The 72,089-nt window shown below is 38.5% G+C and overlaps 2 protein-coding genes, 1 long non-coding RNA gene and 1 pseudogene across 13 annotated transcripts; 3 read left to right on the top strand and 1 right to left on the bottom strand.

Annotated features, from left to right (window-relative positions):
• The first annotated feature begins 9,877 nt into the window (after window positions 1-9,877).
• LOC131245850 (uncharacterized) lies at window positions 9,878-11,267 on the top strand (annotated as a pseudogene).
• Window positions 11,268-11,422: 155 nt separating this feature from the next.
• Window positions 11,423-12,675, top strand: LOC131241167 (uncharacterized). Its single transcript, XR_009168971.1, has 2 exons — window positions 11,423-11,854; window positions 11,963-12,675. It is a non-coding gene; the product is annotated as an uncharacterized LOC131241167 (long non-coding RNA).
• A 20,573-nt stretch (window positions 12,676-33,248) lies between these two features.
• LOC131245815 (uncharacterized) lies at window positions 33,249-35,113 on the bottom strand. Its single transcript, XM_058245533.1, has 2 exons — window positions 34,640-35,113; window positions 33,249-33,401 (listed from the first exon to the last, which is right to left on the bottom strand). Exons 1-2 carry the CDS (start codon window positions 35,111-35,113, stop codon window positions 33,249-33,251), a joined length of 627 nt encoding a protein of 208 aa, XP_058101516.1.
• Window positions 35,114-59,098: 23,985 nt separating this feature from the next.
• Window positions 59,099-61,501, top strand: LOC131247038 (uncharacterized). 11 transcript variants are annotated; one of them, XR_009171547.1, is made up of 7 exons: window positions 59,099-59,255; window positions 59,375-59,451; window positions 59,590-59,693; window positions 59,810-59,893; window positions 60,797-60,881; window positions 61,049-61,093; window positions 61,183-61,501. XR_009171547.1 is itself a non-coding variant. In XM_058247496.1 (6 exons), exons 1-5 carry the CDS (start codon window positions 59,235-59,237, stop codon window positions 61,071-61,073), a joined length of 306 nt encoding a protein of 101 aa, XP_058103479.1. In that variant the 5' UTR covers window positions 59,099-59,234; the 3' UTR covers window positions 61,074-61,093; window positions 61,204-61,501. The 11 variants fall into 11 exon arrangements, 5 of the variants coding, with proteins under 5 accessions (XP_058103479.1, XP_058103475.1, XP_058103468.1 ...); XR_009171548.1 differs by having other exon boundaries at window positions 59,355-59,446; XR_009171545.1 differs by having other exon boundaries at window positions 59,355-59,451; window positions 61,204-61,501.
• Window positions 61,502-72,089: the final 10,588 nt, after the last annotated feature.

Genomic DNA, 72,089 nt, shown 5'->3' with positions numbered 1-72,089 from the left:
TGATAAATTTTAGTCCTAATTTTGGCAATCAAATGGTGTCCAAATGATTTGATCATAAATCTATTTAAAAGTTCATCAAATTACCTTTCCAACGAGAATAAGATCACCCTAATCAAACATGTAATGAGGGAGTTAAGTCCGTTTTTGTTAGATCGATGACCCATATTGAATATCAGTAGTCCACTCCTAATATCATCGGTCCACAGTGAATATTGGCAATTCACTCTTAATTTTAGTGGTCCATAGTGAAAAAATTAGTGATCTATAGTGAATATGGGTTATTTACAATAAATATCAATGATCTACTATATAATATTTATTCATTACAACATACTTCCATTTCAACATTATTCCATTACAAAATTCATCCATTACAACATCAATCATGTCTATCCATTATAACTTTCTTCCATTACAAAATTCATGCATTATAATATTCTTTTATTATAAAATTCATTCATTACAACATCCTTCCATTATAAAAATTCATCCGTTATGATATCTTTTCACAAACCCTCACCATTCATACTATAAAAAAATTAAAAAAATAAATCTAAAAAATAACTATAAAGAAAACCAAGAAAGGAAGAAAGAAGAAACAAACAAACAAATGACCCTCATGCAGAAGGGCCCCACGCTTTAAACCATCCACATCTTATGTGGGGTCCACTAGGTTGTTGTGAAAGAAATCTATTCGGTCCATATGTAAGGGGTTATAATTTCATGTCATTTATCAAAGTTTGAGGGCAAAACTTATCACAGATGAACGACACATGAGAAAACAATTTAAAATTAATGCACAATATTAGTGCAGTTGTGAGCCACAAAAAACTTTAAACATAGATTTAGAAAAATTCTTTTATCAGTTTATGTCTGTCCAATTAAAATGAATGGATTAGATTAGCCAATGGGTTGTCCAATTTTCAGTTTTGAGTATAACTCAAATCATTTTTAAAAGGACCTTTCATGTTCCGAGATGAGAGCCCATCGTATGAGGCATGACTTGACAAAGGGGCATTTTCATCCTCTAAAAAAAGTAGATTCAGGACTACAAGTCCTTAAGACTAGTCTGTACGAGCTCTTGCCACGACTACGTCACGATATGGATTCAGGGCTACACCAACTCTTGTGGATTCGGGGCATTTTGTTATTTATGTTGTTGATTTTACTTTTATTTTTTGTATGAACTATTGCTTAAACTAGTAGACCTTATTTGTAATTCCTGAATCTATGCTTACATGTAAATTTTGTATATGATCCCCTCATATGTGAATTCTAACATGTTTAAATATAAGTTTCTATGCTAAAATAATAATATGCTTAGAATTAGGGAACTAATGTGATTGGACTATACCCACAAAAACTATATATAGAAAATATGAATTGTTTATATACATTTAAATGCCCTTTCATGATTAATTTAAGTGATTTTTACTGCATTTTTACAAATCTCTAGTGTGGCTTTGTTTGCCAGTTCGTGGACTATTTATGGACTTTTAGTGTTACCTTATAGATTGTTTATGGCTTGAATAACCCATTTTTATGAATTGGATGAAACACACTTTGGATTGGTTGCCTAACTTGTTGGATGAATTCCACCTTTGATAAAATTATGCCCAAGCAGTTTTATGTCCTTTAATTGGACTTTTTTTGCCTTAGTTGTTTTTCTTTGGTTGAACCCTTTATGAGCTCAAAACATATTTTTGATGGAAAAGATCTGTGCATTGTTAAGTTGCTATTTATTTGAAAGAGCCACTAGTTGAGAGGATTAATCATGTTTGCATTGCTTGTAAATAGGGTTAATAATAGTTAGGTTGATAAGCATCCAAGGCATGGGGATTTTACTGGATACCTAACTAATATGGTTATACTTTTGAGCATTTTAACGGCTAGCTAGTTTACTATAAGCGTCTCTTTTCTTTGTAGATTTTATCAGATGGCTAATTAATGTGGGCAAGTACATTTCTTGCCTTCTTGCACACTAAATGGGGTTTAACCTAAGAAACTACTTGTTAGGGGTTGCATTGCATGTCAAAATCCCATGTATGGTGTACACTATCACCTCTATCATAAATTGTACTTGGCATTTATGTCGAGTGTTAATCTTGGGGGTATTTCTTCACTATGTTGGCCTTTGACGTATTTTATTTGACATATATAGGTAATTTAGTGGGGGCAACGATGCTTCCTTTCGAGGAGCCATCTTTCTTTTAATTTTCTTTCATCCAGTACATTTCACTTAGTGTGGTTGTATGGTCCCCATGTGCACTTTTTGGACTCAACTTTTTTTGAATATTCATCTATTATTCTATGGTTTATGTATCTTTATTTAACTTTGATACCTGTTCTATGATGCATGTGACTCTAATTCATCTGCAATTATTAGGATGAATGTTAACTAGATTATATATGTAGACACATGAGAATTGCACGCACGTTAGCTTTCCCTATGTGACACCCAGGTTTCCTGTGTGAGAATATTTTATTCGTAGCTTCACAAGAGTTGGTGTCAAAACACTCGTTCATTATTTAGTTCACACCCTTAAATTTGGGATTTGAGTCTCTGTACTTGGGTATTGGGTTTTGGGGCGTGACATGCAAGCCAAAAAAAATAAATGAAAGTATATTTCCAAGTAGAGATCATATAGATGTTGACCAATAACAGACACATGATAACATGGTATGCAAGTACTAACATTTTGATTTTAGAAAATAAGGCATTGAACCTTGGGTCAATCTAGTTCAAAACAACACTACTAAGCTGCCATCTTTAATTTAAATTAACGAGCAAAATAGTGAATTAAGCTAATACTGCTTCTCCTCAATGTGAACATATGAACTTAGCAAACACCTCCAAAAGCATTTATCTCACTCTTTTGTCTCTCATGGAATGTGAAAACTATGGACTCAACCTTTGATGCCCCATTATGGATTTATATACAACTGCATTTCTTAAAAAAAATAAATAAATAAATAAAGTGGTGGACATAATAAAAATTAATATAATAAACTCATACCTTACAAATATCCATGGAGTAACCATTACATACAATAATAAAATGTTAAAATCACTACAAGAAATATGGTTTTTACCTACGAAACTTTTACCTACGAAATTAATTTTCGTAGGTAAAGATGACTTTTACCAACGAAAATCATTTTCGTAGGTAAAAGTAACCTTTTGCCGACGCAATTAAATTTCGTAGGTACAAGTCATATTTACCTACGAAAGATTTCGTAGGTAAAGGGACTTTTTAATTGACGGTTTACTTTTACCTACGAAATCTAATTTCGTAGGTAAAAGCCATCTTTACCTACGCAAATTTTCGTAGGTAAAGGGTGTTTTGAATTTTTCAAAAAAATAAACAATCGAAAAGATTACTTTTACCGACGAAATATAATTACGTAGGTAAAAGATATCTTCACCTACGACCCTTTTAGTAGGCAAAAGGTGTTTTCAATTTTTCGGATTACTTTTACCAACGAAATATAATTTCGTAGGTAAAAGATATCTTCACCTACGAAACTTTTAGACGAAATTTGCTTTTGTAGGCAAAAGACATCTTTACCTACGAAAATATTCATAGCTAAAGGGTGCTCTAAATTTCAAAAAATTGAAAAATTTACTTTTACATGCGAAAGAAGGTTTTGTAGGGAGAACCCCTCTTTACCTACGAAAATATTCATAGGTAAAAGGTCTTTTGATCGAAAACCTTACTTTTACCTGCGAAATATAAATTTGTAGGTAATTAGCTATCTTTACCTACGAAAATGTTCGTAGCTAAAGGGTGTTCTGAACTTTTGAAATAAATCGACAAGTCTACTTTACCAATAATCCCTCTTTACCTACGAAAACTTTGGTAGGTAAAGGGTGTTTTGCAATTTTTAAATTATGAAAAATCGAAAACCTTACTTTTACCTACGAAATATAGGTTCGCAGGTAAAAGCCCTATTTACCTACGAAAAGTATCGTAGCTAAAGGGTGTTCTCAATTTTTTTTAAAATCGAATAGCCTACTTTTACCTACCAAAGCCATATTTACCTAAGAAAAAATCCGTAGCTAAAGGGTGTTCTGAATTTTCTAAATATCAAAAAGTTTACTTGTACCTACGATACTATATTTCATAGGTAAAATCCATCTTTACCTACAAATATTTTATGTCGTAGGAAAAATCCATCTTTACCTATGAATTCGTAGGTAAAGGGTGTTTTGAAATTTTTGATTATACCTAAAAGTCTACTTTTAGCAATGAAATTGGATTTCGTAAGCAAAAGTTATAGGGTGTTTTGAAAATTTCAAAATACAAAAATTGAAAACCTTACTAAATAAAAGCCCTCTTTACCTACGAAACTTATCGTAGCTAAAGGGTGTTCTGAACATGTTTACCTACGAAACTATTCGTAGCTAAAGGGTGATTTGAATCGAAAATATTCGTAGGTAAAGGGTGTTTTGAAATTGTAAAGTCTAAATTTTTACGTACCTACGAAAATATTCGTAGCTAAAGGGTAAAACCTATGTTTACCTACAAAAATATTCGTTGGTAAAGGGTGTTTTGAAATTTGGATCTTTCTGCTATGTCGAAAAGTCTACGTTTACCTACGAAATAAGACAGCATAGGTAAAAGTCATCTTTACTTACGAAAAGTTTCATAGGTAAAGGGTGTTTTGAATTTTTCAAAATATAGGTAAAGGGTGTTTTAAAATTTTCAAAATACAACAATTGAAAACTTTAGCTTTACCTAGTCATCTTTACCTACGAAAATTTTCGTAGGTACAGTGTGTTTTGAATTTTTCAAAATACAAAAAATCATCGATAAAAGTATTTTTCCTAATGTAAAAATGTATATATTTTTGTAGTAATGTTAAAATGTTTTAATTTTTAAAAATTTTTGCCAGTAAAAATGTGTGTGTGTGTGTGTATATATATATATATGTTTAGTTTTTATATCATATGAATGAAAATTTTTTTATATGTATAATTAAAAGGTAATATTTAGATGATTTGTAATGTCTCATAAAAAAGAATATTGAAAAGCTTAGAAATTTTAACTATGTTTAAGAAAAATTTCGAGAATAAAATAATTCTTTTGAAGGAAAAAATCGGCATTTTGAAATTTTTAAGAAAAAATTAAAAATATGAGAAAATATTTGAGATTTTGAAAATAAAAATTCAAAATTTGTATTTTAAATATTTTTGAAATATTTTATAATAAAAATGATATTTGGTTAAAAGAGTAAAAAAAAAAATACATTTTGGAAAAAAAATGTTATTTTTAAAAGGAAATTGAAATTTATTTGTGAAAAATAAAATTACTAAATTATTAGGTACATCCACTAATTTAACCTTTAATCATTTTTGGACAATCTAATCAGCTCAAATTAAAGAGTAAATAACTTCAGATGTTTAAATCAAATTTCACTGAAGTTGTTGATCAATCTTGTATGCCCAATATCTTTCTCATATGTAGCTTGATTGAGGTTCCAAAATATTCATAATCATTTGTTAGGCCCACCGAGATGTGGTTCACAAATCTAACTCATCCATTATGTGTGTCCCACTTGGATGAGGAGTCAGACCAAGTTTCATATGCATGAAAATTTCAAGTGAGTCCAACCAAGTGCTTTTATATGTTTTAGGCATTTATTCACATGAATTTAGAAGGTATGGCCCACCTAAGATCCGTATACAGCTGATTTTTGGGATATCCCATAATTTAAAGGGAGCCCATCAAATGCACGGTGTTGATGTTTGGCACATGTCATGGTGGAGCCCACACAACTTGACCTTTGTGTTTAATCCATGCCGTCCCCATGAGGTCAAGCTGTGTGGGCCCCACCATAACATGTGTCAAACATCAACACCATGCATTTGATGGGTCCCCTTTAAATTATGCGATATGCCAAAAATCAGCTGTATACGAAACTTCGTTGGGCCATACCATCTAAAATCATGTGAAGACATGCCTAAAATATATAAAAGCACTTGGTGGGCCCCACCTGAAATTTGGATGCGTCTGAAACTTGGTATGACCCCTCATCCAAGAGGCACACACATAATGGATGGGCTGGATTTGTGGGCCACATCTCGGTGGGCCCAAAAAATAATTATGAATGTTTTAATGGAGGGTAACCCCTCTCAACTTTTGTATGTGGTGTGGCTCACAAAAGTAATAGATTGATTTGATTTTTAATCCCTTAGCCCACCATGGGATGGTGCATGTGACTGATGGGGTAGATGTTTGACACGCATCATGGTGGGGCCCACAGAGCCATACCAAACCAAGGACTAAATTTGGGCGCGCGCTTAAAAACAAAGCCGCGCCCAAAAAAAACCCCCAAATCCCAAATCTCTCTCTCTCTCTCTCTCTCTCTCTGTCTCTCTCTATTCCCTAACCCAGATCTGGTCTGTCTTCTCCTCTTCGGTGAAAAGAGGCCGCGCCGACGGCCGAATGGCAGAAACGATCCCAGCCGTTGGATGATACTCTCCCTGCCTATAACAAGGATCCAGTTCCCTTCAGAGTTTTCACACAAAAAGGGGTGAGAAATGAAGAAGAAAAGGGAGAAGGAGTAGAGCCAAGCCCGGCTAGGTAATCAGTCCACAACTCAGCCTTTCTCTTCTTTCCTTCTTATCTGTTTCTCCTTCTTCCATATGTGTAGCTATAAGGCCCTGATATAAGCCAAGTTTGGGGCCACGATCCGTCCATGGCGGAGCTTGAATAGGGCCTGAATACGGTCCCTGTTTTGAGGATAAACGTGACCTGATTACGGGCCCTGTTTAAGGCCGAACATGGCCTGAGTTCAGGTGCTAGTTGGGGCCGAACATGGCCTGAAAATGGCCCCAGCTGAGGGCTAAAACTTAGTCCAGAAATAGTTCATAATCGAGCTCTGTTTGAGCTGCAACAAATCCCAGAAATCGGACTGATATCAGTCCGGAAATCCGGGTAAAAATGCCCCTGTTTCGGGCCGTTCCTTGGCAAGAAAAACGGCAGCCACCGTGCCTCTATTTAAACTCTGATGAGGGTTGAACATGGGCCCCACTTGTACAAGTTGAAAACCCAAACATGCCATAGAAAGCCTCAGGCCAAGCATTATATATACCTCAGTTTATAAACAAAAAGCCAAAAATAAGCAAACTTAATTACACCTTGTTAATACAACAAATCCATCTTTGAGTGCCTTTAGATATACAACATCCTTAAAAACATAATGCAGTAGAACTCGAAGTCGACAACAACACTACATTCTTTTTTACTTGCGCATTAATACGTGATTTTGGATTTCTACTCTTACACTATTAGTAGAAAATCCAAAAACAGTTAAATGATATTCATGTGGATTTGAAAGAACTCTTTTGTTTTTTCCTAATACAACACAAAACATCCCCATTTGTTAACTTAGGAAAGTGATCCTTAATTTGTTCTTCTTTTTTTGTTTTTTTAAAAATTTTAATTTATTTTTTTTTCATATTCTTTGATTTTTTTTTTAATTTTCAAAAAAAAAAAAAAAACAAACAAAACAAAAATATGTTGTCGCATATGCAATTGCACATGATCAAATATGCAATTCAATAAAGTTGCTTGTCACAAATAAAAAAATTTATTGCAATGTGATTAAACCACATTATCACAGACTACATTTAATGTAGCAATGTTGCCAATGTCGACGATGAAGAATTCAAAGAGCTTCATAGATTTGGAGTAGTTATCCTAAGGAAGACAGTGATCAACCTCATCATGTCTTTCCCTGAGTTAAATTTCAAGAAATAGATTCGGAGTAGATATTTTCTTTTAAGAATTGAATGGCCGTTTTATTTATAGTTTCACTATAGTTGATGGAACCATTGAAATCCTTCCATACTTTTAGAAGCTCTTGAAAATCTTAGATATTCATAATCTTGTTATTCCTTTTCTTTTGTAATTCAATATAGCAGTGTTGTTCGCCTTTTTGTACTTCCCAAGGTTCTGTCTCAGCTTTTGAAAGACTGTTGCTAGTTAATAAATAATTTATTTACTATACATGCATGCGATTCCCTTTTTATCTGATGCTCAATAATTTATCTGAAAACCAACAGTAATTTAATAAAAAGACAGGACTTTTGGAAAGGGGGAAACAAAAAAGAAAAAAAAAAATCTTGGTTGTCTTCGAGTCAACCAGCACACATTCATCTACCAAGCTTCATTCATTCTAGACTAAATTCAAATGAAGGAGAAACAATGGTATTAAATAAACTATATGGTAATGCAGAGATCAGTCTTGTATTTGCTTTTTGAAATAGAAATATGATTGCTAGGAGTAGGAAAGAGAATTTGGTTTTAAAGATGTATTTGGGAGGCAGACAGTCATGTGAACAGACTTGCGGCGGGTGACTGGATTGGAGCTAGTCATCTCCGATGCAATGCCTCTGTTGTATCTGAGCCCTTGTCAGCCCTCTCTGTATTTATGTTTCTCTTTCTTTAAAATAAAATCATCACTGATGTTTGGGAGAATGTCCTTTCATCTGCTATTGGAATGCAAGTTGTATAGGCACCTCCTCATTGTAACTTTCTCTGTTTGAGGTCTCACCTCCTCATTGTAAGTACTAGCAAATTTCTAGATGTAGCAAGTCTTATAGTTCCCCTGAAAACCAAACTTTTGCAGGTTCATCTTTTAGATGTTTTTAAAGAAGTGCCATCTTTGCCTTGAATTTGTTCACTGTTTGTCAACTTTGGGCTGCACTGAGTTTGTTTTCTTCCAAGTTCTTCCAGGCAGTCTCATCTGTCATTATGCATTTTCTAGTGAAACTTTTATGTAATTGTGTTAAAATGCAAACCTTTCTACAATTACGACCATGCTTTGAGAATCTCACCTAAATCTCTCTTTTCTCTATTGAATTTCTTACTTGTTTGTAGGTCCTTATGGTTCATGAAGACATCTCCCATGTATAGCTTGAATTGATTCCCATGATTCAGGAAATACTTACTCAATGGATTATTCTCCACTTGGTGGGAACAACACCATCTGAGTCACCACTTTTGGAGGATTTTAGCTTCGCCTTTCGTCATTGCGCATTGGTAACTGCATGTTATGCTTCTTGTACAGCTGGAGCATTTTTCTCTTAGTTCTCAGTTTCCTTATTGCTCCATAACTTAAATCACCTAATAGACAATTTGAAATTACTAGAGCCTGTTGGCTGAGACAATTTCTATGCAAGTACCTATTAGCCTTGTTATTTTTTTAGGTTCTTTTTTCAAGTTTGCTTGTTGCATTAATAAAATTTTGATTTGTGGTGTAAATGGACTTTCTTGGATGTTGGGTTCTGCTTTATCAGTTATTTGCTTGAGGAGGAAGATCTCTTTTTCCTTATGAGGTACCATAAGAAACTTCTTTTGCCTTTATACAAAGCACAAAATGTATCCTTCTTGTTGCTGAAGTGGGGGTCAAATTGGGTTGGGTCTGGAACCTTTATTGCAGTACATATGGACAAAACTAGACAAAACTCGGGTTCAACTTCCGAATTTGAAGTGTTGTGGCATATTTCTGCATATGGTATTGTTCAAAAGTTAAGAGAACTTTTTATCATCACATGTGGCATATTTCTGCATATGGTATTGTCAAATTTCTTAACTCAGCTCCTTGTTGAATCTTACAAATTTCTGTTACTACGAAGAATACTATACTCAGAAAGTTGTGCTGGTGTTTTTTTTTTTTTTTTTTTTTTTTTTCTGGTTGTATTTATTAAATAGGTATGAGATGAGTTGCACTAGTAGGAGCCTCACCTACTTTGAATTGGGTGTGTATGGATGCTATCGAATTTGGTTGCAATTAAAAGTATACTAAAGTGGAAATAAGCAAAAGTACCTGGCAATCATATTCAAGGACTTGGCTTCCAGTTGCAACTATGCCACTTTCAAGTCAGATTGGAAAGGAATATGGTTCCAGTTTGAGGCTTACTTCTTCATTACAATCATTAGGGAACACCATTAGCTTAATTGTACATACAAACATGGGTTTTTTTTTTTCCTTCTTGAATCTTATTTTCATAAATGTTGTACTTCAATTTTTAAAGACAGTTGGAAACATATTCTCATGTGTCTCTAGTGTTTGTGGTTGATAGAAATTAAATGTAAAAGTTGATTTTTATTTTTCATTATTTGTTTTCCTTTAAGATTTACGTGTCCTTGGAGGGTGTGGAGCAAGAGAAGGTGGAAACTGTTTTCAAGCCTGTCTGTTGATATTAAATTCCATGACGTTCAAGGGAAGAATTACTGTTGTGCCATACTGAAGTTGAACAAGGAGATTGTGCCTGAGCAATGTAAGGTGGTTGTTAAGCCCAACCGAGTCATTGTCACACTGTCTAAAACTTCAAAAGGGAATTGGCTTGATTTGCACTTCAAAGAAGATAAGGTACATGCCAATTTTTCATTTCCTCTTTCATTTCCTGTGTCTTTGGATGATGAAAGAACATATGCATGGCATGGTAAAAAAAGGCATTGTTATTATTATATGGCAATCCACATTACTGCTATCCAAGGAGTCAGCCTGTCTTTGGATGATGAAAACCGAAATTGATATTGTTTTGTGAATTATAGTTGAATGTATATGTCCACATGGGTACTTGGGTACCTTGGAGATTATCATCTTTGAACAGCTCTATACATTCCAACTTGTGTGGTTTTGTCTCGGAAATGGTTATAAGGTTTGTTTTATTATTTTGCAGTTGAAGCCAAATATGGATACATAAAAGGATCCAATGGCTGGAATTATGGATTTGATGAAGGTAAGTCCTGTATCCATTCTTTTCTTGGGAAATGTCCTATGCCTCGGCTTGAACTAGCAGTTTTTTTTTTTAGCCAACATTCTGTGCATATGAGTCCTAGCTTTTGTTGTGCCCCATTGTTGATTGGGTAAATGCTGTGGAAACCATCTCAGGGAGAAGATCCTCGCCATCAATAATTGCTTTCCTACAAATGGATGATTAAAAACCGAAAAGCAGTTATGCTAGCATGAAATGAACTGTCTGGATCACTGAAAAGCAGGCCTCAAGTGTCCAGCATGCTGACACAACTGAAAATTGCCCTTTTTTTCTATAGGCTGAGCATCATACATTACCTCCTTTTGTCAACCACCATGGATATCAAGGGGTTGCACATTCTGGATTAAGCTGAGAAAATGACCTATTGCAGAACATGTATGAGGACGGAGATGATGACATGAAGTGGACGATTGCAAAAGCATGGACAGATGCAAGATCTGGGAAAACAGCTAACCCATTGCAGGGATACCGGTGATCTGAGAAAATTGGTAGGAGAACTGCTGGATTCTGCCAGCTTCCAGCTTCCATCCCTGAAAGTATTTGAGATGTGTGCACCGTCTCATATTTGAATCCCCTTTCCCGTGACAAATCTGAAAAACTGGAATTTTTTTTTTTTTTTTAAATTTTTAATCCCATATTCTGTCATTCCTAACACACCTTCGGAATTTTAAATTTGGAGAAAATGAGGAGGTATGGCCAGAATTACCACCTCAGTTCATGGAGATTGCCAGAGTGGATTAAAGGTAAAAGATGTCTTTTCTTTTGGTGTTAAACCAAAAAATGGTAACACCTATTTGAGATTGGACTATTGGCAGCAACGAAAGCCTGCTAAACAATGTAAGAAAAATAAGGAAAGAAACTAACTGTTAATAAAAACCCACTTAACTTCCACTAACGAGCTCAACTATGTATATCCATCCCAAGAAAATACAAGCAGGACTACATCTCTAACTCATCTATGAAAGGCTGAAAACCAATCACCACCGTTAAGGGCCTGCAGTTCTATAGATAGCAACTCATTTATTCCTGCAACAACCTGCTACAGCCTACAGCTAGGCAAAGGTGAAATTCCCTCAGTCTTCTTTTTCTTTTCTTCTTTTTTATTTTTTTGATGTATTCTATTTGTATCACTTGTATTCTTACATAATCGTTTGCAATGTGTATTTTCAGGTAGTGGAGTAAGATATGTGGGTCCACTAAATTCGCTTAACAATTGGATGAATGTAGTAAGTAGTAACTATGAGTTGGTTCGATCATGTTGCTCCATGGATGGTGATCTTTGACGCAACATTTAGGTCTCAGGTGTGATCCCAATTTACCTACCCACAGAAAAAAGGGGGAAGAAACTACTATTTGGTGGAATATACAATATATTGGAGTTTTCTCCTATGCTTTATTGGCATGGAGGGAGGGGCTGGAGCTGGCTTGACTTCGTGATATTAAGAAATAATTTGAGTATTAAAAAATTATGAGTCTTAATGCTTTCTAAATGTCCAACTAAGTCTTAAAAATTGATATAACAGAAAATATTAATCCAAACATGAAAACATGATACAACAGTTTCATGTTTTTATGTTTTATTTGGAGAATTCATCACTGTTGCTATGTGCAACATTTTACTTTTCTGTCTGAGTTACAGTTCATTTACAGCAACATGGAGCACCTATGAAGTCTCCTGGTTCTCGGCTTCAACTCTGAGATGGTATGTCCTAAGGTCATAGGATCCAGCTGCCTATTGTGTTTTCTAAGATGTTTATGTTTTGCTTATAATTTCAATTGATGCTTCTGTTGATGATTGGAGCATCGTGATGCTTTTATGTGATTAGATTCCCATAGTTCACTAATTTTTCATGTTCAACTTGAATATAAAGAAATTGTTGCTTATTTTATATTTGCACTCAACGACACATACGTAAGAGCTGTTGTTGAACATGGATGCTTTACTCTAGGAAAGCATTGATAGGTTGTCCCAACGACATATCCAAAATCCTCTGTTTCTCTTTGTTTTCTTCAGTTCTGCTCTTGAAAAAGAAAAAGCAAAAAAAAAGAAGAAAAGATGGTGTTGTCGTCCCAACCAGCATTAGATCAAATTAGTTTTGTAGAAAACCAGAATGCCTCAGGTCAAGGATGGATGTAGTTTGTGTTTGTTTGGAAAAATGCGAATGTGAATATAATGAAATATACTGTAACAGGTGTATAACAGGAAATTTTGCCTGAATTTGGGGGGAAAAAAAGGAGACTTTTACCACGCAAATTTTCGTAGGTAAAAGGTTGAGTAAATAGCTATTAGCTACGAAAACTGTCGTAGGTATTAGCTACGGAAATGTTTGTAGATAAAAGTCTTAACACACTTTTTACCTACGAAAAAGTTCATAGGTAAAAGTCTTACCATTGCCAAGAAATCTTTGGCAACGGTGATTTACCGACGAACTATTTCGTAGGTAAAGCTCTTTGCCTACGAAATAATATCATTTACCTACGAAATATTTTGTAGGTAAAAGTCTTATTCACGTTTTTAATTTCGTAGGTGAACGTCTTACCATTGCCAACGATGACATTTTTCGTCGGTAAAAACCTTTAGCCACGGTCTTTTATCAACGGAATTATCGACGAAATTTTTCGTAGGTAAAGCTCTTTGCCTACGAAATAATATCATTTACCTACGAAATATTTCATAGGTAAAAGTCTTATTAACGTTTTTAATTTCGTAGGTAAATGTCTTACCATTGCCAACGATGACATTTTTCGTCGGTAAAAACCTTTAGCCACGGTCTTTTACCAATGAAATTATCGACGAAAGTTTTCGTAGGTAAAGCTCTTTGCCTACGAAATAATATCATTTACCTACGAAAATTTTCGTAGGTAAAAGTAAAATTTCTTGTAGTGAATAAAACCCTGATAATATATAATTGTTTTTTAGAGCTGAATACATTAAAAAAAAAAAAAAAATTGTAATTGAATGAGACAGGATAATCTCTAACTTCCATCAACTTACAATAGAAATCTTGGACATTGATCTTTTATCATTATCTTCGGAAGTAAAATGTGACCCCAAAACCCACAACCATTGCCACCGATACCATGGCAACGAGCATGAGAATTTTAACAATAACAATCAAACATGGGATGTTAGGGCGAAGGGTTTTGAGTATGATTATGCAACTCCCAAAAACAAAAGCAGCGCACATTGATATCATGGAGGCCTTGAAAAAGAGCTTGTGAGTTGAACTTGTTGTTTGATTTCCGATAAACCCTGCCGAAATAGCAATGACTCCACCTGCGGCAATCTGAGTAGCCCATATTGCTACTCTTAATCCCATCTTTAGGTATTCTGCTTGTGTCTCATTTTGTGACGGAAGTGGACCCGCTTCAAAATTTATACCTTCCACACCTACATCAGCTTGTTGGTGTAATGCAGTCCCGGTGTTACTTTCACCACCACCCTTGCAACAGAAAAATAGTTTAAATTATTATTATTTTTCCCAAAGAAGAATACTAATCACAAGAAGAAAATTAAAAGGTTGACTTCGATCCACTATGCCTCACGTCCATTACTTGATCGATTCATGATGGGACACTTGTGGAAGAACAGATGGATCATTGGGTCCATCAATTTCAAGCCCGACAGCTGACGGACAATTCTATAGATATTGTGTTAATGGGGCAATTTCAATTGTCCCAATCAGATGAGTAGTTTTAAAATCCATAATTCATAAAGAACAAAGTCAACAGGCCTATATTGGCCTATATTCAAGTGGGATAATCAAGCATTGGAATTGTCCTGGTTTTGTGTAGTTGTCCATCTTAGGTGGGTCAAAACAAGATAAGTGACCTAGATTAAATGTCCATAGAATATATTAATAAATATGTACCGGTGTAATGTGAAACTTTTGTTGAAAGATCAATAACTGCCAATAGCTGGGATTGACTTGGTATTTGAGAATTCAAGTTTTGTATTTCTATTTGGATCTCAGGTCCTGTAATACTGTCAGTAGAATTGGGATCTAGATGTTCCTGTAAAATGAAAAACAATTTTAAAAAAAAAAAACAGAAAGAAACAAATATGTTATGAAGCAGTATCTTTTATCAATAAAATCAATGCTATATATATACGGAAAACAATAACACAAAAAAGAAGGGAAGACATTCTTGTACCTGTGTCATGTAATCCATTACCCACATTTGTATCTTAATCAACAATTCAACAATGCACGTGTACCAAAACAGGGGAGAATGTCTGGTTAAAGGCATGACTTGGTTCCTGAATTAAAAAGAAAAAAGGAAAAAAGAAAAGAAAAAAGTAATGAACAAGATAAATCATTATTGTTGAGAGCTAGTGTATAGATACCATAGCTCACTAACCCGAAAACTCAACTCAACTTGGTGTCCAGTTAAGTCGATTGGACTTGAAACAAAGTTGAATAAGTCTTAAGTTGACACAACTCACTATCTTATAAATGAAGGGTGTCTAAAGTCTAACACATCCTCTACTTATAGCGAGTGTCTTGATTTGAGTCATGTCGAGTTATTTCGGGTAGGCTAAGTTTTCAAGTTGCCTCAACAAGCCTTGTTGAGATCAGATTGAGTTTTCTAGAAAATCGCCTCGAAATCTTGTGGATTTGAGTTGACTCGGCCGAGTTTCAAGTTGATAGCCACTTAGAATTTTAGAACTATGGAAAGCATATGGACAACAAGTCAAGATTGCAATTTAGGGTACTAGATGACACCATGTGGGATCTGCATTCCTCTTGTGGGGTATCTTCAGCAGGCCTATTGTGCAGTGGACCGTCTTGGCCTAGGACAGGACTCCATTCCTATTCCTAGCTAATGCATTGACATGGGCATGCTCAGGTGTTTGCATATACCAACGCGTTTGCCATTCTAGGCCCAAGTCTAAGCCCACTTTAGTTCAGGTTCCAAAGTTGGGGGCCATCTCGAATGCAGCTAGTTTGGGTGTAATTTGGAAAAGCCCACGTGTTGGGTATGATAGGCTCTGAGCCTGGTAACTAATTATTCAGATTGGGCTGTTTCTTCAATTTCATCCATCCCATCGCTCCCAATTTTGATTGCCAAAAATTCTCATGAATTACTTCGTTATGAAACTGAAACCATCCAATGGATGGCAAACGTGTCATCATATTTAAATAAATTATAATAGATAAAATAATCATGAGTATGAATTATCCAGTTCAGAAAAATGTGTGCCAGTTGGGATGTTTGTGGCAAGGCCTCTTCTCCATCTCACTCGTCATTGTCCCAAACTCCTAATTAATTAGCTAAGCACCTACAGTCACTGAATAGACATCCATAGGTTTTCCCTGCCCACAGGCCAACGTAGAAAATTTGTATAAAATCTGGGCCATTCATATGGTAGGATGCGATTTGACCATGTTTTGGGCCAAAAATCAGGGCGCACCAATAGTCAGAGTCCAACATACATATTGCATGCCCCATCATAAGCATAACATACTTATATTTTGGCCAGAGGATGTTTATGGCGGCTGCAGCTGATGAGTGAGCCTAGATCTTGAACAAGTGCGACTAGTTAGCCCATGCGCCAAGAATCCCAGTCTCCATCTCAGGTGAACGAATGCTATTAGCATTCTTCAATGGCAAAAATGGAGCAGAGAAGGTTGTAACAAACCTGGAAGGGCCCCTCTCAATAGTAGCATTCGTTTAATGTACATTCATGATTAGAAAAAAATAAACCAATCAGGGGATTGTATCTAACATTTAAAAAAAATGGTTCTAATGGGATTCTTGGGGCAAAAATACATAAGAATCGAATTGCTGGGATCATGCCATCAGTGGGTTGTTTGAAATTATTGGGACCAAGTAGAGCCCACCAGACGAGAAGTCCCAGTTCCTTGATGGGGCTGAGCATTCCACTTGCAACCTTTTCCACCATACAGAGGAACTTTAGGGGGAAAAAACGAATGTTAATTCAATCAAATGAAAAATAGGATACTAACGAAAAACTTGAACTTCAGGGGGGAAAAAATGCTAACTCAATCAAATGAATAATATGATACTAATGAAACACTTGTGATATAAACAAATGTAGAGTTATAATAATATTATTATTGAGGTATTCTATGTGTTAATTGTTGAAACTTCTTTTTAAAGGAAAATTGTTTCAGCCATGTATTAGCCTGTAATGGCCGTTACAGGCCTTTTTATTTTTTTTTCAAAACTGGCAGTGCGACCCTATGATACATAACAGGCACTAATGTAACTGTCTTTTAGTATCAGGATTATCAGATAAATAATATGCTCAAATATAAATAGAGTATTTAGAGAAGGAAATGTACTTACTTGAAGCAAGGAGATAATCTTAATACCCAATGGAAAAGAGATGGAGAGATTTCTGTCCTTGAAATAGAGAGATTGATGTTTGAAGGTATGGAAGAATGGAGTATGAGCTCTGTTCTTTATAACAACAGGAAAGAGGAAGAATACAGGACATGGAATAGTGATTGGAAAATGACGTTGGTGGGACCTAATTAGATACATTTACCATCAGGTTTCGCACCTTGGTCCTTATATCCTTTTCGTTTGCATGTTTGGTCTTTCATTTTGAAGGTTTTGCACAAGTGGCTATCCACTTTAGGTGAATGGATTAGATGGAACGCATAAACGACACTACACTACAATCTACTCATGCTCAGCATCCCATCCTAACTCTTATCTATCTGTACCACCCAAGTTTTGGAGTGGGCTGACTTTTGAGTTCGAGAATGAACACAACACAACGCACCTTCTCAGTTAGTGATAGGCATATCCTGGGGCAGACTGAGGTGAGCAGGGATAGTTTGTAAAGCTGGCTCCTTGTCAGCAATGGACTAAAAGGTATTTGCAGTTTCAAGAGATTTTTTTTGGCAAACGAAGGCCTTTTTGACTTAAGATACCGCGTTCACTTGCTCTTGTTATTTTGTACCATTTGGTCCTTTTCCTATTTTGTTTACTTTATTTCTTGTTAGTGAAGTTTTCAGACCAAGAACTGCCCCAGCTTGGCGCCATTATTTTAAAGATGTGGTGACTCATCCATTGAGTACACGTGAATACATATCTGGACCATCCTTATAGTGGGCCACTGAGGAGGCGGCATAGCATGAAATCATATTTGATCAAACCATCCTAATTCAATGACAATATAAGTGGTTAGGATGAACTAAGTGATGTATACTTTAGGCTCAACCCCATCTATGATTGAGCCTACAATTTGTATTTACGGATTGCCATGCGATTCTGCATACAATGGGTTCAATGGATGAGTTGTGCTTCATTCGTGCTGATTAGATGTGGGGCTCACATCACATGTATCACATCCAAATAGTCAGATACCCTCCTATTACCCCAAGGAAAAAGAAGAAGAAAGTATTTACTCCGAAGGCTTGAAAATCAGCTTGATTCAAAACTTTGGTGGGCTGGTTGGGAGGGAACTCCCACCCTTGGTTTTCGTGGGGCCCACCTGAGATGCAGAACAACCTGATTTTTGTCGTGATCAATAATCTAAGGGTAGATAAATGTCTGGATGGTCTAGATTCTATCATTTACATATCATGATGGGTGCCCACACAAATCAATGGTGGGCAACCCTTCTAAACTTGTCCTCTCTGTTGAGGCTCACCTAGTTTTCTTTTGGGCTGATTTGTGAGCCATAGGTATGATGTGAGGTTATGCATCTGATGGACGGATTGGATGTTGCGAATACATTATGTGGGCTGCTCTTCTATCCAGTAGCAGTGGAGGGCATCCAAAGGATGACTGGCCCAACTTTAGGATATGATTCGGGACCATTAATCGTGCCCTCTCAAGAGAGTTCAAATGAATATGGCAGAGCCTCTCAGAAGAGCATACATGTGGCCTGGGTGTGTGTGAATCAGGATGTCCTATCCAGTGGGCCCTATCACGGATGGTGCATAGTTAATAAATCATACCAAAAGAGTGAATGGTGGAGATTCCGTTGCTATTGGACAAATTTCTTAAAAAAGTAAAGAGAGACTAATAAAATATAAAATAAAAGAGGTCGGTGTCTACAGATATACAAACGGAATCTGGGCATTTTGCAATAGTAGGACTACAGCCTTAAAGGAATTGATGTCTTTGCAAACTCAGATATTCCTTGAGCAAAATAAAATAATTGGGCATGCACATACATGAAAAAGAGGAAAGCAACTAGTAAAAAAAAAAAAAAACTAACAGGATACAGCGCGTACAGATATAAAAAAGACGCTGGGCTTTTTGCAATGGGAGGGCAACTGCCTTCACGACTTGTTGTCTTTGCAAAACCGGGCGCCCTTTGGGTGAAACCTTTAAAATAAATAAATAAATAAATAAAAATCGAAACTCGGTATCCTTTCAGCAAAATGCCTCCCTCATGTCAGGATCATCGGGGGTCCCATGGAAATCAAGGGCGGGCATCCCTTCTGAACTTATCCCCTGTTTTGTGGCCCACCTGAATTTCCTCTTGGATTAATTTGTGAACCTTATTGATAATTGATGTATCATATCTAATGGACGGATTAATTGGATGTTGTGAATAGATCATGTGTTTTCACGTCTGTCTTCTTCCACTGGAGCACATACATATGAATGACTGTCTCAACTTTAGAACATGATGGAGAGCTATTTTTCAGCACGCTCCACCAGCATACGTGGTCATAGTACGTATGAATCACGACCTCCCATCCAGTGGGCCCTATCATGTATGGTCCATGATTCAATGATGTGACATAACAGAAGTTTCCTGGAAACTTTGAAAATGCGGAGAGAGACTAATAAAGAACCATCTCCCACCTTTGAGCATTTTGCTCGCTTAGGCATTCATTCTCTTGAAGTGGGGCCACAGCCTTTATTGACTACTTATCTTTGCAAAAGTAAGTACTCTTCACAGAACAAAATGCCTACCTCATGTGACGGGCTGTGATCTTCCTCTTTCTTTTTCATTCTCTACATGTGACTGAGTCTCTGGACCATCCAGATAGTGGACCACCCATGAGTGTTACCATGTTGATCAAGCAATCCTAATCAGGTGGCTGGATTTGAACATGAGTCTTTAGAAAACACCTTTGCCCTTACAAAACCTTTCTAACACCAAAATTGCAATACGCGAGGATAACAATTTTATAATGGCTTGTACACGGTATAATGACAAAAAAGAAAGAGAGAAAAAAGAAGAATGACGCATGTCAAATCACCGTTTGAAATATGGATAACCAAAAACTTGTGCTCTTTTCTCATCCTTGCATTAAGAACAATGCCCCTCAAAATATATTTTTTAACAGTGCCAACTATGGATGGAAAAAGAATGTATCATTAGCCTCCAAAACCAAATCATTTCAGAGATTTACAAAGCTCTATGCTTACACTAACCAATTGACCTGACGCTGTCTTCCAGCTGATTAACGTCCTTAAACAAACAATAATAGTTCCAAACATCAATGAATACCAATTGTAACATCTAATAATAGCAATTTATGGATATGTTGGTACCATATATAGCAATAATGATTAGAAAGAAAAAATATATCTCCTACACTATGAAAATAGGGAATTTACATGCAACATGGTAACAATTAATCAAAGAAAAAGGGGAAAAAAAAATAGTTATCCAATACTAAACTACAATATCTAAATTAGTTATCAATAAGTAAAATCTTTATGCACTATGTACTTAGTTTTCCACTACTAACGCTGAAATTCATTATACTGGAGTAAACCGAAAAGCTAATTTTTTTCATTAACATCAGCACCCTCACAAGAAAGAGGAGCAACCTATAACCTTTAGGGAGTACCATTTCTCTTTCAATAAATAAATAAATAAATAATCTTGAGAGATTGTAGACTGAGGGTTTAACTGGTAGCCCAACTGCATAGCTATCCCCGACGGAATTGAGGGGTCATTAATTACACACATCATAATTGATTTTGGAGTCTTTCATGGCTGGTCGCATATCTAATTTTTAGTAACATATACTTCAATTGAAAATCGAGTTCTTGATGGGCTCCACTCTAGGTCCAATTAACTTTTTTTTTTTCCAGTCATTAACCACCAGTCCTCTACTCTTTAATCTCTGCTGGAGATCCACAATTCAGCTTGTTCCTGACGGGTCTCCACTATATGTGCATCTAAAATTTTAGAGTACTTCATGAATATGTCTCCACGAGCTAATTACTAAAACCAGTTCACCAGCTGGTCCCACCAAAATATATCATTGGAAATTGAGATTTGATATTGATAGAAATGAAACAATGATCCCAAAGTTTCCTTTAAATACAGTAAAATTGATAGAATTCACGACATGAGACAATCAAGTATCAAGCGTTATTAACTAGCCTTGTATTTGAGAACGTGGATAAGGCAGTTGATAATTTTACACAGGTTTATTGAATTTCAATGCCTACAATTCAAGGCAATTAGCATACTCTAATTTTTGCTTCTGCCACATGAGCGCCAATAGCCAATCCATTACATGCAAAATTCTCTTTGAATATTGTTCATTCATACTAAGCGTTGCCTATATTTCTTATGTTTATTTATCAACAACATTTTCTCAAGAAAATTGAAGTTTATTTTCAAATAATATGTTTGACAAAATAATTTTTTCTTGAAAAATTCTTTTGGTGACAAGTGCTATTTATTCACAACCCCAAGTGCAGGGTCGCAATACAGTAATAACTCGGTGAGACCAAGGTTGAATCCACATGAACTAAACTTGTACGTATTCTAAAATTGACTAGAAGTAGAACTAAAACATGATCTTTTTTAAATTCTGGAATAAAAAAGAGTAATTGTGAATAAATTGTCAATAATAAAACGGGAACTAGAGTGCCAAGGATTCACTTATACCTATTAAGATGCTACCTTGATTCAATTGACACAATTAGAATCGGAGTCTCTCATCCTATCTAGTTGGAAAATAAAATAATTGAAGCATGATGAAAACGTCTAATTGAAATAGTTCACGTATGAAACACTATTGTGATAATTAGAAGAGAATTCAACCATCCACCATGCCCAGGAGATGATTGTGAATCACGAACAGATAAGGAAATATTCATAGCCATCACAACATCTATTGTAATTTAAGTCACAATAAGCAATAGAAAACTGAAAATATTCCTTAATTCAAACTAGAAATTAATGAAGTTCAAAATAAACATGAATCAAAGCAAGATAAACATCTAAACACGCTACAAGCTTCACCTCTTAGATCTAGCTAAGAGGTTTAGTTAACCATCGACATGATTAAAACCAAATCTCTTAAACAAAACATGAAAGATAAACTAAGGAAGAAGAAGAAAAACTATTGGGAGACTGCTCCACCCTTTGGCTCTACTCTTTGAAACCTAATTCGTATTTAGAACTCCTCAAAGAATCCATATTTATAAGGTTTGTTTGGACCGACTTTAAAACTGCCTCAAATTTACGCAGCAAAGTTACGCTTCGATAGGACTAAAGCTGACTTCGGTTAGACTAAAGTCGATTTCGAATTATGATCGGATTCTATTTTCAATGGTTGCCCGATTTCAGTCACACGACCATCAGGTTTTGCACCTTTGTCCACTTAGCTTTTCAATTTCCTGGGCTTCTCATTTTGCATCTTTAGCCTTTCATTTTGAAGGTTTTGCACAAGTGGCTATCCACTTCAAGAGGTAAGAGCTGGCAGGACTATGGGCAGGCATACAGACAATGCATCCACCATCGCTTATGTGGGGTGAATAACTTCATGTGCATGAAATACACACCGCCCATTAGATGTGCCACCTAATATTTAGCCTTGACCCAACCATTAAACTGATCCAAAGCTCAAGTGGGCCTCACTAAAATAGAATGTAAAATCATTACTAAAACCTCTAAATATCTATGGTATGCAGGCCCACTTGAGTTTCAGAGCAGAGGGATTTTTTAGACATCTCTTTATCACTACGATTCACGTCAGATGAATGGATTAGATGGCAAGCATAAATGACACTACCCCACAATCTACTCATGCTCAACATCCCTTCCTATATCTTCTTTATCTATGTGGACCAACCGAGTTTTGGACTGGGGTGACTTTCGAGTTGGAGAATGAACACGAATGCGCATATCCTGCGGCGGACTGAGGTGAGCAGGGTTCTTTTGTAAAGCTAGATACTTGGTAGCAATGGACAAAAAGGTGTTTGCAGTTCCAAGAGATTTTTTGCAAACCAAGGTCTGCTTTGACTAAGATACCTTCGCTCACTTGCTCTTGTTATTTTGTACCATTGGGTCCTTTTCCTATTTGGTTTACTTTATTTCTTGTTGGTGAAGATTTGAGACCAAGAACTGCCCCAGCTTGGCGCCATTATTTTAAAGATGTGGTGACTCATCCATTGAGTACTCGTGAATACATATCTGGACCATCCTTATAGTGGGCCACTAAGGAGGAGGCGTAGCATGAAATCATATTTGATCAAACCATCCTAATTCAATGACAATATAAATGGTTAGGATGAACTAAGTGATGTATACTTTAGGCTCTACCCCATCTATGATTGAGCCTACAATTTGTATTTACGGATTGCCATGCGATTCTGTATACAATGGGTTCAATGGATGAGTTGTGCTTCATTCGTGCTGATTAGATGTGGGGCTCACACCACATGTATCACATCCAAATAATCAGGTACCCTCCTATTACCCCAAGTAAAAAGAAGAAGAAAGTAGTTACTCCAAAGGCTTGAAAATCAGCTTGGTTCAAAACTTTGGTGGACTGGTTGGGAGGGAACTCCCACCCTTGGTTTTCATGGGGCCCACCTGAGATGCAGAACAACCTGATTTTTGTCCTGATCAATAATCTAAGGGTTGATAAAGGTCTGGATGGTCTAGATTCTATCATTTACATATCATGATGGGTGCCCACATAAGTCAATGGTGGACAACCCTTCCAAACTTGTCCTCTCTGTTGAGGCTCACCTAGTTTTCTTTTGGGCTGATTTGTAAGCCATAGGGATTATGCGAGGTGATGCATCAGATGGACGGATCGGATGCTGTGAATACATCATGTGGGCTGCTCTTCTATGCAGTAGCACTGGAGGGCATCCAAAGGATGACTGGCCCAACTTTAGGATATGATTCGGGACCATTGATCGTGAGCTCTCAAGAGAGTTCAAATGAATATGGTAGAGCCTTTCAGAAGAGCATACATGTGGCCTGGGTGCGTATGAATCAGGATCTCCTATCCAATGGGCCCTATCACGGATGGTGCATAGTTCATAAATCATGCCGAAAGAGTGAATGGTGGAGATTCCGTTGCTATTGGACAAAGTTCTTAAAAAAGTGAAGAGAGACTAATAAAATATAAAATAAAAGAGGTTGGTGTGTACGGATATACAAACGGACACCGGGCATTTTGCAATAATAGGACTACAGTCTTCAAGGAATTGATATCTTTGCAAACTCAGATATTCCTTGAGCGAAAATAAAATAATTGGGCATGTACGGACATGAAAAAGTGGAAAGCAACTGGCAAAAAATAAACTGAAAGGATACAGCGCGTACAGATATGCGAAAAGACCCTGGCCTTTTTGCAATGGGAGGGCCACTGCCTTCCGACTTGTCTTAGCAAAACCCGGCGCCCTTTGAGTAAAACCTTTAAGAAAAAAAAAAAAAAAAAAAAAAACTCGGTATCCTTTCAGCAAAATGCCTCCCTCATGGCAGGATCATGGTGGGTCCCATGCAAATCAAGGGTGGGCACCCCTTCGAAACTTATCCCCTGTTTCGTGGCCCACCTGAATTTCCTCTTGGATTGATTTATGAACCTTACTGATAATGACGGATTAATTGAATGTTGTGAATACACCACGGGGTTTCACGTCCGTCTTCTTCCACTGGAGCACATACATATGAATGACTGCCCCAACTTAATTAGAACATGATGGAGAGCTATTTCTCAGCACGCTCCACATGCATAGATGAAGTAGAATATGGTAGAACCCTTCACCAGCATACATGTGGTCATGGTACGAATGAATCACGACCTCCCATCCAGTGGGCCCTATCATGTATGGTCCATGATTCAATGACGTGACCTAACAGAAGTTTCCCGGAAACTTTGAAAATGCGGAGAGAGACTAATAAAGTACCATCTCCCACCTTTGAGCATTTTGCTTGCTTAGGCTTTCATCCTCTTGAAGTGGAGCCACAACCTTTATTGACTACTTATCTTTGCAAAAGTAGGTACACTTCACAAAACAAAATGCCTACCTCATGTTACGGGCTAGGATCTTCCTCTTTCTTTTTCATTCTCCACGTGTGACTGAGTCTCTAGACCATCCAGATAGTGGATTATCATGTTGATGAAGCAATCCTAATCAGATGGCTGGATTTGAACATGAGTATTTAGAAAACACCTTTGCCCTTACCAAACCTTTCTAACACCAAAATTGCAATACACAAGGATAACAATTTTATAATGGCTTGTACCCGGTATAATGACGAAAAAGAAAGAGAGAAAAAAGAAGAACGAAGCATGTCAAATCACTGTTTTGTGAAGTGTACCTACTTAAGCACAATGCCCCTCGAAATATATATTTTTACAGTGCCGACTATGGATGGAAAATGAATGTGTCATCAGCCTCCAAAACCAAATCATTTCAGAGATTTACAAAAGCTTTATGCTTACACTAACCAGTTGACCTGACGCTGTCTTCCAGCTGATTAATGTCCTTAAACAAACAATAATAGTTCCAAACATCAATGAATACCAATTGTAACATCTAATAATAGCAATTTATGGATATGTTGGTACCATATATAGCAATAATAATTAGAAAGAAAAAATATATCTCCTACACTATGAAAACAGGGAATTTACATGCAACATGGTAACAATTAATCAAAGAAAAAGGAGAAAAAAAAAAAAATAGTTATCCAATACTAAACTACAATATCTAAATTAGTTATCAATAAGTAAAATCTTTATGCACTATGTACTTAGTTTTCCACTACTAATGCTCAAATTCATTACACTGGAGTAAACAGAAAAGCTAATTTTTTTCATTAACATCAGCACCCTCACAAGAAAGAGAAGGACCAACCTATAACCTTTAGGGAGTACCATTTCTCTTTCGAAAAAACAAAAAAAAAAAAGTCTTGAGAGATTGCAGACTGAGGGTTTAAATGGTAGCCCAACTGCATAGCTATCCCCGACGGAATTGAGGGGTCATTAATCACACACGTTGTAATTGATTTTGGAATCTTTTATGGCTGGTCGCGTATCTAATTTTTAGTAACATATACTTCAATTGAAAATCGAGTTCTTGATGGGCTCCACTTTAGGTCCATTTAACTTTTTTTTTAAAATTTTTATTTCCAGTCATTAACCACCAGTCCTAAACTCTCTAATCTCTGCTGGAGATCCACAATTCAGCTTGTTCCTGACGGGTCTCCACTATATGTGCATCTAAAATTTCAGAATACTTCAGGAATATGTCTCCACGAGCTAATTGCTAAAACCAGTTCACCTGCTGGTCCCACCAAAATATATCATTGGAAATTGAGATTTGATATTGATAGAAATGAATCAATGACCCCAAATTTTCCTTTAAATACAGTTAAATTGATAGAATTCAGTACATGAGACAATTAAGTATCAAGCGTTATTAACTAGGCTTGTATTTGAGAATGTGGATAAGGCAGTTGATAATTTCACACAGGTTTATTGAATTTCATTGCCTACAATTCAACGCAATTAGCATACTCTAATTTTTGCTTCTACCACATGAGCGCCAATAGCCAATCCATTACATGCAAAATTCTCTTTGAATACTATACCTTCATACTAAGCGTTGCCTATATTTTTTATGTTTGTTTATCAACAACATTTTCTAAAGAAAATTGAAGTTTATTTTCAAATAATATGTTGGACAAAATAATTTTTTCTTGAAAAATTCTTTTGATGACAAGTGTTATTTGTTTACAACCCCAAGTACAGGGTCACAATGTAGTAATAACTCGGTAAGACTGAGGTCGAATCCACATGGACTAAACTTGTACGTATTCTGAAATTAACTAGAAGTAGAACTAGAAGTAGAGCTAGAACATGATCTAAAATTGAATTCTGGAATAAAAGGGAGTAATTGTGAATGAATTATCAATAATAAAAAGAGAACTAGAGCATCAATGATCTACTTGTAGCTATTAAGATGCTACCTTACTTGATTCAATTGACACAATTAGAATCAGAGTCTCTCATCTTATCCAATTGGAAGACAAAATGATTGAAGTACGATCTGAACTTCTCGTTGAAATAGTTCACATATGAAGCACTACTGTGATAATTGGAAGGGAATTCAACCATCCAGCATACCCAGGAGACGATGACGAATCACGAATTTTACCAATCTCAACAATATCAAAACAGATAAGAAGATTTTAATAGCCATCACAACATCTATTGTAATTTGAGCCACAATAAACTATAGAAAACTGAAAATATTCCTTAATTCAAACTAGAAATTAATGAAGTTCAAAATAAACATAAATCAAAGCAAGATAAACATCCAAACACGCTACAAGCTTTACCTCTTAGCTCTAGCTAAAAGGTTTAGTTAACCATCGACATGATTAAAACCAAATCTCTTAAACAAAATATGAAAAATAAATTAAGGAAGAAGAAGAAAAACTCTTGGAAGGTTGCTCCATCTTTTGGCTCTATTCTTTGAAACCTAATTGATATTTAGAACTCTTCAAAGAACCCATATTTATAAGGTTTGCTTGGACCGACTTTAAAACTACCTCAAATATATGCAGCAGAGTTACGCTTCGATAGGACTGAAGCTAACTTCGGTCAGATTAAAGTCGATTTTGAATTACGATCGGATTCTATTTTTAACGGTTGCCCAATTTCAGTCACATTGAGCTAGGGTTTGGTTGGACCAAACTTAAGTTTTCGGTCGGACCGAATTAACTCCTTTCAACGCTGGAACTTTTTGTGCACTTTTGGTCGCACTGAATCCTTCCTTCAGTCGGACCGAATTATCTTTCGGTCGAACAAAATTAGCCTTAAATTTCATCGTTAGTTGTTGGACTGTTTTGTACGATTTCAATCGGACCAAACTAGTTTATTTTCTGCTACGGATTAAGAAATCTTCTACAGTCTTTTTTCTTGATCTTTTATACTTAGTTTCCTTGGATCTTTGGCATGTAAATTCTCCATTTTTGGCTTTCAAATCTCCAAGCTTTACTTTAGCAATCTCTTGATCATTAATTCTTCATTTTCAACATCATTTTCTCTAAAGCTCTTGCAATCACCTCGTAAGAGAAAACAAGTAAAAAATAGACCGATTAAGACTATCATGTTCATAAAACAAAGGAATAACTAGGGGAAAATATGAAATATTTGATACTCAACACTATTAGCATTCTTCAATGGGAAAAATGAAGCATAGAAGGTTGTAACGAACTCTGTCGGGCCCCTCTCGATAGTAGTGTTGATGCTGAAATCTGGTTAACCCTCACTAGACCTCCGGGTACCTACACACAAAGTCGACAAAGGAGACCCTCGCTATAGCAGGGAGACCCTCTGATGCATAATCTAGAATCTAGCAATCTGGTCCACTAGAGTTGGGGGTTCACTGGTGCGTACCTTTTATTGTAGATTGGTCCTCTATTTATAGGCCAATAGTCGATTACTTGGAGAGAAACACTCCCTAAATTATAGGCGTGTGTTTAGCAGCCGTTTCATAACCTTTTTGTAAGATCCTCGATGATGATAAGATCAAGTGGTTGGGATCTAAAGACACATGTGGTTGGAGATCGAGGTCGATCATCCGAGCCAATCTCATGATTTCAAGTTTTTGGTCAACCTGAGGAAGACCTTCTTGGGCTGGGCTCTTTGGTGGGTTGTGGTTAGATTTCCCTCTAACACTACAGTTTGTGTCATGGGATTAGGTCTCCGGCATTGAATCCTTAGGATCTGACTAAATTTCTAATCTACTAGCGAAGGCTATGTTCGAACACCGAGGCTGTGTTCCCCTCCTTTTGGACCTTAATGGAGTCTGGGAGGCACCAGGGTTGCCATCCTCTTTATCTTATCGTATGGTGTGGGAACTCCCTTGTAAGTCTCAAGTAGCGAGAGTGTAACAACTTTGAGTTTGGTCCTATGCAGGATCGTGCCTCGAATGCTTCTCCAGGGGATTTGAGCAAGAGCTTGGAAATAGATGGGACCATAGGAGAGCTTAGCGTTCATCCTCTTTCGAAGGAAGCAGAGGTACTTAATCTTCTGGTGGAGGCCATCGGGCACACAGATCTCTTAACAATGGATCATTACTACTATCTGGCCATTGAGAAACTCCTTGGTTAGGATTAATGCCGGTCGACCACGCGACATGTACATATATCCAAGCCGACCTTATCTCTCTGACCAGTTCATTTTTACCGATAATAAGTAGCATTCGTTTAATGTTCATGCATGATTAGAAAAAATATAAATAAAATGAATCAGGCAATTATACCTAACATTAAAAAAGAAAAGAAATCATTCCATTAAGATTCTTGGGGAAATATACATAAGAATCGTATTGCTGGGATCATGCCATTAGTGGGTTGTTTGAAACTATTGGGCCCAAGTAGAGCCCACCAGATAAGAAGTCCTAATTCCTTGAGATGGGGCTGAGCATTCCACTTACAACCGTTTCTACTATATAGAGGAACTTTAGGGGGGAAATGAATGCTAATTCGATGAAATGAAAATTAGGATACTAATGAAAAACTTGAACTTCAGGAGAAAAAACCAAATGCTAACTCAACTAATGATGGGTGTTCCATCGCAACTCTTCCCTAAGTGACCTACCTAAGTTTTGGATGGGGAAGACTTTTTGAGTTTGGGTATGAACACAAGGCAATGCAATAGATGGATGGGGCATATTTCATGTATGGTCCATGGTTCGATAATATGACAGAATAGAAGTTTCCGAAAATTTTTGAAAAAGTGGAAGAATAATGAAAAAAATTAAAATAATTGGGTGTGTTCAATATACAAATGGCCGACTTCCCATTTCCCATGTTCGAGCATTTTCACTTTTTCATAAAGCTCTATCTTGGAGTGGGGCACAACCTACGTGGACTATTTATTTTTGAAAATCATGTATTCTTTGCAGAACAAAATGCATCCCTTCTACGGGCTAGGATCTTTTTCTTTCTTTTTCATTTTCTGCGTCTCACTCTCTGGACCGTCCGGATAGTGGGCCACCAAGGTTGGGCATAGCGTGTTGTCGTGTTGATCAGACGATCCTAACCATTTAGTAAGGAGAAAGTTATGAGATGGATGATTAGGCCTCTTAACCCAGCAGGCTAAATAAAATAGTTATGATCATTCACTAATTAATGTGCTCACTCTTTTAAGTTCTACACCACCTCAATGGAGCCTAAAATTTGCATGGTCTGGATTTCCATACAATATGTGAGGTATGGTGTACATGGGATTTGGTAGATCTCCTCATCACCATTTATGTGGTAGGGTTATGTATGAGTTAATACCATCCATCTAGTGACCCGATCATGGTTAAAAAACAAGACCAAATTTTGTGATTTTTAGCCATGAAAACAATGCCATTTAAATTGAGACAAATAGCAAAAATAGTTTTGATGGACCATCATAACCGTTCACTTAATTGCTATGGAAATGGAGAGACCATTTTTTATTTAAGGAAAATGGTTCTAATCTAGAACTTGCACTATGTGGGCTCCGCTTTTAATTGCATGTGTCTTCATCCAGAATTGTTTTGATATGACCATCTTACCATATGATTGTGGCAAGGAAAACTGATGGTCCATATTGATTTTGGGAATTCGTGTAATTGATATTTTAGCTGGGAGGCCATTGGTAGGGGGTGTAGCCCATGGTTCTACTGGATTTACCTTAAGGAGGGTTAGGTTTGTTGTATTTTGTTTCAAAATAAATGTTAAAATTTGATTTTAAAATTTTTCGGTTTTCCTTTACATTTGAAATTTTGGTGCTTTTGGGTTGTGAGTTTTATCTGACATTAAATTTCCCAAAGAAAAATCTTCTTGTATATAAGATAAGCTTTTTGCCTTAGGACTTGAGCCCCATTTAGGGAGCATGTGAATTTGGTCGTGTATGCCAGTAGCTCTAATCTATACCCGTGTGTACTCATGTGGGTGTGTGTATGGGTACTTATGAGACTTTATTTGCAAGTGTCGCACTTGTGCCTTTTCGTTTTAAACCAGAGAGTTGTGTCTGTTCCGGTTGGTCACACCTGTTAGGTTTAAACCCAATGGACCTAACCCTTTTCCAAAGGGTGCTTAATGCACCACTTTGGAGTCTATATATCTAAAGTACAAAAATCATTTCCTATATTATAAAACTTCTGTCTATTCTTATGGTCTGGTTTAGGAATTTTACTGAGTTTGTTGTTGAGTCAACTCAACACTTTTGGGTTAAACTACAAGTGGTTCGAGCCTGCGTACAGTGAGTGCACCATCGAGACCGGGTTATAGTCGTTGTATCCTTAAGGTCGATTGCTCTGGAAACCTGTTACACTTGGGATGCTGTCCAAGGGGAGAAAATTTGATTTCAATCCGAGTAACTTACGTCACGCCTCGACTCAAATATATAAGTTTTCTATTTCTAATTTTCTTTTTCTTTTTGATTCTCGATTTTTAACAGTTTATTTAATTCAACCAAATATTCCAACAATCTTGAAATTGAAGTGTTGAATTAAATACACTATGGCTACTGTAACAGTAAATGCTTCTACTCTTAAAGTTTCATACATACTTTTGAATCATTTACTATAGATCCAACAAATCAAACTGAAGTAACAAATGAAAATAATTGTAAAAATTATATTCTAAACTCTTTGTCTAACGAACTATATGACGTGTATGCTTCTTACGATTCTACTAAAGATATGGATTTCTTTAAAAGAGAAGTACATTTTGGAAGATGCAGGCGCTAAAAAGTATATTTTCAAAACATACTGTAGCTTTCCAGGGTACTCTTCGGGATGCGATGGGCGAGTCAGGCTTTTTTTCAGCACCATGAGATAGATCTGCTAGATGAAGGCATGCCCATTTTTTATTATTTGCTTGTGGATCCTGGGTTTTATATTGTAGAGGGCGTGCCAGTTCGGATTTGTCGGCTGCAGCCACCCAGCACCTGTTCTGAGCGCTTGCATATCTGGATTGAGAGCCTGACAAGGTCTAAGATTTTCGAGTTGGGTTCCCTGGGCTTCCAGGTGGTTCTTCACTTCCATAGAGTTCGCCTGGATTGGCGATTGTTGATTGCGGCTTCATATGATTGGGTTCCAGCACTGAACTTATTTTTGTTCAATGATTTGGAACTGGGCCCATCTTTAGAGGAGTTCGTGCACTTGTCTAGTCTTCCTCTCGCTTAGGAGCCTTATGTTCCTTCATCTGAGCTGGTTCATCCTACTGATCTGGGCCTATGGTTCGGATTCTCAGCCACATTCCCCACTATGGAGAGCGGGGCTGATGAGTTTTCACTCGAGCTTTTGTATGATCGTTGCTCGAGGGGGTCTAGGATCCAATCGCTAGCTTTAGTGTTTGAATGCACTGATCTTTTGTGTCTTGGCGGAGCTGCTCTTTTCAGGCTAGCAACAGTTATCTCTGGTGATTTTACTCGATGTGTTCCGTCGTGTTCTGGGCCGCTGGAGCGTTGTCTCTGTGGTGCTGGCGGAGCTCTTTTTAGGCTTGACTGAGTGCTCTCTCGGACATACCCGCATCCTCTAGGGCTGCTATTCGTTTCTTTAGGTATTGCTTTTATCCTCTTTCCTTTTCACTGCTCTGTTATTTGCTTACAACTTGAGCTCGACTTGTACCTTTTTCTAGGTATGGCTGTGGGAGTACCTTTGTATGACTCCTCTACTCATGTGGCCTGACTCTCGTCGTGGCGATGTGCTGTCTCTATTGCTTGATGGCCTTCCTCTTGGTGCGGAGGCTAATGAGTCACTGTATCGTTTTATGTTCTCTCAGCTCCGAGGATGAGAGATTAGTTGGGATGCTCCATGGCTTTACCGTACGCCTTTGATCTGTAGTGCGGCTCACACTCCTTTGTTACTACTAGGCCTCTGAGGATACTGCTCTTATCATGCCACTCGTTTTCTTCGACAGTTTGGCTTCTGGAGGGATGTTCCCGACTTCACCTTTTCTAGATTTGGACATGCTCCTCTTCCTTCTAGCCTGATTACACTGTACCGACGAGTTTAGATTTCCTGGTAAAGCTGCTTGGATGCGGCGGCCTTAGTGTTTGAGTCTTGGGCTCCTCCTTTAGTGACAGTGTCATACCAGCGATGGGTGGCAGAGTAGTCGCTTTGTCGTCAGGTCCTTGGTTGGTACTTGACATATGAGGTCGATTATCGAGATATGGCTAGCGATACTGCTTCGTCTTTCTCATGTATTGCTGATTTATTTGAGGCATTCGAGTAGCGGCCTTGTATTGACCCATCATTTCTGCTTGCGACGCACGACCATCGTATATCTGAGCTTGCCGCTCTTTGTCACTCCTATGAGGACATGGCCTATCAGCTGGCGGTGGGACAACGGTACGATGAGAGCATGCTTGCTGCGCATCGCCTGGAGAGGGACGAAGTCTTCTACCTGCGCATGGAGGCGGAGTGACTTAGGTAGAGATTGTACAAGGGATAAGATAGAGGCTTACCTGGGATCCCTGACTTGATCAGCTACTTGTCCTGTATGCATGGATGCTTTTTGTTTTTGTTTTTATAAAGAAAGAAAATGATGTAAAAGAGACTTTTTGAAAAGAAATAAAAGTTTTGTTGGTGCCAAATTTGTTAGCTCATGTTTGGATTTGTGCTTTGGATGATTGGGATCAGAATATTGGGCTTAGCCCATGTTGTGTTCAGTAGTCTGGGTTGTGTGCTAGAGATCTTGGTTCCTTGAGAGTATTTTTAGGATCGTGTCCTTTAGATTTGAGCAAAGTTTGATAGAATACTGATCCGGAATTGGTCCTTTCCTTGTACCTCGTTGTTGCGTTGGCAGTTTCGGCTTCTTTTGTACCTGCACTTTTAGTTTTATTTGTTTGTTCTTTATTTAGCCAATTTTTGCCCATAGTGCCTTTCGGGTTTTCACTATGATTGGCTTTTCCATCATTTTTTCCCATAGCGTCCTTTCGAATTTTCACTGTCTCGGGTTTTTTATCTTTCCTACCCCTTGGCAGCTGTGCTATTTTTACCCTTACCGCCTTTTCAGGTTTTCACCAAGTCCACTACATACCCACTTTTTTTACTCGAGCCGTCCTTTCGGGTTTTCAACTCGCCCTTTTTGCTTAAGCATGCTTCTCTCTCTCTCTCTCTCTCTCTCTCTCTCTCTTTTTGAAGTGTCGGAAGAGATGGACAAGTTTCCTTCATAGCCGACTAATTGGTTACCCTCCTGTCCTTGTCTTTGATTACAATCATAAGCTATTTTATGTTGGTTGGATTATTTGAGGATGGAGATGACCTTATTTTCTTCTCCCTTTTTGTCTTCCTTTTAAGGTTTTCTATCTTTTCCTTCTTTTTTTTTCTTCTTCTTTTTCTTTGTTTCTTCTTCTTTTTATGGGTATCTTTGATGGGAGAGATGACAAATATTTTTTTTTGGTCTGGGGGAAGTAATGGATACTTTCTTGTGGGAGAAGGGTATATATTTTTTTTATTTTTGGCAGACGAAGGGTGTTTTTTTTTTGATGCGGAAAGTGATGGGTACAGCTTTGCGATTGTAATCATTGACAAGGTTAGGTATGGTTACTCGTGATAGATTTTTACATTGTCAGCGTTGATGGGCTCGAGAAGATCTTCTCCTCTCATACTAATTAGCCGAAGAGCGCCTCATAGGAGTACTTCTCGAATGATCAGCAGTCCATCCCATGAGGGTTTGAACTTTCCTCTAGGATCTGGCAAGTGCGGCGGTAAGATACGCTTCATGACCATATCACTAACTTTGAAACTTCTTTTTCGAACCCTTTTGTTGTAGGCCCATGCGATCCTGCTTTCGTAGCATTGCGAGTGGCTTAGCGCATGCATGCACTTTTCGTCTGCCAGGTGCAGTTGATCGTATCTTGCTTGTTGCCACTCGCCTTCCTCGACTTCGCTTTCCAGTAATATCCGGAGTGATAGGATTTCAATTTCGACTGGTAGCACTGCTTCCATTTCGTATGCAAGTTCGTATGGAGTTGTGCCTGTAGCAGACCGTACAGACGTCCGATAAGCCCAAAGAGCATAGGAAAGCATTTCCGACCAGTCACGATACGTTTTGACCATTTTCTCTAGTATGCGGATGAGAATCTTATTTGCAGCTTTGACCCCACCATTCATTTGAGGACGGCAGGGGCTTGACCGATGACGTTGAATGTTGAATTTGTGAGAAAATCGCACATCCTTTTATTAATGAACAAAGTCCTTTTATCTATAATGATGGCATGAGGAACCCTGTACCGGCTGATGATATTGTTCTTTATAAACTTGATTACATGAGATGCTGCGATGGTAGTGTAGGATGCTGCCTCTATCCATTTGTGAAGTAATATATCGCCACCAGGATGTACTCATGCCCGTTTGAAGCTTTGGGGTTAACTTTGCTGATGATGTCAAGTCCCCATATAGAAAGGGCCATGGTGTTATCAGATTGTATAGCTCAGAAGTCGGCGCATGGATCTGGTTTGCATGCTCCGGCACTTGAAGCACTTTCTGACGTGTTTACAGCACTCTGTCTCCATCATTAGCCAATACTAGCTTTATCATAGGATCTTCTTTGTCATCATACGTCCGTTCATGTGTGGGCCGCATAGTCCTTCGTGGATTTTTGACATGATCTGAGTTGCTTCTGTTTCATCCACGCAATGGAGAAGGACTTGATTGAAGGATCGTTTATAAAGGATGCCCTCGGTGATCGTGAAGTGGGTCGCTAGCCACTAGATAGTGCGATGATCGGTTGATGTCGCTCCTTCCGGGTACTTCTAATGCTCGAGATATTCTTTGATGTCTGTGTACCACAACTAATTGTTCAGAGAGGTTTTAGCTTCGTCAATTTGCGAGCAGAATGTGAGTTCTTCCTAGAGTTCGACAGTGAGTTCTCATTTAGTAACTCCTTTTGGAATTTCCATCATCAAGGCAAGGGTAGCCAGAGCGTCTGCAAATTGGTTCTTGGCTCGGGTCATGTAAGAGAATATGATCTCTTCAAATTCCTTATTCATGTTCTCCAGATAAACGTGATAAGGGATCAATTTTTCATTCTTGGTCTTCCAGTTGCCATTTGTCTGATTGATGATGAGTTGTGAGTCTCCGAAGACTCGCAACTTCTTCACGTTGAGGATTATGGCTTCTCTTAGACCAGTGATACATACTTCATACTCAGCCATGTTGTTAGTGCATTGGAACGCTAATCACCTGGAGATGGGAATTGGGACGTCGTCCGGAGAGTAGAGTATTGCTCCTACCCCACTCCCGTTTGAGTTTGCAGCTCCATCGAAGAAGAGTGTCCACTCTCCTGCCTTTCTTTGTTCTTCTTCCTCGATTAGGAGGATATCCTCATCAGGGAAGAAGGTCTTTAGTGGTTGCTAATCTGGTAGAGAGTGTGTTGCTAAAGGTCGGCTAATGCTTGCCCCTTGATTGCCTTCTGAGTGACATAGGTGATGTCAAACTCGAAAAGCAGCATTTGTCAGTGTCTAATCTTGCCCGTTAGTGTCGATTTTTCGAATAAGTAGTTTAACAGGTCCATGCGAGCGAGTAGGAGGATTGAGTGAGAGATCATGTATTGTCGTAGTCGTTGCGTTGCCCAGACTAGGGCGAGGCACGTTTTCTCTAAGTTGGAGTATTTGGCTTCGTAGCTTGTGAACCGTCAACTTAGATAGTAGATCATTTGCTCCTTTCTTCCTGTATCGTCGTGTTGGCCGAGGATGCATCCGATTGCTTCTACTACGACGGAGATGTAAAGCAGTAGTGGCATACCTGGAGGCACTGGAGGATTTAGCAGGTACTCATTGATCTTGTCGAAAGCCACTTGACAGTCATCATTCCATTCCTTTGGCGAGTTCTTCTTTAAGAGCTTGAATATAGGCTCAATGATAGGCGTGAGTTGTGCGATGAACCAGCTGATATACTAGATTCTTTCGAGGAAAGCCTGAATCTCTTTTTCGGTACTGGGTGGTGGCACCTCGATGATTGCCTTGGTCTTGGTCTCATCCACTCGGATACCATCTTCACTGACAATGAAGCCTAACAGCTTGCCTCTGGTTGCGCTAAAGATACATTTTTGTGGGTTAAGGCAGAGCTTGTACTTTTTTAGTCTGTCAAAGAGCTTCTTGAGGTCTTCAAAATGTCCTTCGATTGTGAAAGATTTGACAATCATGTCATCTGTGTAGACTTCCATTTCCTTGTTTATCATGTCATGGAACAAGGTAGTCATTGCTCGCTGATATGTAGCTCCTGCATTCTTCATCCCGAAAGGCATAACTTGATAGTAGAAGGTCCCCGACGGTGTGATGAAAGAAGTTTTCTCATGATCTTCGACGGCCATCTTGATCTGATTGTAGCCGAAGAAGCCATCCATGAAGGGGAAGATCTTGTGTCCAGAAGTGTTGAGGTCCCTAAAGTCGATGCACATCCTGACTTTGCCGTCCTTTTTTGGAACTGGTATGATATTTGCGAGTCATTCCGGATAGTTAGAGACTATCAAGAATCTTGCATTGTATTGTTTGATGACTTCATCACGGACTTTTAGGGCCCATTCTGGCTTCATTCTTTGGAGCTTTTACTTGATAGGATTCATATTTGGCTTTGTCGGCAAGTGGTGTACTACCAAACCTTCATCAAGCCTTAGCATATCTTCATAAGAGAAGAAAAATTTGGACAACCTCGGTCTCAAGAATTTCATCATCCTCTGCTTGTATTCTAGAGACAGTGATCTACCGATGCGCACTTATCTAGGGAGTTCTAGTGATCCCAAGTTCACAACTTTGAAATCGTCTACCACAACATTGGCTTTTATTTTGAACCTTTCGAGGGAATCCTCAAGTTCGAGAGCTGTATCATCATTTCCCTCATCCTGGGCTTAATCCAAACCCATGAGCTCAAAGTCCAACTCTAGATCAAAATCGTATGAGTCGACCTCGAACTCTGGTAATGTGTGTGGAGTGTTTGGCACAGTAATTTTTGTGAGCTTTTCTGTTGTTTTGAAATTTTGAAGATTTTCCAATGTTTTGTGATTTTGAGAAATATTTGATGTTTTTGTGGTTTTTGAAATATCTATTATTTTTGTATTTTGAAGGTTTTCTGATTTTTTTTATATCGCTAAGGGATACCGAACAGGATGGTGTTGCAAACCACGATTGATCCTATCCTGATTTGGGGTACCAACTACTATTCATATTGGCATTTGTTTGGAGGCCGACATCCATGGATGGCTTACTGGCCAATTCGATCGTTAGGGGGATGACTGTCCAGCTTGGTTCTTTCCCTCGTTTGATCTTGTTTCTCTGCTCTATTTGTACCTGTGGGTCATCCGTCCCTATGACCATGACATCTGTTGGACCAAGTTTAGAGTTGGAGTCTGATTCGATCTCTTCACTCAGAAGTTGGAGCTCCTTGGGCTCCTTGGGTCCACATTGTGGTGGGATCCTGATGTCCGTTCAATCAAGGGAAGGCCATTTCCCTTTGTCGATCCAATGGATGGGCTTCCCCATTCTTGCTTGGGTAACTTGTAATGGGCACTCCTGGTCCTGGGTCCTCCTCAGATGGCCCTATTTCCATGCCCCTTGGCTTCATGTGATGGGTTCGGGGGTTCTGCCCCTAGCACCAGGCGTGCTTTTGATGCCCTGAGTATCTTATCCCACCGTATTGGCGGCTAAATGGATTCCTGGCTGAAATGTTCTGTTAGTTTGAGCCGCCGGAGATGATCCTCGAGAGAGATCATCGTGTCACCATAGATTGTTCTAGCCTTAACAAAGTCGATGGGTGTGCACTTGAACGGTTGCCTCTTTTTTGACCTTGCGACCTAATCTTCCGATGTCAGTTGACATCCCAGTCCCTGCCTTTGCTCATTAGCACGAGGTGAATTTACTATCATACCTTTCTCATGGAACTTGGTATGGTAGTTCAGGATTAGCTATTCAGCAGGAGGGATGACATATTCGACTGCGAATGGGCAGGGGTGGGCAATAGAGTTCACAATTTCGAACTCAAAACTATGATATGATATGTCACCTTTGTATGCTGGATGTCAATCACTGGAATATTAGTTTCTGGGGTATCGACCGCCACGGTAGAATGATTTCCGGCTCGGCCAACACTGAGATGATTCGATTTTCCAAAGGGAATTTAACCCTTTGATGGAGAGTGAATTTGAGGGCTCCAACAACATGGAGCCGTGGTCATCCCAATAGAAGGTTGTATGAGGTAGGAATATCAATGATTTGAAATGTGATAAGAGTCATGTTTGGTTCGATCTGCAACTCAATATCTATTTCCACCTCTACTTACCTTTAGGATTTATCGAAGGCTCTAACGCTCATGGTATTGGGTCAGAAGGAAGACGGTTCTATCCCCAAATGTTCGGTAGTCCTCAAAGGGAAACGTTCAAGATTGATCCATTGTCCATAAGTATGAGTGGGACTTTGAAATTCTTATAACGGACAACTATATTTAGTGAGCGTCCATGTTTGCGACCTTCAGGTGGTAGCTCATCATCAGAGAAAGTGATAGCTCACGGTGCGAGTTGTCCGATCATGCTCGCCACCATTTTAGGAGGCACGTCAGGAGAGATGTGCATCGTGCAGAGTTTTCACAAAGATTTCTTGATGCGATCTTGACGTACACAAGAGTTCCTAGATGGAAACTTGTGCGGGGATGGATTTGAGCTGAGCTGCTATGTCGCAGGTAACATCAGTTTTGTGGGTTGTTCTCGACAAAGTTTCCCAGGTTTCTTTTGAGTTCTAATTGTCTCTCCTGAGATACCTACCATTGTTGCCTACTTCAGCGCATTTTAGGTAGTGCCATGAGACTGCCTTTGTGTTATAGGAGGAAACCGTTCTCCCTTTCAGATATATCATTGGTTCTTGAGACTGAATGGTTGTTTCCGGAACTGTTTGTGGTGGACTTAAAGATTTTTCTCGAAGTATGACGGAGTCCTCGGTGGGATTTTTCTCCTCCTTTTGATATACATTTTGTGAAGGAGGGATCCTTTGGGCATGTGCCAGTTGGTGAGGCAGGAGGAAACTTGGAGGTTGGACCCGGGTGCCCCTTATAATGTTAGCGGGGTTAGAACAAGGAGGCCTATTGGAAGAAAGAGGGGTTCAGGATTTGACCTGTTTGGATATGTCAGGGATGGAACTGGATGTGCCCCTTAGAGAGTGAGAGGCTGGGAATGTGACCTGGTGGATGTTGTTGATGCCCTTTGGAGGGTAAGAGGTTGTGTTATTGGTGCTGTCTCGAGGATGAGAGGCGGTGCTGTTGGTGCTGCCTTGAGGATGAGAGGCGGTATTATTGGTGCTTTCTCGAGGGTGAGAGGTGGTGCTGTTGGTGCTGCCTCGAGGATGAGAAGTGGTGTTGTTGGTGCTACCTCATGGAATACTTGTGGCCCAGGCAGAGGCACCTGTCGGTATCCCCATGTCTGATTTGCTATATCGGGCATGATTGCTTGTATGGAATGCTGTGGGGGTGAGTATGTAAGATGTTCTTTCTCGATGTTGTTGACGGTAGAGGTGCCGGATGTGTTGAGTCTTGCTGGATGCGATGACAGGGGATTCTGAAAGATGTTAGCCTGAGTAGCACTACGGGCTTATGAGGTGATCGCGATTTTCTAACTTTCGATCAAATCTTAGACTGCATGTTTTAGGGTGAAATAGCGGTCTGTTAGATGACCAGGAGCCTGGTGATATGAGCAATATTGATTTTCATTGTAACTCGATGGCAGGGGATTTGGTGGAAGTCGAGGTTGAAGTAGTGTCAGGAGTTGCCTTTGCATCAACGCTGTCAAAACCTAACTATATGTTTATGCTAAAGTGGTGAATTTCCTACCTAGCATTGCTTGCTTGTATGGGTTTTGCACATTTTCCCTAGGCTATTATTGTTGTTGAGGCGGTTGTGCCTGATATCCTTATTGGGCCTGCTGTGGTTGGTACTGCCTATTTGGTTGTGGTTAGTACGACCTGTCTTGCTGTGGCTCCGGTTGCGGAGCGACTGGTTGCCTTGAGTGTTGGCAACGATAATGTTGACCTCTGCAGTGCGTTGCACAGGAGCAGTGCTATTTCCATTTCCATATCCGACGGGTTTTCCCTCAACTTTGCTTCTTTTGATTGAGGGGGCCTGATGGGGCCATGGAGAAATGGTTCCGGCTCTGATCCTGGCTTCCACCTATTCCCCAGCTTTAATGAGTTGGGAGAAATTCACATATGGGTACGAGATCAGATATCCTGAAATGTTTAGGTTTGCCGAATGGACAATGATGGATATCTGTTCTTCATCGTCTATGGGGTTTCTCATTCGAGCTACCATAGCCCGCCATCATCCCACGTAAGACGACAATGATTTGTCACTTTTTTGTCTCAAGATAGCCAAATATGCCCTTCTCAGAGCCATGTTTAGAGTGTATGAAAATTTGTCGATGAATGCCTAGGAGAGTCTCTCCTAGGTCCTGATCTGATGGCTATCCAAAGATGTGTACCAATCCAAAGCATCGCCCATAAGAGATTTCTGAAAGATCCGTATTAAAGCTACATCGTTCCCTGCTATTGCATTAAATTCCCCACAAAATGGTTTCAGATGCACTGTGAGGCACCCACTACCGTCATACCTTTTGAATTTGGGTACCTAAAAGTTCGGAGGTACCCGAGCATCTAGAAAGGGACATAGATCCCTGAATTTGGTAGATGGGTGATCCACTCCTTGCTATCTTTATAGCTGATTTTGCACCATTTGTAGGCTGTTCTCGCAGCTCCTCGATTTCTAACTTACTATGTTGTGGGTATCTTGTCCCTTGTTGTAGGGCTTGTGCTGTTTCTTCCTCGTAAGGGTTAATTTCTTCAATCCTTTAATTTCCAAGAATAAGAGGTTGTTGGAAAGAAGATGGACTCTCAGTGGCGGGAGGTAGATGAAATTGAACACCGTTCCCTTTCGGAGAAGGGTGTGATGTTTAGAAATGGCTCCCACCTGGGGTATTTGCCAATTCTAGAATATTACTCCCGTTAGGGGGAGCTAGTTGGACTCGAAACTGACCCCCTTTATAAGCATCTGCTAGTTCTTGTCTGTGATTCCCATTAGGGGGAACCTGTGTTGTGAGTCGATTGTTGTGATGTGTTGAGTAATGATGTGTGGGAGGGTTATTCCCGTTTGTTGGTTCTTGTTGATCTTGTGCTGACTTTTCTAGGAGAGGGAGAACAGGATTTGCTGGAGGGATGAGGGAGAAAGTAAAAAGAGTTTGGGGGATCGAGCTATTTTGCACACTAGGTTGGGTTGCCTGCGTGTTTGGTGTGGCACTTGGCACTAGGTGAAGCAATACCACTTGCAATGCTGAAACTTTGGGCCATCTCACTCATGGTTACATTGTGTGGTAGGTTTGTTGGAGCTGTCAGAGGTGTCGTTGCTGATGTCGGTGCTGGTGTTGATGTTTTAGGAGCTGGCTGAGTTACCGGCTCTTCTTCATGGGTAGCCTGAGAAGTCATGGCTGCCCGGGATCAAGTGGTCATGATTCAGATCAATGCCTAGGCAAGTGTAAGCCAAAGATTGATTTATTTTTTTAATGCAGTGATGATGTCTCTTGAGATTAAAGTACCACACACTTTCGAGTTGAGTCTCGGCTAGTGAGAGATAGCGAAACTCTCAGTGGAGTCGCCATTCCGTGAATGCTGGGAATCAACACCCACGCTGATTGGCGTGTTTTGAGCATTTTGTTTTGTGGGGGTAATTAGGTTGATTTGTGGATGTTGGAATCACTACAAGCCAATTAATCTCAGAATCCCACAGTTGGCTAGAACCCATGGAATATGTAAGGTTGGAGCAATTCGAAGACCCTCCTACATTAGATTGACTCCTGGTCTACGATTTGGGATTTCAGGTAGGGAACCTCGGTTATAAAGAGGGGAGGTGTTAGACACCCTCTCTACCCGAATAAAGGTACGGTCTTTACTTGGTGTGGTAAAACAATCTTAAGGGATGATGGATGTTGTGGTAGAGATGGGACTAGGCACACACACGAATTTCTAATGTAGAAAGATCTGAGATTTCGGCAAGCCACAAAACATATGTCTAACGGCGTGTCTAGAAGGCAGATGAAATGATTCTTATGCAAACGAAGTAAGAAAAATGAACCAGACTATCAGGAATTTCTGATGTGACTGGATCCGATGTACGGCAAGTCACAAAGCATACATTTACTAGAAATATAGAGGAGCAGGGGGGTTGAGAAGGGAATAAATGTCATAATGAATGCTAGTGTATGAGATGAATGGATCTTTGGCTTGAACTTGAATAGGCTAAAATATATATTGAACCATGGTTAATCCAGGCTAAGCCTAAGGGTTGAGATGGTGAGGTGAGGCTAAGAGGTCGTTAGAAAAATCTGAAATTTAAGGCTTCCGAGTTCCCTCTCACCCTCACTCTCACTCTCTTCTCTTCTCTCCCTCTCTTTCTCTCACACTTGGAAAGTGAAAGTTAATGTCTGAAAATGTGAAGAGGAGAGGGCTATTTATATCCATCTCCAATGGCAATGTGGTAATTACTAGGTTTGGGAGGGGTAAATGCTAACATGGCAGCTTAAGATTGGTTGGGGAGAGAGGGACGCCACGTGGCACACTCCCATTGGCTCTTGGGGTTAGTAAAATGATAAATAATGCTGGCTAGAGGGGTATTTCAAAAGAAATTTAACTTTCAGGTGCTGAGAGAGCTGTTGCTCGGAGAACATATGCACCTCGCGAGCAGAGGTAATCAGAGTACCGCCGGCGGTAGTCAAACTACCGCCCAGGCCGTACTTTGTTCGGTGGGCCTTATTTGGTGCGCTGGCTCGTCCGATAGTCTTCTTTTTGGTTTTTGGGTTCGAATAGGTGGGTTTCCATGCTGAATTACATGTATATTCTGATTCTGACAGGGTTTAGATTCATATTGGAATTTAGGCTAGGTTTTGGGTTTAGGCTGAAGTTAAGCTGAGATTTAGGGGCTCGAATTAGGGTTTGGAGGTTCGGATTAGGGTTTCAGGATGTGGATTAGGGTTTCGAGGGTTTGGATCAAGGTTTCGAGGTGCAGATAGAATCATGGTTCTCGGACTATCTTAGCCTTCTTAAGGTATTACCAGGGTGGGGTGTCTACAGAGGCCAATAGAATCAGGGACCGAAAAGAAAATGGAAATAAATCAGGGACTAATCTTATGGAATTAACTCGGGAAAACAATAAGAAAAAGGGCAAATGTCATAACTGTGGCAAACCTAGACATTATGCAAATAAATGTAGGCTCAAAAAGAAGAATGCAAACAATCAATTTAAGAAAAAAGGAAATTGCTACAACTATCGAAAACCTGGGCATCACATTAAAACTTTCAAGCTTAAGAAAAACAAAGATAAGCCACAGACTAATCTTACAGAAACAGGCAATGAGTTTGACATAGTAGTAGTTGTGGTGTCAAAATCTTCCTTCTAAATAACTTTGAGTGGATACTAGATACTTGTACAACTAGGCACGTGTGCAAGGATCATTTCATGTTTACCTCCTACCAAGTATCAGGAGATGATGAACAGGTGTTCATGGGTAATGTTAAAACATCTCTAGTTATAGGAAAAGGAAAAGTACTATAACGTCTCGAAAAAATCTGTACAAAGACCCAAGTATCACCTCAGGCAGAAATCACTAAGTACCAAATCCTTTAGAAATTAGACGAGAATTATCTAATGTTGAATTAGATTACCTATGAAATTAGCACTGATCACTATAAACACGAACTACAAGACTCAAAATGTGTAGAATTATTAACGTTGCATTACCCTGAAATCTAGGATCAATCCTTAAACCCAGTTGCTCTCGAGAGCACCATGAAACTCCGTATCGGACCTGGACCGCACGTCGAAAGTCCGATTACTACAAAAATATACGGTTATGACCGCGGTACTGGACTTAACAACCACCTCAGAAATCAAGTCCTAATAGTGCCCAGAAACGCACAACTTGAGCCTGGAGCGAAGTGTGTGAGAAACGTGAATATCTTTAGAAAGCGAACTGAAACTTAAGTGAATTGAGTCATTTACTTGCGGGACAAATCTAAGGATTCAGACCATCAAAATCTGACCCAAGTACACCCTCGGATCAGGAAAAATTTCTAACTCATGTCGGTGCACTTGTGGTCCTGATCGAGTACCGGTGACCATCGAACTGAAACTGGTCCGCCACAATCGATCTATAAATCCGTTCGGACCAAAAACTCAGATTGACCTAGATCCAATGTCAGGGAGCTTAAGTCTAATCGCATGCTGAAGGGAGGCCACTAGAAGTGCTCTGTTGGACTGAAGCAGACGCCCTTTGGATATAACCTAAGTATACCTTGGCCCTAGGGCCATTTCCATTAGTCCCAGGCCTATATAAATGCTTAAAACCCCCTCTCTCTCTCACTCCATACGAATTTCTAAACCTTAGGAGGGAGAAAAGAGAAAAAGAGAAGGAAAGAGAGAGAAAGCTGGAGTTTGTTCTTGGGATTCAATCCCCTTACTCCACGGGCTTAACTACCCTTCCCGTGTCGCTATTCCAGTGATTTGGATTCTGTTCTTAGATATGAAAACCTAACCCTAATCTGTTTTAGGGTTTCCAATAGTGTAAATGGTGGAATAGCTAACTTATTCCCTGTTATATGTTGTTGTGGTGCCGTAGACAAAGACTTAGCTTTTAAACTGATTTCGTTACGAGTCTACCGACGAAAGGTGCGGACTATAAATGTTTAGGTTATGGTTTTCAAGACTTTCAATGTCAGTTAATGATTTATGACTGACTTGAATGATACCACATGCTTAGATGTGATGTTTCCTACACTTTACACACATATATGAACTATGTTGAATATAGTAAAATCCATCTGTTTGTTGATATGCTTGAATGAATATGGATTTATGATTCGTGCTTGTCATGATTATTGATTGTAAATGCATGATCGTTGTATGCGTGGCATCTCCTCGTGAAAGGATTTGCTATAACATGTGTTTTAACTAAGTCATTACATGTATGTAATGTGTGCAGTCTAAGTGTTTGATAAAATGCATCAATGAGGAAATACTTATTGGAATGCATGTAATGAGGATGTTGAGATAGGATTCTCAATTCCCTTAACCATGGTTATAGTTTTCCTTTATGTATCCTATACACTACTACGTGCTTTATGGTTGAAAGGCCTATGTACGCTATTATGTACACTGTGTTTGTTGAAATGCTCAAATGAGACTTATATTTAAGTTGGTTGCTACATGTTGTTTTGGACTAGCGTATATGTTTTCTTATTATATTTGAAGAATGTTTGGGACTATGGTATAGTCCAAGCAATCGGTAATAGGTCATGGTTTGGTGGTCGAGGTCGTTTCACCACTCAGGACGTGTTCGATGAATCCGAGTCGTACCTCGGTTGTCGACAGTGGTTAGGCCACACGGATTGCTTACATACTTTATGTCGACCATCTCGATGTACGCTCATACTAGTCGAGCTCATCAAGTAACCCGATTGACCCGATGTATGTTCACCATATATGGACGCTATTGCTTGAACCTAAGGTACCAAACTCACCAGTGGAAATCCCGTTAACCTTGGTACCTCGATCCTCCAAGACTCATGAGCCAGACATGGTGGTATGGGATACCGTGGTCATGCTATCGGCTTACACTGGGGTGACGAGCCTCCCCGTAGTGACCAGTGAGCAACCCAAACTTATGAGCTAAATACGGTGGTATGATACACTGTATTTAAGCTATCGGCCTACACTGATCAAGTGACGAGCCCTTTGTAGTGACCTCAAGCACACTCTAAGACTGCGTTGAGGTGATGAGCCTTTCCATAGCAACTAGAGTATAAACTAGGCCTACACTGATCAGGTGATGAACCCTTTATAGTGACCTAGAACCGCAACATTGTATGAGATTTACTAGGACTGATGACCCTAGAATGAATCATTGTTTGGGAATTGATATAAAGGAGGTACCTTAGCTTTCCAACCCTGCTGTATGAATAAACCTAAGTAAGAACTTGGTTAACACGATCATAGCATTGCATTGCACGGTGCTTTGGTGAGGAAGTAGCATGTGTCTAGAGTGGTGCATGCCGCGACCGTGAGATGAAGTTCGCAGAGGGAGTGCAGGTGAGGGCATGCATCATATCATACCATCTTTGCATTAATAAGAGTATTTTGGGCTTGATTGTTGTACTGCTTTATCATTTTTGCTTGATTGAATTGATAATATGTTAACCTTTGCCTTATAGCTCCGCTGAGTTAATCACTCACTCCCATGTTCTGGGATGGTATTTTAAACACCAACTAGACTCTGTCTTAGTTGCAGATGGTGATGCGACGTATGAGGCGGAGCCTGACTTCTACGACGACGACGAGGAGTTCTCTTACATGCAGTTATCAGGCGGGTTTACTTAGACCGTCCTGATCGACGGGGGCTATAGGGCTTATCATTTGTTGTTGGACTATCTTTGATATTTTGTATTTTGAACTAATACACGTAATTATTTGACCTGGCAATGTATTCATAATTTGGAGACTGGCAATGATCTATACGTTCCATATACGCTTATATACATCTCTCAGTCTTCCGCTTGCATTATTTAACTACCTCTGGAGTATGATATACTGATTTGGTATAATCCCACTCATGTTTAATGCACTAATACAGACAACATTTAATCATTATCATATATGTTGCATAAGTAATATTTTGGAACTCGGGAGTTAGGCTCTTGCTCGACCCCCAATTTTCAGGGCGTTACAAGTACTTCTGAAACTCTCTTCTGTAAAGACTCTAATGTTGAATGATGTCCTACATGAGTGTGACATTAGAAGAAACTTGGTCTCTGGTTCACTCCTCAATAAGGCTGGTTTCAAGTTAGTATTTGATTCAAAAAAGCTTGTAATGACTAAGAATGGAACTTTTGTTGGTAAGGGATACTATAGTGATGGTTTATCCATTATAAATGTATCCAGTGATAATAATAAGAAGACATCCAGTTCCGTTTATATTGTTGAACTCTTTTATTTATGGCATAGTAGATTATGTCATGTGAATGTAGTATCTCTTAAGAAAATGAAAAGATTAAGTTTATTACCTAATCATTACCAAAAAAATGACCAAAGGCTACGAACTATTTTGGTTTTTAGCTCTGGATATAAACCGTAGCTCACTAGCTACGGCTTAAAACCATAACTAAAACTATCCAAACCGTAGCTAAAAACTAACTTTGCCAGACATACATACAACCTTGGATAGCCCCATAAGGGACTCTACAACGCTCATGAAAATGTGTGTACTCCATCTAATATGTCTATCTGTTTTTAAAGAGTATATTAGGGCAAGAACCCAAAAAAGGAAGTAGATCGAAAGCTTAAGTAGACCACACAGGAGGAAAGAGTGGAGATTAATCCATTGATCGATGATGTGGTTCAATTAGACCTTCGATTTGCCTAGATGTTGGGTGCATTCCCTATAAAAAAATTATAAAATTAAAGGACGGAGTGGATATATCGATTGCATCAAAACGGACCCCACAAAGCCCTTAACAAGGCCGTCTGTCCAGATCCTGTGAAATGTGCACCCGTGGAGGGCCTGTTACGGATTGTACAATGGCTACGGTCATATTAGCTTTTAGTTATGGTTAAAAATCGTAGTAGGACCGTAGCAACTGAAAATGCAGAAAACCGCACTGCCTTTTTCTTTTCCTCCTCTCACAAAAAGTTCATTTGCCCCCACTCAACCGCATTCCCTCTCACGTTCGTCCCTCTCTCTCTCTCTCTCTCTCTCTCTCTCTCTCTCTCTCTCTCTCTCTCGATCTCCTACGTCCCTCTTCTCTATCTCTCTCAATCTCATCCGCCTCGTTGGGCCCAACATTAAAAACCTCAAGGAATCTGTCACCACTACAACAAAAGCTAGTAAAATCGGCATTTTGGTGCTTCTTGCACCGGCGCCATGTAAAACAAGGTCCGACGGATGGTTTACTACATATACATAAAAAAAACCCACCCCTACCCTCATTTCCTTTCTAGCCCGCGCGACTCTCTCCTTCTTCCTATGGCCGACTCTCTCTCTCTCTCTCTCTCTCTCCTTCTTCCCACCCCCGACTCTCTCTCTCTCTATCTTCTCTCTCTGCTGCTCGGTTTTCTAAAATTTTCATTTGGGCAAACCACCCTAATTTCAGGGCTTACGATTGAGCCGCCATTAAGTTCAAGGGAGTCGATGCAAACATCAATTTCAACCCTAGTAATTATGATGAAGATCAAAAATAGGTAAGCGTCTAGATTTCATCAATTTCAACCTTAGTGATTTCCTAATTAGGGATTTACAATGTTGAAACCCTAATTAGGGATTTACTATTTTGAAACCCTAATTAGGGACTTTTCTATGTTGTTTGATGCGAATACATAGAAACGATTTGTTGTGTGAAATGATTTCACACTCAGTGCTGGTAACGTCCTTGCATTTCTGTTTCTTATGGGAAATGGTTTCGACATAGGGTGACTTAAGCTTTGATGAACAGACTTGGAAGACCATCTCTTCATCCACAAAGCAGTTGATTTCCAATCTTCTGACCGTCAATCCTCACAGAAGACCACTGCACAAGAGGTATATAACATGACCATTAGTCCATTCATTGGATGTGTAGTGATGTTAGAGGGACTGAAATCTCAATGCATGTAGAATCAACCAATCTCCTCTACAATTCTGTCAAATAGTAATAACAGTTAGGTAAATTGAAATTCTGCATGATGGCATACCAAATTTTGTGTTGTCTAAGTGATCAATTATAAAGTGTTAGGACTTTTAGACTACTGGGTCATTAATATGCAAAGACGGGGAAACATGCATCTGTAATGTTTTGGTAGAATCCTTGAGTGAGTAAACAGTTTGGCAGATAGAAATCACAAAGACTGAATTGGCGAACTTTGTGTTGCCAAACGGTTTGAAGGACGAGGTCGACAATCGGATGTGCAGAAGGACAATGTCGACAATCGGATTGCTCTTAGAATCTACTATATGATTGCTGATAATTTTCTCAGACAGGTTGTTTTTAAATTTCAGAAAAAAAAATCTCTCTGTTCGTGGTTTTCTTTGGCGATTCTGTTTGATATTGGCATTTCACTCTGTTTTCATTTTCTAGGAATTCTGATGCTTTACTGAATCGAAATGGGAAATTTGAATATTCAATTGTTATGGAATATAAATTGCAGTGAAATTTGTGTTATTGCTATGTGTTACATTGTCCCTACCTTTGGTTTGGATTGATCAAGGACCTTTTGGCAATTCTGTAAATTTTTTTTTGAGTTGATTATACATAATATATTTGAAAACATTGTGTGTGCATCAAGTGCAGATGTGCACCGACATCTCATACTATCCAATAATTTTGGGAAGAATCTTAATAGCCTTAAGTTTGCATTTTGAAATGCTTGTTGTATTCTTGTCGTCCATCTTTTAATGATGGGAGATAATCTGCACACTGACTCTCGGTGTGATATTGTGTGCACAAGCCTGCTTGCAATCTCTATTTACACACCCTACTTTTGATTTGCTTGTATTATTATTATTATTATTATTACATTTGGGAATCAAAATAATACTCCTTTGTACTATTTTTAATTGTGTACTATTTCAATTCCCAAATGGAAAGTGGGTGCATGCAAATAAATCGAGGTGGGTGAAGATCTCGATTCCATTTTTAGAAGGGAACGTGGATGCTTGATTGTCCATTTCTCTAGCTGTACGATTAAATGCTATGTGATGCACGTCATCGAACTTAATGAAGTGTGTTCCCCGGGACACATTTAAAGTGGTTGAGACCAATGGTTTTTTTGGTCATCACAGATATGTGCCATGGCCCAAAAACTGCAGTTATTGGATGAGCTGAACAATTCAGTCTTTGTGATTTCTGTCTGCCAAACTGTTTACTCACTCCAAGGATTCTACCCAAACATGCATCTTAGTAGGCACTTTTCTTCTTATTATAAGGAAAAGAGGATTTCCTACATCATAAGGAAAAGAAGAATCTGTTTTAGCTAAAGAAAATTGGTTTCCTAATGCATACTATTGTTTTCTTATCCTGCCTGTGCGTATAGCATACCCTGTGCATCCAGTCATTGGATGGGCCACTGTACATGGGACAAATTAATGGCTGGATAGGCATGTTTTAGCCTCGTTTTTTTGTCCATTTGGTTTGTACACTGTGGCCCACCTGATGGATCGACTGCTATACCTGACTGATTACTAAGCCATGTTGTTGACAGAGCAGGGCCAACCTGATGGACAGCTTAGATCTTGCAGTTGTTTTCTATATAGGCACATGTGATGGCATGTAAAGCGGTTGGATTGTGAAGGCTTGAGATTTTCAAATCTCAATACATCCTTGAGCATTCAAAGAAAGGATACTGCATGTTAAGAGCGGCGGAATTCAATTGGTTTGCTCATGCTAATGATATTTTTATAGATGAATTGAGGTCCATGTGTCTGCATACTTAGATAATCAAAACCCTTTTCTAGATAAACACAGTCTAAAAATAGCACTTTCAAGCCCATTCTTACTGTTTAATTGATGGCCCTCAAGCTAGAAGCCAAAATGGTCAAAAGTTCACGACTAATCACTACCTTTCTGTCTTTTATAGTTATAAATTGTCAGTTTTCCTTTTTCCTGTGAACTGTTACTTGTAGATAAATGGCCTTAGTTGAATTTGTTGGGGTTATGTTTCAAAAGCTTGTTCCATCAGCAAAATTCCAACCAGAATGCCATTTTCTACCCTAAAATCAGTTAGAATATTTCCCAGTTTCAGACGAAGTTGTAGACAATTAAACAAAAGAATTCCTAGGAAATTTATGTTATGGCTGCTGCAAGCCAGTACACCAGTTGGTTAAATCAAGATATTCGAGGATCCAACCACGGGCTGGAACACTGAGTTGATTTGAATCAAGATACCAAAAAATCCAGATTCGAGAATGCCTTCGAAGTGTTCACCAATGAAAAAGATAGACAATGCCAAGGTTGATACCTCCAAGTTTCCAACCTACTAGTTTAAGCTAGTGCTCTCACTACAGCCCACCCCCTTAAAACTGATTTCTCCAAGAGTCCTTAACTGGTATTCACAACATAATTGTTGACAGTGCATCCTTATATATATATTTTTATTTTTTATCAAGTACCTTATAATTTTGTTATATGCTTGCACAGGTGATTATCCTACAAATGTTAATAAGCTTTGTTTTATAGTTCTGTTATTTGAATCACCATTCCCATTTTCTGTGAAAGTGATTAATGCTTATCTATTACATTTATTTCTCAGATTGGATTGGCGATGTCTCCATTGAGCAACAACTCCTTGTTTCTAGAATATAGTTTTGCCGCACAGGTCTATTTGATTTCAATTCCTGGTATTTTGTCCAAATATCCAAGGTCAGGTCACTTAAAAAGTGATACTTTTTCAGGTATGGAAGCTCACTGCTTGTGATCTCTGTGAGATAGCAAGAAATTCAGCTCATCAATCTGGATTTTCCCATGCAGCAAAGGTGTGAAATCTCGAAAAATGTTTACTTCTTTGCTTTCTTTTGATTGATTTTTAGTTTCTTTTAATCGTGTTCTTACTTTTTGGTTGTTAAGCTATTAGCGGCTCTTACTTTTTTTGTCGGAGAGCATTCTGATTACAGTATATCTGCATCCAACATGACTGTTCATTTTCTGATACATATGTATACCACCTTATATTTGATCACTTTGGCCTTTTTTCTTTTTTCTTTGGGTGAAATTGGGTGAGTTGAAGCTTATTGAGTGGTTTGGAGTGTGTGGGAGAAATGTTGAACAAGGCTACTATGTTGAAATGCATTGAAGCAATTGAAAATGATGCTTAGTCCTCCTGTTTAATCACCGTCAATTGCAGATTGAATTCATCTCATCCATTCGTCTTGTTTGTTTATGGGATACATAGTTTTGCTAATTATGTGGACTTAACAATTTTAAGTAAATGGGTTGGGCTTGGATTGAGCCCTTGTCAACTTGTCCTATCCCCATAAGTTATCAATGGGTTGAGTTGGATGATCCAACTGGACTTAGTGTCACGCCCCAAACCTAGGGACGGACAGCTTCCGTGATGCCCCGAATTCGGCACTCAACTTTCATACACCAAGTCCCGAGTTCGGCGCACCACAAGGAAGATTTTTGACTGAATTTTTTTTTTTATATTTATATACATAGTAATACCTGAGCATGAAGATCCATGATCAAACTACCAAGCAACACTCTTCATCATAAGTCCCGATGGTTATAAGTATAATGCTTTACAAATATACGTAACATCAACATTGCTAAATCGAAGAATAGATGCAATGCATCGAGAAAGCTAAGTCTTCTAAGCTACTCCAACCCTGAAAAAAATGGAAAATAGGAGGCTTAGGCAAAAAGCCTAGTGAGTACACATGTGTATGCAGTGTGTTCTACATGCAGGCAAGATAAATATGCTACAAGGAAATCATACCACAGCTATAACCATATTACATGCATCCTTAATCACATCATCATCATTATATTGTCATGTCATAATTATACAATATCGAAAATACTGACAAGTTCATGAGTCATATAATATCAGAGTACGCAATATAAATCGGCATGTAAATGAGGAGTTATAAAGAGTCAAATATCAGATGTCGAGGATGCAATGCAATATGTGGTGCGAATGAAATGACTATGCTGGAGTGAAGTCGGGATGGTAGTACGTAGTATCGCAGACTATGGGGTTTATCACAAAGGACTTCTATCCAAACTAGTCCCATACCTAATTTGGATAGTCAGACTCAATGTGGTAAACTCCTGATCTCAGGTTAGTCACGCGCCCCAACCGAAATCCTGGACATTGCGAAGGTACACGTAACAAATAGTTGCGCACCACCAGCCTGAGTGGATAGTGAATGAATGAATGAATGAGTATGCAACCCTGCTCAATAAGTCCACATATCAGTACAGTTCATCTCTGGGATCATCACCGGGGTTTAGTACACTCCAAATGGCACTGTCTCTCTCTCAGCAGCACAGTCCAAGTGAGCGTAAGAAACCTCACTATCCGCCTGGCCAATAGTCTGCCAATACCTACCCGGCACGTCGATAGCGGACCCATTCACGAGCTGGTCAAACTCAGCCTAGTAATGCCCCCTACCCTCGGGCGGGTAAGGCTACACCCCCTCCCAACCGACCACGACACAGTGGGAGACGCGGCCTCCTGGTATTCGGCACTCGGGCACTCATATATCCACTCAGTCTCGACGTTGGGGCGTCTCCTGGCCTCGGAGGTTTAGGGATTTTCACCCAGGGACATCTATAACACCCGTATGCTAGAACCAAATATTTACGGTATCCCATCTAGCCATCCACGATATGCCTGTGGAGGCTATGGCCCTGATGTCGCTAGGGCACACAATGCAAGATGCATGAGTCATACAATCCAGTCATGCATCAATCCTGCACATACCGTGCACTCATGTGAGATAACCTCCGCCTATCAGGGAGTCTCATAGTAACATGCTCAATGACATATGCAATGATCAACCACATCTCATAACGAACATGCATATGATGCGTATGGGCATGTATCATGATGTTATGCTATCATGTACTCGTAATCGGCATCGTCAATTGGAATCAGTGAGAATGGGCCTAACAAGGCCTAAAGGAAGGTCACAATGTGGACATTCAACCATCATTGCCCGTTAATGTGGGCATTTAACCAACATTACTCCCAAGGAGTGACCCATATAAACATCAATACATACATCATGGCGAAATCACACATCACATTGGTCCTCATATATATCGCTTTGGGTCTCTCGCAAGGGCCACACATTCATCGCATTGGGCCTCACTCGTGAGCCGCATATACATCACATTGGGCCGTATCATATGGGCCTTACACATCGCTATGGGCCTCGACACATGGGCCAAGAATACACCACATCAGGCTTCACAACCCATGGGCTTTAAATACACAATAGGTGGGCCCTACACATGGGCCTCAAATACATCACAATGAGCCTCATCATATGGGCCAGAAATATATCTCAATGGGCCTTGCTCATAGGCCATGAATACATGGCTACACTAATTATGATAAGTCTTATACTACAACCACTTCACACGTCACATAGTTAATGGCTCATATTTGGTGCTGCATAGTTAAGGGCCAAGAGCCACGTTTCATCGTACCATTTACGGTTTAGCGATCACAACGTATAGAATCCAGGACCGTAATAGCATTAGCTTAGGTAATATAACTCTACATCACATTCAGTTAGTGTACAACTTAGTTATATGTGATTCAAGTGGCGGTATCTATATCGATAAGCACAAACCTACGTTATTGAATGGCCATCAATGCCACTTGATTTCATACAGTTAGGTGGCCTTGTACGTATTTCACATTCATACAATTAGATGACTACGTATACTACATATACTCCACCATTGCCTATGATTAGGCGGCTATATATACATCAAATACCTACATGATTAATGGACCAAATAGGTATATCACACCCTCACACCACTAGAGTCTACATATTTATTATAATTAAACATGTTTAAGGGTTTAGACACAAGTCACATGATCCTATTACTTAGGGCCGTACTTTAACCAAAGTGCCAAGTGATCAAGGGCTGTCCATGATCAACCCATTTAAGGGATTAGCCATCATTACTTCAAAAATTACAATACCAGTTCGTCATATGTTTAACACATGGAGATTACAAACTCTTGTCGAAGAGACCTAATGGTTGGCCCAAGGCTACCACTGATGGGCCCACATGACATTAACTTAAAATGGGCCTTAACATTCTTGGACCCACAAATAAATGGAATTTACAATGAGTTCTATATGGTGGAGCTCATGGGGCTTTCCCATAAGGTTAAGTCGTATGTGACTCACTTAAGACTTATGTCTACTTTGATTTTAGTACAAATCCTAAAATGATATGAGGAAGTGGATGGTCCGCATGGATTAAATAGATACACCATGGTGGCCTTAAGTTGGATTCAATAGTTAAGTTCGTATTCTCACAGCCTTGTATTGTGTGGTCCAATTCAGGTTGAATTGACTGATCTTTGGGACAATGCCCTAGAGGGGACCCGGTACATGGGCTAGATGGGTTGAATATCTAATACATCATCAGGATGACCCATAATAAATTTTTAGTGATGAGAGTTCAATTTACATTATTTCATAATGAACGGCTATCTAATCATTGGATGGGCCTGAGTCTTGGTAACATACCGTCAAAGGGGCTGATAAAATAAATAAACGATGAGGATCTTGAATATAAATCATGTCATAACCATGGTAGATTAAGTGGCATAACACCTACATCAAAGTGGGCCATACCACACACAAGTTGAGAGGGTTACCCTCCCTTAAATATTCATAATTATTTTGTTGGGCCCGTAGAGGTGTGGTTCATAAATCCAGCCCATCCATTATATGCGTCCCACTTGGTTGAGGGGTCAGACCAAGTTTCAGATATATCCAAATTTTAGGTGGACCTAACACATGATTTTACATGCTTGAGCTTCAAGTTGTACGAATGGTCCAAGGAGATCAATGTTACATGGGTGCTAAAGTGATGTATTTATTATATCTACACCGTTCATCTATTTTTAGAGATCATTTTAGAAAATTATCCAAAAATGAATCATAACCAAAGATTATATAGACCTCTCCTCAATTAGCAATTAGGATAATGATTTCACCATTAAACCATTCATCAGGCCCACCATATCATTTATTTTCCACCCAATCTGTTCATAAGGTCATAAAGACCTGAATTAAGGGAAAAGACAAATTTTATATTGGTTCAAAACTTCTAACCCAAAAAAAGGGTTCCAATGGTAGATGTTCAATCCTCGCTCCTTTTGTCGTGTGGCCCACTTGATAGTTAGATTTATCTTATTTTTCTTTCAAGCCTTAGGTCAAGCTCACCAAATGGGTGGATGGTTTAGATATAACATATACCACATGATCAGACCCATAAAATTGCTGATTTAGTCAGCTTCATAATTTTATTTTATTTTATTTTATTTTTATTTTTTTTGTTTTTGATGGTGTGGGCCACCTGAGTTCCATGTATGGCTGAAATTTGGAGGTGACCCATTTTTAAACGGGACCCATCAAATGCATGGTACTGATGTTCGACATGCATCAACGTGGGGCCTGTGATGGGGCCCACTTTCCTCCAACGTCAGCAGCCGACGCTGCTTGCTGCAGCGTCATCCAGACGCTGCCGGCAGCAGCATATATATATATATTATATTTTTTTTTTCTTGTTTTCAATTATGGGGCCCACAACAGGACGATCAGGTCCGACTGTTGTGTGTGTCCCTCAAGGTTGATGGGTTAATCTAAGTTTCAGATGCATCCAAATTTTAGGTGGGGCCCAGCAAGTGCTTTTATATGTTTTAGCCATGACTGCACATTATTTTAGATGGTGTGGGCCACTTAAGTTCTTCGTACGGTTGCTTTTTGGCGTGACCCATTTTTAAGAGGGGACCCATCAAATGCACGGTTCCGATGTTCGACATACATCAAGGTAGAGCCAGTGGTGGGGCCCACCTCTTTCCAGCGTCAACGAAGACGCTGCAGCATGCAGCGTCAGATTGTTTTTTTTTTTTATTATTTTTTTTTCTGTTTCTCATAGATGGGGTCCACAACAGGACGATCCAGTCCATCTGTTGTGTGTGTCCCACGTGGTGGAGCGTTCAATCCAAGTTTCAAATGCATAAATATTTCAATTGGGCCCCAGCAAGTACTTTTATATGCTTTAACATGTCTTCACATGATTTTTAATGGTGTAGCCCACCAGAGAACTGGATTAGTTTCATTTTTCGGCTCAACGCCTAAAATGAGCTGAGAAATTAGATGGACGGCGTGGATTGAATATATACATCATGGGTGGGGCCCGTTGGGGACCCAAACTTCTTTCCTTCTTTTTCTTTCAAGCGGCAGGGGCGTCTGGACGCTGCTTGTTGCAGCATCTAGCCTTCCTCTCTTTTTTTTTGTTTTATTTATTTATTTATTTATTTATTTAGTGTGTGCACGTGTGTGCACATGTGTGTTTGCCCAACACAATGGCCTCACTTTGGGATGGTTTGGATGGCCTACAAAATTATAGTGGGGCCCACAATCAATGGGTCCCACATAAATCTATAAAAATATTGTTATTATTATTATTATTATTATTATTATTATTATTATTTTATATTCTCCCATGAATCCACACCATTAAACACATCATTATCACATCATTATGATCAACATCATCTCCACCATACAAAAACACAACAAAAACAAAATAAGAATGAATAGTGTGGGTGTACTCACCTTGATGAATTAGATGGATGATTGAGATGGATGGAAGGGATGGAATTGATGGTTAAGATGGATGGAAGGTATGGGATTGATGGAGTTGATGGCCCACCAAGATCACTCCTCTCTCTCTCTCTCTCTCTCTCTCTCTTACGGAAAAAAATGGTGAAATGCCAAGGAATTGAGGGGTATTTATAAAGAAATGGATAAATTTTTGGTTAAGTTAAGCTGATGTAATTAATATTATCTTAGGCTAGGATTATGGTACTTAATTCATGCTTTGTAATTAATGGTGGATTAAAGGAGCATGGGATGGCATGGTGTGGTGATGTCATGCATAGTATATGCATGGAGAAATGTTGACTTTTCATGCACATGAGAGAGAAGAGGTATGGGTATGTGACATCACACACATGGGTAGAGATTCTCTCACCCATGTGTGGCATGTGCATGTGTGTATGACATGTGTTGTGCACATGTGTGGAATAAAATACATGGTTCCATGCGCACATGATACACTTATTATTCTTCACGGTGTATCTCACTAACAGATTATCATACCGACAAACGGGTGGTACCTCCACGATCACGGCAATGGGGCGGTCGATATGAGGTAGGTTTCAAGGTCTTAAGGTCCTGGTCAGTTGGGTGTGTACTATGAACGGCTAATCTAGGTCTAGCTAAGGGTGTCGATCATCGTGCATATATGCATAGAAACTGGTACGGAATGGACTGGGTATTACACTTAGCCCAGCTGATCTGATGGTGGCTTATATCTCATGTCACTAAAATTTGCTTGATTCTGTGGAAATCTTTTGGAACCCTAAAGAGATCCCATGGGTTGAGTATGTTGTGGAGTCGATTGGCGTGTTCACCGACAAGGACATGGCTTCCGCCCATCTCAAGGTAAATTTCTTTTTAGGGATCAAGACTTATTTAATTATAGACATTTTTATGTGGTTGAGATTATTAAGTGCTAGTGATTCTTGTTGAATGATTGATTAGATCTATTTGTTCTTTGAAAGCTTCAACATCGGTTAATTATCAGAAAGGAGCACATCTTACTTACTAGATTGTGGACTACAGAAACAAGCTTTGTAAGGTTTGTTCTTTGTTTAGTTTTAGCCCTGTTTGGTAGGTTGTTTGCTTTGGGTTCGTCTCTTTTTGTCAGCATTTGAAAAAAGAAAAGGAAAATTAGAACACCTAATCATAATTTCCTTGGGGCCTGTTTGACAAGTAGGAATCTGTGGGAGAAGAAAGGAATTCTTTATCATTATTTCCCAATGCACCAGTTCCATGTTGGCAAGCTGCCACACCTCATGGCATGGGATTTGGCATGCAATGGTAATTCATATGTCAAGAAAATCACTATTGTTTCTATCACTACTGCAGCGCATGTGTTTTGCATTTGGTCACTCATGGTACCTGACAATAATGGAAAATATGGATTTTTCTTGTAGTCAATGCCTGCATTTCCCCAAAAATCAAAAACTACCAACCCATTTGATCTTGGCACTGAACCAACTCCAGTTCATGCCCAAATGGTGAATATTTTTTTATTTACTTTTAACTTGTTTTTACTTGAGTTACTGCTTTAGATTTTTCTTGCATTATGTTCAATAGTATACTGAGGGAACTAGTAATGATTTTTCAAGTGGCCTTGGATCATTCCCTTGAAAGCACAATCAAGACTGTTTAGCGCCATTAGCAACATTCAGATTAATGTGTGGTACAAATTGGGGTGGTATGGATTCAAATCTCTATTTGCACTTTGAGGGCCTACTTAGAAGGATTGCCAAGTTGGAATTGGCATGCTACTCGAGCGGAACCCATCTGCTTTGCATTAATTGCGTTGGCACAAGAAAATGCAAATTGCGTTAAGTCAGATTTCTTTTATGCTCTATTGCTGCCTCAAATTGCAATTGGGTTTGCCCATTGTCCATTCTCTATTCAAAAAGTGAAGCTTCCAAATGCACCCTGACATTTAAACACCTTTCAAGCTCTTTTTAGGAATTTGTGAGGGGAAAAAATGTGAATCACAGCATGTGTATACCCATGCCACATGAGCTGAATCATTCATCCGGCGAGCCATGCTTGTGTTAGGAAAATGGACAGAAAACCACCAACTACAACATGTTTGGCATAGGAAAATTAATGGACAAAAAACCACAAACTACAACATGTTTGACATAAGAAAATGGATAGAAAACCACCAACTACAGCATGTTTGGCATAGGAAAATCTCTTAGTTTGGAACATCCTAACCACCTATCGTACATGTGACCCAAGTTGAAACTTGGTTGTGTACATGATTCCCATCCACCACTAATGGATGGTTGGATTTCTAGGAATAGAGTCTCATTTAGAAACGAGAATGCATGAATCTTGCTGTAGAATTATTTTAACTGCTCCAATTTTATTTTTGTTAATTATAGTTTCTGCTGCAGGTTGTGAAATGTGAGTTGCCGGTTGTCCTTGCAAGGGAATTACCATATGAGGAATGTCCAATCTAGCTCTCTAGTTCCCAATCAGGTAAATTTAGAACCACCTGCTTTCTAATTCCCAGTCAGGGTGAAAGAAAAACATCGCTACCTACCGGAATATACTGTGCATTGGACTCTGGCTCCCAGTCCTGCTTCCTACCTATTTCTTTTTCTTTTTTACCTGGTATCTAATTACCTAAATTTCCTTCTATGCAGCTATATTTTAATCCTGCTACTGTGAAAATGTTGAGCAACTTGAAGGTATATATTGTTGGCATATGGATTGTCTTTGACATTTTGCATTTTGCATTTTATCATAACTGTTGCACACTTGCTGTATGTTGATGAAGTTTGGTTTTGCAGTATAAAAGCAATGCGTGGTTCGTGACGTGGTCAGCCATGTGCAGTAAGCTTTCGGATTAAAGCGAAGCTGAGAATAGGGTGTTAGTTGATGGAAAATTGATAACCAGTAGAGGCACATCCATGGTGTTGTCGCTTGTGATTGTTGAGAAGCTATTTAACTGCGAAAAGGCATTGGATCTTGTTGTCAATGAGAACTTTAAATAGACATATAACTATTATGTTGGTATTGTACTTTTGTTAATGGATTAAAATAAATGATTGTATTTGATTGAATGAATGAATGATTATATTTGATTGAATGAATAAATGATTTAGCCATAAAGTATTTATCTATATTAGCTTATATGAGTCGATCTATCAGGTCATGTACTTCAATGGTAAGAGATGTCATTATTATATTTTCTTTAATTATTATTATTTTTTAAAATAGGCAGTAGCTATATTAACCGTAGCCCTTTATCTAGAAACCGTAGTTGTTTCTAATTTCACTATATTGCTATAGTTCTTGCTCTACTTTTTGCTACAGATATAATCCGTAGCTGTATATACTTTAGAGCTACGGAAAGAATTGCTACGACTTTAATCCGTAACCATTGTCTTTATGGATATGGATTAAAACCGTAGCCATAGCTCTAAGACTTATGACTACGGCACCAATGGCTACGATCGTGCAACGGACTATAACTGTAGCGATAGGCCTTTAGCTACGGTTTTTATCCGTAACCTTTGCCCAGTTTTTTGGTAGTGAATATATCTAATGAAGAATTCGATAAATGTGAAACATGCTTAGGTTCAAAATTCATTAGAAAACCCTTTAAGCGAATAAAACAATCATATGTTCTATTAGAGTTGATACGCAATGACTTAGGTAATTTTAGAAATCACATGTCTAGAGGTGAAAAAAGATATTACATAAGTTTTGTAGATGACTACTATAGGTTCACCAGAGTCTATCTGTTAAGAAACAAAGATGAAGTTTTAGATGCTTTTTCTAAGTATAAAATTAAAATTAAAAATTAGTTAAATATAAAAATTAAAAGACTTAGAACGGATAGAGGAGGTGAATATGAATCTTCTCAATTTAGAGAATTATGTGAAAAGAGTGGAATAATTTCCGAAACTACAGCTCCTTATACACCAGAACGAAACGGAATAGCAAAACGTAAGAATAAAACTCTTAAGGAGATGATGAATGCTATGTTAAATAGTTTAGGCTTACACTCAAATATGTGGAGAAAAGTAATTTTATCTACTTATTATATCCTAAATAGGATTCCTTATAAATTTTCTCAACAAAGACCTTATAAACTTTAGAAAAATCATGTTCCTAGTTATAAATATATTAAAGTATGGGGGTATATTGCTAAAGTAGGATTACCTGAAATTAAGAAAAGAAAGTTAGGCCCAAAAACAACCGACCGTGTATTTATAGGGTACGCACAAAATAATGCAGCCTACAAATTTTTAGTTTTAAAAACTAAGGATAATATTCTAAATCTTAATACAATTATAGAAGATAGGGATGTAGAGTTCTTTGAGAATGTATTCCCTATGAAATCTAAATCTATAAAAATAGAAGAAGTTAATGAATCAAATATCATGTCTACTAGTAAAAGTGCTTGCGAATACGTAGTAGAAGAGATACAACAAAGAAAAAGTACTAGAGTTAGAAGAGAAATTAACCTAAGAGATGATTTTTTCACCTTCTTAGTAGAAGATGATCCTACAACTTATACAGAAGCGATTAACTCTCCATATACAACATTTTAGAAAGAAGCAATAAATGATGAGTTAGAATCTATTATATCTAATAATACTTGGGAACTTATAAACCTACCACCTGTAAATAAACCAATAGGCTGTAAATGAGTATTTAGAAAGAAATTAAAATCAGATAGAACTATTGATAAGTTTAATGCTAGGTTAGTAGTAAAAAGGCTTTAAACAAAAGGAAGGAATAAATTATTTTAATACATATTGTCTTGTAACTAGAATTATAAGTATTAGAGTCTTAATAGTGATAACCTCCATATATAAATTGGTGGTACACCAGATGAATATTAAGAAAGCTTTCCTAAATAGAGATTTAGAAGAAGAAAAATATATGGAGCAACCTGAGGCTTATAAGATATCAGGTAAATAAAATAAAGTATGTGGACTAATTAAATCACTATATGGTTTAAAATAGACTCCTAAACAATGGCATAAAAAATTTGATAGTGTTTTGAAATCAAATGGTTATCATATAAATGAAATAGCTAGATGTGTATATAATAAAATTTATAAAAATGATTATGTTATTATATGCCTTTATGTTGATGACATGCATATTTTCGAAACTAATATTAAATTAGTTATTGAAACTAAGAAATTTTTGTCAAACTTAGGAGAAGTTAGTGTAATCTTGGGTATTGAAGTAACCAGAAAAGATGATGTTAATGTATTATCACAGTGTCATTACATTAAGAAGTTACTGTGGAAGTTTAACTATTTTAATTGTTTACTTGTCAGTACTCCTTATGATTACAGTGTGACTCCCATGAAGAATACAGAAAGTAGTATGTCTCAATTAGAGTATTACAGAATAATTGGTAGCATTATGTATCTAATAAACTACACTAGACTAAACATAGCTTTTGCAGTAAGAATGCTAAGTAGATATACATATAACCTTGGAAAAGAGTATTAGAATGCTTTGTCTAGGATTTTGAAATACCTGAAAGGAAGTATGACATACGTTTTACATTATAATGGTTATCCTGCTGTATTGGAAAGATACAGTGATGCTAACTGGATCAGTGATTCAGATGAGACAAAGTCTACTAGCGATATGTCTTAACTTTGGGTGGAGGAACAGTCTCTTGGAAATCTACCAAGCAGACATGTATCACTCGGTCAACTATGGAATCCGAGTTTATTACCTTAGAAAAGGCTGATTAGAAGCCGAGTAGCTTAGAAATCTCTTAGTTGATATTCCATTGTGACCAAAGCCTGTATTGGTTGTATCTATTCATTGTGATTGTCAAGCAGCTATAACAAAAGTAAGAGTAAAATATATAATGGAAAAAGCAGGCATATTAGGCTCAGACATAACATAGTGAAATATATATTGTGTGATCTAATTATATTTATTGACTTTGTGAGGTCAGAAAAGAATCTGACAGATCATCTGACTAAAGGACCATCTAAAAGATTAATTAATAATACATCGAATGGAATGGGACTAAGCCTAATATATGAGTTGTTAGTGTCGGCAATCTAACCTATACAAATGGAGATCCCATGATATAGGTTCAATGGGTAAACAACAAGACACGAGGTAGATGATTGCACTGAATTGTATGAGCATCTTCTATAGTGTATAGTGCGAGCAGCAACGCAGAAGGATGAATTTTTTAGAACTCTTAATGGATCCATAGTTATATATTTTGTAGTATATACAGTTGTTGCATACACTTGATGGAATTCACCTATATGGGTGTGGAGGTGGAGGCTGCTTCCTATGAGAATATAAATGAATTTTGTAAAGCACTCATGAAATCCAGGTAATGGTATATGACCAAAATGCACCGAACCGCAGAATCACTTGTAGAGTAAGAGTTGTGTAAGTCACATGTACTTGCGATTTACATTAAAAGGATTAAGGTTCAAGACTATGGTGTCACCTGATTCTTGTAGAACTGTCTTACTTACTCTAATGTTGGTTTAAGTCTATGATAACACCAACACTATTGCACAACTATTACGCTTTAACCCGAAAGATTTTTATTTTGAAATATATGGAGAATTGTCATATTTTGTTTTAAAATAAACATTAAAATTTTGGTGCTTTTGGGTGGTAGGTTTTGTCCCACATCAGATTTTCCAAAGAAAATCTTGTTGTATATAAGATAAGCTTTTTGCCTTGGGGCTTGAGCTCCATTCAAGGGGCATGTGAATTTGATCCTTTTGGGGGGGGGGGGGGGGGGGGGGTCTGTTTGTCTACGCATGCGCGACGCGATGGGACAGGCTGGGCGTCGGCGTCGGCGTCGGCGTGGGTATGAGTGCGGTACGAGCGCGAGTGTACTCACGTGGGTGTGTGTGTATGGGTACTCGTGAGACTTTATTTACGAGAGTGTACTCGCACTCGCTTCTTTTCCTTTTAAACTAGAGAGTTGTGTCCGTTCCAGTTGGTTACACCTATTGGGTTTAAACCTAACGGACCTAGCCTTTTCTGAATTGTGCTTAATGCACCACTTCAGAGTTTATATAAGGATTTTCATTCTAGTTTCTAAAGTAAGAAAATCATTTCATATATTATAAAACATCTCTCGGTTCTTCTGATCTAGTTTAAGAATTTTGCTGAGTTTGTTATTGAGTCAACTCAGCACTTTTGGGTTAAATTGAAAGTGGTTCGAGCCCGCGTATAGTGAGTGCACCGTTGGGACTAGGTCATAGTCGTTGTATCCTAGAGGTCGATTATCTCTAATTTTCCTTTTCTTTTTGATTCTCGATTTTTAATAGTTTATTTAATTCAACCAAATATTCCAACAAGGTTTGACTAGGTGAGTTCATCGGGTCGAGTTGACTGGGTTTGATTGGGAGAGTTGAATGGATTTGTTTGGGTGAGTTGATTGGGATTGATTGGGTGAGTTGAGTCTATTTTAATTATTGTCTGCTCATGGTGTAGTGTTTATAGTGGGTTAAATTGGTTTTGCATGTCCTAAAGTCACTTGGCTAGACAGTTAGTCGAGTCAAGTTTTCAAGTTTATAAACCATGTTGAGGATTATTAGACATTTAAAAATAAAAAAAATAAAAAAAATCACTCTTCCCTTAAAAGAGTAAAACGAAATTATTAAGCTGGAAGAGAGCTCTAATGTTATTATAAGCGAAGAGAGTTCTAATGTTATTAAAAGCAAGGAGGAGCTAGCTCAAAGGGTTCTTCCCAATGACTTGCAAAGTAGGTCTATGGTCCAGTAATCCAAAGTTTGGTATCATGGGTCTCACTCTAGATGGTTTATGCACGAAAAATCTCATAATGAAAAATATTAAACCTTTAATAAATGACTGAGGCCTAAATGATTAATAAATTAAATAAGAGAATTCATAAGTCTAACTGGTTGCAATTACATGAGATTTTGCAAAAAAAAAAAATGCATGATTTGACCAAAACGCGTTATTCACTTGTCTTTTTTTTTTTTTCACCCTTATATGCTATTTTCTCATTCACTTGTCTTTGTCATGTTGCACCGTTAGGACCTTTCGCTATTTTCTCATTCACTTGCTTTTGTTATTTTGCACCATTAGCCTTTTTTGTTCTTTTTATCATTCACATGTCTTCCTTATTTTGCACGGACAGGATCTTTTACTATTTTCTATGCTTCAATTCTTGTTGTTGAGGATTGGTACCAAGATCACAGCTTTGCACTTTTTAAAAACCGTGGTGACGCATTCACTGGGAATACATGCATGCATGTACGGCTATCGGACCATCCTGACAGCATGAAATCATATTAATCAAACAATCCCAACTGTCCAGTAGAGGCAACTGCATCAAGAGTCCAAAATAGAATGAACTATGTAATCTGTAGCCTACATTTTTTTTATTGTATGGATGTATGCAAATGGGTGCAAATATGACTGGGGCAAATGATGTGAGTGTATGCGTCACATACAAACCGTCCATTGGATACATCCCGAAAATCTGGTGGGCCCTAGCACAGGTAACAAGGTGGGAGGAGGGGACTCCTACTATTGATTCTTACCGGGCCCACCTGAGCTACAAAACAGCCTGATTTTTTGTCCTGGCAGATGAAAGGTTTGGATGGTTTAAATTCCATATACATAATGATAGGTCCCTATGCAAATAAAAGGTGGGCATCCACTCTAAACTTGTCCTTTTTTTATTTTGGCCCACCTGAATATCCTTTTGAGCTAATTCGTGAGCCAAGGGATAATGTGAGGCAACCATCTGATGGACCGATTGAATTTTATGAATAAATCATGTGGGCTCGGCCGCTTCTGTCCTTTGCCACCTGAGCGCATCCCATGGATGACTGATTCCAACCTTAGAACCTAATGCATGCAAAACCATGACCAGCACAATCTAAAGACAGTTGAAGTGGAATATGGTAGAGCTCCTCACCAGAATACATGTGGCAGGGGGTAGGTACGACTCAGGCCTTCCATCTAGTGAGCCCTATCATGCATGGTCCCTGGTACAAAAATCATGCCAACAGGGTAAATGGCCGAGATTTTATTGCTATTGGACAAAGTTCTCATAAAAGTGACAGCTGAGATATCTTATTGATGTAGATTATGAAACATGGCCATACATGGTAAGCTCCACCGTCTTACATGTAAATTGCTATGTTGGCATGATTGTAGCCCTTCTTTTTTCTAATTTTCAGAAATAAAGATAGTTTTAGTGGTGGGCCAACAGTGGATAGATTTTCTCACCCTTTTCAAAACGGAGATGTAGGTCAAAAATGTGTCAGATCAGAAGTTTCTGAAAAACTTTCAAAAGGTGGAGAGATCTAATATAAATAAATAAAATAATTGGATGTGTCCAGAGTTACAAATGGACTCTGGGCTTTTTGCAATTACGATTTTCTTTTCTGTCAAAATGGCAGGCTTCCCATTCCCCACGTTTGAGCACTTTCGCCTCTTTAGACATTTGTCTTGTCTTGAAGTAATGCCACAGCCTTTGTCGATTAGTCTCTTTGCAAAACAAAATGCGTACCTTATGTTACCGGCTGGGATCTTTTTCCTTCTTTTTTCATTCTCTGCATCTGACTGCCTCTCTGGGCTGCCCAGATAGTGGGCCACTCAGGCAAGGGCATATATAGCGTGTTATCGTATTGATCAATCCTAACCATTTAGTAGGGAGAAAGCTATCAGAATGGATAATTTAGCCTCTTAATCCAACAGGCTAAATAAATTAGTTATAATCATTCCCTAATTAATGTGATCACTCTTTTAAGCTCTGATCCACCTCAATCGAGCCTACAATTTGCAGAGTCTGTATGGTGTGCATGGAATATGGAACAGCTCCTCATCGCCAGTTATGTGGTAGGGGTATGTATGAGTTAAGACCATCCATCCAGTGAGCCACTCATGGTTAAAAATCCAGACCAAATTTGGTGTTTTTTAGCCATACAACCAATGCCAAACTGAGACAAATAGCAAAATTAGTTTTGATTGGACCATCGTAACTGTTCACTCAATTGTTATGGAGATGGAGAGACCATTTTTTATTTAAGGAAATTGGTTCTAATATAAACCTTTGCATTATGTGGGCTCCGCTTTTTATTGCATGTGTCTTCATCTAGAATTGTTTTTATTCGACCTTCTTACCATATTATTGTGACAAGGAAAACCGATGGTCCATATTGATCTGGGAACTAGCGTAATTAATAATTTGGACATCCTATCTTGCGGGTCTACTTTATATTGCATGTCTTCATCTTGAATTGCTTAATTCGATTTTATTATCTTAACCATATGATCATTGCAAGGAAAATTAAGAATCCTTATTGATTGTAGGAGCAGGTTTAATCATCAATTTGCACCGTCCATCTTGTGCGTCTCACTTTTGATTGCACATGTTTCTCAAGAATCACATTGATCAAATCATCCTAACCATCTTATTAATTGTTTGAAAAATGGATGGCCCACTTGATTATAAGAGAATTGATCTAATCAATATTTTAGATACACTTCATGTGGTATGGACGGTCCATATTGTATGTAAAGAAATGGATCAAGTAATCAATTTTGGATTGGAGTTAGGTTAGAAGGGTTCTTTTGAAAAGCTAGCTCCATTGCATCAATAGACTAGATGTGTTTCCAATTACATGAAATTTCGTAGAATAAGCGTGCTTTGGCCAAGACACCTCGTTCACTTATATTTGTTATTTTGCACGATTAAGCCCTTATACCCTTTTGCTATTTTATCACTTTGCACAGTTACCCTTTCGTTCTTTGCACCATTGGTCCTTTAGCTATTTTCTAGTTCACTTGTTTTTGTTATTTTGCACCATGAGGCATGCTCACCTACGCACCTACGCACGTGCATACCTTTGTACACGTGTCATGATTGTCGAATCCGAACGGTCCATAAGATGCAGAATCCCATGAAACCTCAAAAGGTGAATTTTCACCTTAATCTAGAATTCTTGTGGACCATAGAAAAGAGAAATTCAAATCAAGGGAAGAAACTGTTTGCATTTTTCATGGCCCAGAGAAGTTTTGGTTCAAAGTTAAAAATGGTACCAAGCTGTTTCAAGAGGTTCCGCTTCATGTGGACCCTTCAGATTTTCTAGACTCATTATTTATGATGAGTTCTCAAAAAAGTTGGTATGTAGTCTGTGCGAACTGGTTCGCAGGTGAGCGTTCCGCTTGCACCGTTAAGCCCTTTTTGTTATTGTCTATGCTTCCGTTGTTATTGTTGAGGAATGTAAACCGTGTTAGGCCACAACTTTGCACTACCTTTTTTTTTTTTTTTTTTCTTTTTCTCTTTTTTATTTTTTTTTTTATTTTTAATATGTGGTGATCCATTTAATAATCAAGCACGCATGTATGTGCGGGTATCTAGACATCCTGGGAGTGGACCACTAAGGAGGGGCACACCAGAAAGTTATATTGATCAAACAAGCCTAACGGTCCAGTAGATTGCAACTGCATTGATGTGCTTTTGGCTCTACCCCATCTATGATTGTGCCTACAATTCTTTTTTGTACGGATGTATGCAATGGGGGCAATGGATGAGGTGTGCTCTAGTACAAGTGGGGAGATGTGGGCACCACGAGGCTTATGTATCACATCCAAACTGTCCCTCGGAAACATCCGTTAGGTTACCCACAAGGCTTGAAAATCAGTTTGATCTAAAAATCTGATGGGCCATAGCACAGATAATAAGGTGGGAGGGGACTCTAACCCTTTGATTCTCGCTGGCTCACCTGATCTGCAGAAGTTTAGATTCCATGTACATAAAATGGGGAATCCCCTACACAATTCAAGGGTTGGCATCCCCTTTAAACTTGTCCCCCTTGTTTTGTCCTGCTTGAGTTTCCTTTTGGTCTGATTTGTGAACCCTAATTATAATGTGAGACAAAGCATCTTATGGATAGATTGAATGTTATCATGAATACATAACATGGGATCCACTTCTAACTGTACCACTGGAGCCCATTCATGGATGACTAACCCGCCTTTAGAACATGAGGCAGAACCATCACCCGCACACTCTAGGGACAATTATGTTAAAGCCCCTCACCAGCATACATGTGGCCGTGGGTATGTATGAATCAAGACCTTCCATCCACTGGGCCCTATATATCATGGATGATCCATGGTACAAAATCATGCCAATATGATGAATGGTTGAGATTCTATTAGTACTCAACAAAATTCTCATAAAAGGGATGACTAGGATGTCTGATTGGTGGCGTTAGTGTAACATGACCATATATTGTAAGCCCTAGCTTTTAAATGTAAATTGCCACGTTGGTATGGTTTTTCCCCTTTCCTTTTCTAGTTTTTATGAATAAATATAAAGATAGTTTTGTTAATCAACTTAGGGGAGATGGATGTTAATGACTTAGTGTAATAGGGAAAAAAAAAAGTTTCGGAAAAGCTTTGAAAAGATGAAGAAAATTAATTTTTTTTTAAAGGGATTCTTGGCTTTTTGCAATATTTCTTTTGTTTGTTAGGAAAATGACAACTTCCCATTGTTAGAAAGCACGGAAGGTGAGCCCTCAAGATCTGACGATCTACACGAGTTTTGGAATCTTCACAAAGAAGAAGATTGACGCTCCAACGGCCCGCCTATCTACTACTGGAGCAGATGAATCTATTCACACCTCCGATCCTACAATATAAGTGGCTCTGGATCGCGATCTATGGATTAGATCGTTCCAAAGACAAGTTAAAATGGACAAATTATAGTGCACACTATTTATCTCTCTGTATACTCTCGGTATTTGGTAATATTGATTTAGGAGAGAAGCTCATCCCTTTTTATAGGAAAGGAAGGAGATGGGATAAGATCAGATTATCCAGTCTTTTCCCTATCTCCTATCCAAAATCAAATTCAAAATTGAATTTGATATTTCAACAGAAAGGAAAAAAGTCGGAAGAACCCACTAGTGATTGCTCACGAGTGGGCCCCACTAGCTTAGGTCCAACACCCATTTCCCACATTTGATCAATTTTGCCTGTTTAGGCATTTGTCTTGTCCTGAAATGGAGCCACAATCCATATCGGCTGCTTGTCTTTGCAAAATCAGGTTTCCTTTGCAAAACAAAACCGTACTTCTTTGATATTCTATTTTGATTATAGGAATCTTTGTTATCATGAATTTGGATGGGCTATTTTGCATGTCTCACTTTATATCGCATGTCTTTGTCTTAAATTGCTTTGATCTGATCATCTAAAGCATAGGATCATTGTCAAAAATAAAAATAAAAATAAAATGATGATCCATATTAATTGTAGGAAGAATCTGCATCCTTTGCTTCTCTCTCTCTCTCTCTCTCTCTTTTTTTTTTTTTTTTTTTTTTGAGTACACACCCATGTCAGTACACACACTCCATGTTAGCCACCCTCGCTGGGGATCGATACCAAGACCTCAAGTGTTGAAATGAGGTATCTCCACTCAGCCTGCTAGTTGAGCTATGGATCTGGGTGTCCTCTGCTTGTCATAAATAAGGAATTTTTTTATTATTATTATTTTTTTAATTTTTAATTTTTAAAAAATTCATTGTAATTGGTCTATTTTTATTGCATTAAATACAGTATGTGATAATGTGCCCAATTACATTACAACAAACATGAAATTCCTGTTGGTTGCAAGGATATGGACTCTTGTAGAAATGGGTTTAATCATCAATTTGGACAGTCCATCTTTCACGT

Source organism: Magnolia sinica, chromosome 1, assembly GCF_029962835.1.
Source record: "Magnolia sinica isolate HGM2019 chromosome 1, MsV1, whole genome shotgun sequence".
Lineage (NCBI taxonomy): Eukaryota > Viridiplantae > Streptophyta > Magnoliopsida > Magnoliales > Magnoliaceae > Magnolia > Magnolia sinica.
The sequence above is the reverse complement of the archived record's forward strand: the minus strand, read 5'-3'. Positions and strand labels throughout refer to the sequence as shown.

Coding starts and splice junctions, on each gene's coding strand:
- LOC131245815 (XM_058245533.1), bottom strand. CDS start 35,113: ATGAATGGTGGGGTCAAAGCTGCAAATAAGATTCTCATCCGCATACTA. Junction 33,402..34,639: donor GACTGCTGATCATTCGAGAA/GTACTCCTATGA, acceptor CTCCATGCGCAG/GTAGAAGACTTCGTCCCTCT.
- LOC131247038 (XM_058247502.1), top strand. CDS start 59,235: ATGGCTTCCGCCCATCTCAAG. Junction 59,256..59,374: donor TGGCTTCCGCCCATCTCAAG/GTAAATTTCTTT, acceptor GTTCTTTGAAAG/CTTCAACATCGGTTAATTAT. Junction 59,447..59,589: donor GGACTACAGAAACAAGCTTT/GTAAGGTTTGTT, acceptor TTTGACAAGTAG/GAATCTGTGGGAGAAGAAAG.